At 44.0% G+C, this 72089-nt stretch overlaps 1 protein-coding gene across 1 annotated transcript; it reads left to right on the forward strand.

The window, feature by feature from the left end:
• Positions 1-21162: 21162 nt before the first annotated feature.
• GALR1 (galanin receptor 1) lies at positions 21163-39100 on the forward strand. Its single transcript, XM_056854537.1, has 3 exons — positions 21163-21834; positions 36279-36344; positions 38611-39100. Exons 1-3 carry the CDS (start codon positions 21163-21165, stop codon positions 38926-38928), a joined length of 1056 nt encoding a protein of 351 aa, XP_056710515.1. The 3' UTR covers positions 38929-39100.
• The last annotated feature ends 32989 nt before the right edge of the window (positions 39101-72089 follow it).

The following is a 72089-nucleotide window of genomic DNA, read 5'->3' on the forward strand; positions in this document are numbered from 1 at the left end:
CCTAAAGTGAAAAATATGATAAAACCTGGCAGCCTATCAGCCAGTGGGAAAGAGGGAACAGGCCTAGGGCCTTCAAATTACTACTGCGATAAGCATTGACAGGCATAATCCTGATGGACAGTACATTCAGTAGGTAGGGTTTTTTTTGTTTTTTTTTTTAAATGTGGAGAATCTGGGAAAACATATTCTCTAAGGCAGAGGTTCCCAAACTTTTTGAGTCATGGAGCACTTTTCAGCTAGTACCTGGAGGTTGGCAACCCTAATGCTGTGATAACTTATCTGAACATAATACATCATTGTCCACTTACTGTATCTGTAGGGTTGCCACTCTCCAGGTGGTGGCTGGAGATCTCCCACTATTACAACTGATCTCCAGGCAACTGAGATCAGTTCACCTGGAGAAAATGGCCACTTTAGACAATGGACTCTATGGCATCAAACCTAATGTTGCCAGGTCCCTCGTTGCCACCAGTGGGAGGTTTTTGGGGTAGACCCTAAGGAAGGTGGGGTTTGGGGAGGGGAGGGACGTCAATGCCATAGAGTCCAATGGCCAAAGAGGCCATTTTCTCCAGGGGAACTGATCTCTATCGGCTGGAGATCAATTATAATAGCAGGAGACCTCCAGCTAGTACCTGGAGGTTGGAATTCAAAGGAAAAGCACAAGAACAAACAAGCCTACAATAAGGCTAATAAAAATGAATGCTAGATGGTGCTGATAGAAAAATATATTAAGAGGAAAAACCTCACAAGGACAACCACAGTTGAAAGAGAAATCAGACCAACAGGTCCGGTGTAAGCAAGGTACAAAAAAAATGCACAACGCGTTACAACAATGAAGAGCAAGGCGCAAAGCGCTCAAAAACATAAGAGTCCATACATAGAAATTATTACAATAAAGCAACGGAGAATAGACAATGTGCAATGGGCTTCCGGTAAATTCCCATTTCATGAAGAATTTTTTCAAGCTTCTAGTCCTTCTGTATGCCTGAAGATTCAGAGAGGGATCCGGAGAACCCCCGGGAGGGAAACCCTGGCTGCGGCTTTAATTGAAAGCCGGCTGGCTTTCGGTCTTCCTCCCTGGCAGCTCCAGCAGACCAGCAGATGACCACTTGGCAGGATCTGGAGCGAAATCCTGTGTCCTTGTAAACCATTTGATCCAGCCTGGAGCTTGGCAACCCTAATCCTACCCCATTGAAGTCCCTCCCTTCCCCAAACCCCACCCTCCTCAGGCTCCACCCCCAAAATCCCCAGGTATTCCCAACCTGGAGCCGGCAACCCTCTGTAGCTGTGGCCTTTAGGAGAGATGGTGATGATGGGAACGGAAGTGAATTGTACCAAAGGGAATTTTTGCTCCCTCGCTTGTTTGTTCTTGCAAGTTTGGGTTCTGGCAACAGTGTTTCTAGGGTTGCCAAGCCTCCTTCTATGGTGTGAGGTGTTCTACCACAGGATCCCTTGTTGTTTGTCACAGCTCTGAGTGGTGGTGGGAGAAAAAAAATGTATGCAGCATGATGTCACTTCCCGGAAAACCTGAAAGTGACATGACATGTAGCTCAAGGAATCTACCTACATATTCCTAGAGCAATATTTAACTTTCAGGTTTTCCTGGAAGGGATGTCATAGCATGTGCAACACTGCACCCCATGTCCTCCCCCTCAAGTTCCCACAGGAATGGCCTGGGAATGCTAATGTTGCCTTGGTTGTTATATTTGAAAGTGTACTTTTGTGTGACCTTTCCTCTTCCTTCCACCAGTTTTGAAAGAGGACTCAGTTGAAAGTATGAGGCCTGCTATAGCTATCATAAGTAAGAATGACAATGGAGTAACACTGCACATGGTCATCCACAGACAAAACAACTTACCCCCTCCCCATTGAAATGGGTTGACTTTTTGTGCATACATCACTGCAAAGGCAAAATCGCATCTGGTGTGCTCATCAGCAAAAAGTAAATTCATAAAATATGTTTCTCGTTGAGAAAAAACGAAGACTTGCAAATGAAATAGTACATTATGTTGAAAACATAGTTAATCTTAGCACGGCTGTCTAACTAGATGGTTCTATCGTGAAATTTATTTGATTTCTTCAGCCATTTCTCTTGGTTATGCCTGTCAGTTGACACAGCATTATTGGTCTATTTCTACTTCTGGCTGCATTTTGAAAATGTAGCACTTCATTAAGAATAAGAACTGGAAAAGAGAAATCGACACAAAGAGAAAAAAGGCTGGTAACACTTTCAGAGAGAGTAAATTAACGCTGAAACAGGATTAAAGTAAACAATATTGCTGATAGTGAAATACTACTTGTGCTTGTGATTATGAAAGATCCATGTACTTCTTATGCCTTTCATAATTTCTAACACCAAGATTTATTTATTTTATTTTATTTTGATCTACATTCCTCACTGAGAGGTGAGATAGATTACCGCTAGAAAAAATGAGGTTAAGAACAGTATAATACATAGGACCAACAAAATTAGAAAGCCGCATTAAATAAGCAGTATAATACATATAATAAAGAAGCATTATACGACTGAACAATGTGAAGCACACATTCTATTATATACAAACGGAGTAATAAAGCTGGATTAGAAAATTAAAACAGACTGTAAAAAAAGAAAAGCAGCATAATTTGTATAGTGAAGATTATGTTAAATACCACAAGCATTAACTAAATTAACTACAAGGAGATTAACTACAAGCCCCGGCACTAGGTTTGCCAACCTCCAGGTACTGCAACTCAAAGCAAAAGCACCAGTAAATATTGTTCAAGCAAAATAGTAACAACAAAGTATTGCTCTTAGAAAATATATATTCAAAATGGTTCTAATAAGCACAACCCAAATTGAGCAAAACACCACAATAATATACAAGATGGTCTTAAAAAGACCCAATGTGAAAGCGCAAAGCGTTACAGATGAATAAATATCAGGCACAGTTGCTCAGTTCTTATGAGTCCATAAAGTGCAAATGCAATAATTTAGGCAATAATTTAGGCAGCAAAGACCGGACATAATGCGATGGAAATCCGGTATAATTCCATTTCATGCGATATTTTCTCAAGCTTCATAAGTCCTTCATTGCATCATTTCATGAAGGGATATACCTTCCTTATACGCATGGACGGCAAAGTAAGACCTCCAGGTACTAGCTGGAGATCTTTTGCTATTACAACTGATCTCCAGCTGATAGAGATCAGTTCACCGGGAGAAAATGGCCGCTTTGGCCAATGGATTCTATGGCATTGAAGTCCCTCCCCTCCCCAAACTCCACCCTCCTCAGGCTCTGCCCCACAAACCTTCTGCAGGTGGCGAAGAGGAACCTGGCAATCCTACCTGGTGCTAATCTTCTATACAGGCATTTGGATGACTAAACTGGTCCAACCACAAAGACTTATGGATCCTACCAGATTCTGGAATGCTCTGGGGGCCTTTAATTTCCTTAAGTACAGCTCTGGGGGCCTTTGATATCCTTAAGTACAGACCTGTTAAGGCTGAGATGGGAGCCTGGAGTATAAAGCTCCTAGAAGTCATTGACAGGCTTGTTGACAGTATTCCTGACTTCTAGGTGCTAGAAAGGTTTCTCTCTCTCCTCTTCCCTTGGCAGATTCTCCTCCCAGCTGCAATGCAAAATTCCTGGGCCCCCAGGATATGAGGCACAAGGCAAGAGACCTCTGGCTCTTGCTCATCAGCTCATGTCTCTGGGACAAGCTTCTTTAAAAGCATCCAAGGAAAGGCAAAGAGTGAAGGCATGTCCTCATAACATAAGCAGCCAGCTCCTAGCCTGAATCAGGGTTAGCAGGCATGGCCTGGCAACCAGCAGGAAACCAGGGGGGTAGGGACATGGAAAGGTGCCATCGGTGATGGCATAATGTCACTTCTGGGGAAAAAAACTAGAACTAATGTCACACCTCTCTAGGAATCACTGGAAACTGTATGGTCAAACCATAGAGCAACACCATAGAGTTTCCAGTGATTCCGAGAGAGGACTGACATAACTTCCAGATTTTCCCCCCAAAGTGACCTCACGCCATTGCTGATGCCAATTTTTAAAATGTTTATTTCCTCCTGCGGGCAGCAGCAGGGTCAGTGGGCAAGGGGAGCCAGGGGGTGAGGAATTCCCTGCTCCCGGTTAGAGGCTAGCAACCCTAGCCTGAATCCACACTCGAGATCCAGCCAGTTTCAACCTACACAATCCACCCATTGTCACCCTCTGCTTTGGAGGGGATAATGATTAACAGAAGGCATAATCGTTTATGTTCTATGGAGGGATATATTTATGCACATAGATGCCCGCAGGAAGCCCAGTGCATGGCTATATAAATGTATCTAACCGATACATATTTTCAATAGCTTTTTGAAATGAGCTAGATTCGAGACCGGTAGCACCTGAGAGACAAACACAATTTTCAGGATGTAAGCTTTCGAGAGTTGAAGCTTCTTTTGACAAAGGGAGACGCTCAAAAGTTTATACCTCAAAAATCTCGTCAGCCTCTAAGGTGCTCCTAGACTAGAATTTAGCTCTTCTACTGCATACTAACACAGCTACTCTCTGAAACTATTCTTTTTGAAATCACTTATCCAAAGTTTCAAGGAATTGTTTCTGGTGAGCAAAGATAACCTAGAAAGTGAGATGAAGCATACACCATCCTAATTTCAGATTCCAAAGGTTGCGTGGAGGTTTTGAACGTATATGACTTATAAATAGGGTTGCCAACCTCCAGGTACTAGCTGGAGATCTCCTGCTATTACAACTGATCCCCAAGTGACAGAGATCAGTTCACCAATAGCCGCTTTGGCCATTGGACTCTATGGCATTGAAGTCCCTCCCCTCCCCAACCCCGCCCTCCTCAGACTCTGCCCCAAAAACCTCCTGCCGGTTGTGATGAGGGACCTGGCAGCGCTACTTATAAATGAGTACATGAAGAGGAAAAACAAATAAACATTTGAAAGGGGAGAGACAGATAATGGATTTCAGAGTACATCATATTTCATTTTTTCCCCTACTGAAAATACTCAATTTAAGCTATTTTGCGATCAACATTATTTCCCCCCGATAGTTTTCATTCTGAATTGGTGCCAGTTCTGTTTGCAAATAACTGTACCAAGCCCCTGAGGAAGAATCAGATAAATAAAGGCGAGATAAATGTCAAGTATGACAAATGGAAAACGCTAACATGCTTAAGGTTGTCTCTGAAAACTGACAATTAGAGGGATTCATTTGCAAGTACTTTAGTCTATCTCTAATGCAACAGGAAGTCACAATTTCATCTAGTTGTCTAGGTAATGCAGTTTTATAATGTTTGCTTGCTCTTATAGCTTTTCCTCCTACATTTTCTGAACCTTGGCTCCTAGGTGTCAGACACAAAATATGTGAGGTGGTATTTTTAGGAACCACATCTGCTAGTGTGGGAGGGCATACAAGCCTGAATGACAAAAACATATTCTATTAAGTATAACTGGCAGTAATGACTCAGGTATAGATCGACAGAGGTTGTAAGCAGGCTGAACATTCAGTACATACAAACAAACAAATAAAAAAAAAGAGTTGACCCATAAACAGGAGACAATACCTCATATACAAAAGGCTCCAATCCCCCTTTGCTGGTTGGTGTCATACGTGGGTTGGAAGTCTGAACACCATAGGGTGAAAATGCATTTAATGCTTTAGCCTCCTTTATTCCCTGTTTCAGCCAGGATTCAGCATGCGTTCGATCCTGGCTGAATCCTGGCTAAAACAGGGAACAAAGGAGGCTAAAGCGGCCATGCGTTTTCGCCCCATGAATAACATTTAATCCCACTGATTTCAGTAGACTTCAGTATACTTAACTCTGTGATGGACTGGAAAATTTGGCTAAGTGACATCATGTCACTTCTGACTGATGGGTACCCTATGAATTAATGACCTCCAAAATGTACTATGATTAACAGCATTGCCCAGGTATTGGAAACTGAGGGTCGTGGCTTCCTTGAATGAGTCAATTCATTCAGATCAGTTCACCTGGAGAAAACGGCCACTTTGGTAATTGGACTCTATGGCATTGAAGTCCCTCCCCTCACCAAACCACGTCCTCCTCAGGCTCCACCCCCAAAATCTCCAGGTATTTCCCAACCCGGAGCTGGCAAACCTAGTAGTGAACCCTGAGGAGGGCATGGTCTGGGGAGAGGCAGGTCCTCAGTGGGGTAAAATGCCATAGAGTCTACCCTCCAAAGCAGCCATTTTCTTCAGTTTAACTGATCTCTATCACCTGTAGATCAGCTCTCATTCCAGGAGATCTCCAAGCGCCACCTGGAGGTTGCCAACTCTAGGCCACGCCCTGCTGGCATCTCTTCTGGAGCAGGTGAGTGTGGGGCTTTGGCTCTCACTCTCAGGCATCCTAGTTAAAGACTTCCCACACCTTCTCAACGGAAGCTTCCTTACTTACTTTACCTTGTTAAAATTATTGCTGCTGTTAACTTTGCGTCACTACAGTTGCTGGAACCCACTAGAGTGGATAATAGAAGTGTCAGCCCTAAAGTGCCTTCCTAGGGTTGCCAGATCCCTCTTTGCCACCAGCGGGAGATTTTTAAGGTGGATCCTGAGGGGGACAGGGTTTGGGGAAGGGAGGGACTTCAATGCCATAGAGTCCAATTGCCAAAGCGGCCATTTTCTCCAGGGGATCTGAACTGTGTTGCCTGGAGATCAGTTGTAATAGCAGGAGATCTCCAGCAACTGCCTGGAGATTGGCAACCCTATGCCTTCCGCATGTGCCTTAAAACATATTTGTATTGAAATTACCTTAAACACTGCCTTTTAGGATGGAGTCTGGCTTAGGGGAGCGGCAGAGGCGCTGTAATTAGTAACAAAGCACAGGCCCCACCTCTTGCTCTCTCCTCTAATAAATTGATGGATTGGGGATGGGGAGCCATTTGCTCCCAGAAAGAAAAGTAAATGAACCCATTGCTCATTTGGACGCTGGCCCGACATGAAATTAAAGTTTCCAAGGCAGGTCATTTTTTATTGAAATGATGGAAATGTTAGAATATAAGAAATTGATCTCCCGACAGTGGCTTCATTTTTGATCAGCCTCACTGCAAGGCTTAATTTCTAAACAGAGAACTGCCAGAGATCACCTGTGCGTGAAAGTCAAACCACATACCATGATGTGTATAGGATAGTTCAGGTTGATTACGCTTGAGGGGGAGGTATTCTGCATATGCTCGGAGCCTCACTCTTTACTACAACTTTGTTACTACTTCATGTATTCCAGGGCTGAAATAATGTTCATGGGCTGTATCACCTAAGGTTGCCTGTTCTGGGTTGGGAAATACCTGGAGATTTTGGGAGTGGAGCCTGAGAAGGGCAGGATTTGGGGAGGGGAAGAACTTCAATGGGGTATAATGCCATAGGCTTCACCTTCCAAAACGGCCATTTTCTCCAGGTGAATTGATTTCTGTCACCTGGAGATCAGTTGCTACTGCGGAAGATCTCCAGCTACCATCTGGAGGTTGGCAACCCTATCACTCAATCTTGGTGATCGTTGCTGCACACTTCTTTTCCGAACTTAAACTGGAGGCCAAGTTCAGACTTACACCCAAAAGGTTTGCTTTTAGAGTGTGTAAGAGTAAGAACTATCCATCCTCAAAGGAGACCATCTCTGGTGGTCACTGATTCCCTAACTCATTTGCTAGTCTGAAATGGATGGTAACTAATATATTTTTTTTAATGATCTAATAAACTTTTTTTTAAAACGACCATTTTCCATTGTCTTTCCTAGGAAATCAAACCCTTTACATTCTTACCTACCCTCTACATAATGGTTATTGATACTCCACAATATATTAAGTCTAGATGTTATGGTACTTGCATACACTTTCAGGCTGTTGATTATCCGCTGTCACCAATACACATAAATGGGGGGAAAAGCTATGAAACTGTATAAGGCTGTCTATATACTTTGTCTCATCATCATTAGAGCAGGAAATTGTAATTTTCAGCAGTTCATATGAGTACTCTTACTCTTACTCTTGGTAACTAATCAAAATTTGATCTGAATAAATGAGGGAAGCAGGAACAAGAGAAGTAAGACAGAGAATTAGTCAGTAATGTAAGTATGGTTGCCAGGTCCCTCTTGGCAACCAGCAGGAGGTTTTTGGGGCGGAGCCTGAGGGGGCGGATTTTGAGAAGAGGAGGGACTTCAATGCCATAGAGTCCAATTGCCAAAGCGGCCATTTTCTCCAGGTGAACTGATCTCTATCAGCTGGAGATCAGCTGTAATAGCAGGTTGGCAACCCTAAATGTAAGTGACAGACATGCATTTTGACCAACCGGAATGGTGCATATCAACTTTTCCACCAAAAAGAATTGCACTAATAGATTTCTGAGCACTGAGTTGTCACCAGTCATTGCACTGGGGGATCCTATACAAGCGCTGAACAGTGCTGCTATTTTCCTGTCCATGTAGAAGTTTTGTGGGTTGCCTCTAAATCTCCAGCTCTCTTGGTTTGCAAATGCAAGCCTCTGGGCTCGTTCTGCCAGCCTCCCCTCAAGTGGCTTATTCGGGTTGTCTAGTCCCTGTGCTTCTCTGCCCTTCTGCCTGCCTTTCAGGGATACCCCATCGCATGTGTGCCCACTGTGCAAGTGAGAATTGTATTTCCTGTTCCATCAGGGTGCTTTCTCCTGTCTTTCTGAAATTCGCAGGCACAGTATGGTACAGTCCTCAAGAATTTCATCCCAATGGGATGGAAAACAAAAGCATTACAGCTGGAAATGTGTTTTTTGTTTTCCATCCAATGGAATGGAAAACAAAAGCATTACAGCTGGAAATGTGTTTTCAGTTGGAACCAACGGAAATGAATGAAGAACAGAATGACCATTAGGAACAGATGTGTTAATTGCAATAAAGAAAAAACAATTAAAGCCAATATGAACCCAGTATGAATATGAATAAAAGTTTGGTGTGAAACCTTGCGATTCATGTAGAGACACAACACAGAGCCTCCACTGAGGGTAAACAATTCTGCCATGGAAATAATTGTTATCTAATCTTGCTCTATGCAGAGATGCAACAGATTGCCTTTTGCCAGCAGAATTGAAAAGAGATGCCTGGAGCAGTAAATCATGCAGAAATACAATGGTCAATGACACGTGTTGTGTGGGTCAGTACTTTCAGAAACCTTTTGTGGAAATCTTGCATCGTTTCCCATGGAATCCATGTTCTCCCACGGCAAGGTGGAAGTTATTGTTCCAGAGCTAAACGCTGAGAAGAAGAATTGGTTTTTAAGCCCGATTTTCTCTCTTTAAGGAGTCTGAAACCATCTTGCAATCTACTTCCCTTCCTCTCCCCACAACAGATGAGGCAGGTGAGGCTGAGAGAGTTTAGAGAGAACTGTGACTAGCCCAAGGCTTCATGTGTAGGAGTGGGGAATTAAACCCAGGCCACTATATTAGTCTGCCTCTCATGTGGAGGAATGGGGAATCAAACCCGGTTTTCCAGATTAGAGTCCACAACCACCCCACCAAGCTTAATTCAGCTTAAGTGATGCTGGTTTTCCCTGTTCATCTGCACCATCTTCACTTATTACCAGCATGGTGTAGTGGTTAAGAACGGTGGTTTGGAGCGGTGGAGTCTGATCTGGAGAACTGGGTTTGATTCCCCATTCCTCCACATGAGTGGCGGAGGCTAATCTGGTGAACTGGGCTTGTTTCCCCACTCCTACACACGAAGCCAGCTGGGTGACCTTGGGCAAGTCAGCCTCACCTATCTCACGGGGTGTCTGTTGTGGGGAGGGGAAGGGAAGGTGATTGTAAGCTGGTTTGATTCTCCCTTAAGTGGCAGAGAAAATCGGCATATAAAAACCAACTCTTCTTCTTATTATTATTCATCAATAAAAACGGTAAGCAATTTAAAAGAACAGGAAATTAAAAAAAACTTTAAAAGAAGCTCTTGGCACAACTGTCAGGCCAGCAATTCTCCACATTCGCTCATCAATGAGCAGGTTTATGACAAATCTCCACATGTGCAGTTGATAAGAACATAAGAAAAACCATGCTGGATCAGACCAAGGCCCATCAAGTCCAGCAGTCTGTTCACACAGTGGCCAACCAGGTGCCTCTAGAAGCTCACAACCAAGATGACTGCAAAAGCATTATCCTACCAGTGTCCCACAGCACCTAATATAAAAGGCATGCTCTTTTGATCCTGGAGAGAATAGGTATGCATCATTACTAGTATCCATTTTGATTAGTAGCCATAGATAGCCCTATCCTCCATGAACATGTCCACTCCCCTCTTAAAGCCTTCCAAGTTGGCAGCCATCACCACATCCTGGGGCAGGGAGTGCCACAATTTAACTATGTGTTGCCTCAACAGAAAACTATCACTTTAGAAGTTACTGAACAGATTCTTAATTTTCATCTGTTTATTTATACTGGAATTCATTTCATTTCATTTTTCCCCTTCATGGGATACATAGAATGGACACGGACAGGTAGGTTCTGGCTTCAGTTTTAATTTTTTTGATCCACAAATTCTTGTTAGTATAGAGGAAGCTGTGCACTAGATACTGGGAAGATCTAAATCTGAAATCCGAAGGGCACAAAAGAATAAAATATGATAGCATGAAGGCAACTTTCAAGGCCCTGTGTTTCTTATATTGTGATAGTGTGGGGGAAGCGGTGTGGAGAGAAATATCTGTTCCATGACTCACTGGCAATCATTCTCTTTAATTAGTTTAACTATGAATTATGCACTTCCCAGATCCATACTGAATATTAAATTGTTACAATTACAAGCATGGATAGAATTAGTAAAACCAAGGGTAAGACACACCTGCCCTGATTTGGATGGCCGAGGCTAGCCTGATCTCATCAGATCGCAGCTGCTAAGTAAAGTCAGCCTTGGTTAGTACTTTTGATGGGAGACCATGTTTGGATATTAACCTAAAGAGTATTAGTGTTGCCAACATTCAGGTGGCGGCTGGAGATCTCCTGCTATTACAACTGATCTCCAGGCGACAGAGATCAGTTCCCCTGGAGAAAGTGGCTGCTTTGGCAATTGGACTCTATGGCACTGAAATCCCTCCCCTCCCCAAGCCCTGCCCTTCTCAGGCTCCACCTCCAAAATTTCCAAGTATTTCCCAACCTGGAGCTGGCAACCCTAAAGATTATACAATTGAAAATAATAATGCATGATCATTAAACACATTACAGCATGTTAATTGTTGTGAAAGTTATTTATACTTGTACAACATTTTCAGGAATTTTTGTTTTTGTTTATGTATACAGCACAAGAGGCCTTTTCCCAATGCTTTCCAATTTCCATTTTTTTCCATTGGAAAAACTAAAAATGTCCTCAGACGTTTTCATGCTATATATTTTGGGTGTGTAAAACTTTGCCTTCAATAGCATTTTACTCATTCAAAAGAGAAATATTTCACAAGATTTTGTTCAGTGTCCCCTGGGGGAAAAAGGCCTTGGAAAAAACAATTACAAAAATGTTTTTGCCAAACTCCAGGCTTTCACATCTGTACTCGCCTTCTGTTGCTATCATCTGCCTGTGGGTAAAGACTTTTCATTTTGTTTGGCATTCCCTCAGTGATCCCTCCTTCCTGCCCAATGTTTTAATTGTTGTTTGTATGTTTTTGTATGTGTAGCTTGGGAGGGAAGGCAGCATGGTGAAGAAGAAGAAGATGAAGATGAAGAAGAGTTGGTTTTTATGCGCTGATATTTCTCTACCACTTAAGGGAGAATCAAACTGGCTTACAATCACCTTCCCCTCCCCACAACAGACACCCTGCGAGGTAGGTGGGGCTGAGAGAGTGTGACTAGCCCAAGGTCACCCAGCTGGCTTCGTGTGTAGGGGTGGGGAAACAAATCCAGTTCACCAGATCAAACTCCACCACTCCAAACCACCACTCTTAACCACTACACTATGCTGGTTCTCGTCATGGTACAGCCCAGATCTTGGAAGCTAAGTGGGGTCTGTACTTGGAAGTGAGACCACCAAGGAAGACTCTGCAGAGGCAGGCAATGGCAAACCACTTGCCTTGAAAGCCCCTTGCTAGGGTCACCATAAGTGGGCGGCAATTTTATGGCACTTCATACACACATGTGTTTTAGCTCTGGTTTTAATCGTTTTAGTGCTGTATTTTTGATGGTTTAAAGGGTTTTTTTTAACATGTGGTTTTATTATGTATGTTTTAAAATTTGTGAGCCACCTCGGTGGCCCATATGAGGACAAGACTTTTCACCAAGGCTAGATTAAATGTCCTACCGTTGGGGGAGTGAGCAGGCAGGTTTTCAAGGATCTCTTTTTCTGAATGATTTTGCTATTGAAAATCAGGTAATTTGGATACTGTTTGGCATTTTTTAATCAATTGTAAAAAGTATGATCTCACCAGAGATAAATGGATTACAGTATCCATGCAAAAGTGGGAACCTGTTCTAAAGCAAGATATAGTAGCAAAGTTATTGGTGGATGCTGATCCAAATGTAACCCTCGCAGTGGCAAAAATTTGATCTGCGGCTTTTAAGGATATATTCTGGATTTTGTATTTCTCTGTGTTTGATTATCTCTGTATTGCTGAGTGTATTGAATTTGTTTTACTCATGACTTGTTGGTTCATGAGCATAAAGGACAGAAATAAAGGAATAAATAGGAGGACAAGAAGATGGGGTATAAATTTTGTAAAACAATTAAAATAAATAAAAATACTCAGGAGTGGCCAGTTACTGACCAAGCAATTCCAAATAGCTCTTTACCCTCCCTCCAGTGCTGCTGTAACCACTTTCTTATTTTTCCCTTTAAAGCTACTACTGCAGTTTCTCTGGATGGAAAACAGCAGCATCCACACCTTGCCTAGGGTTGCCAACCTCCAGGTACTAGCTGGAGATCTCCTGCTATTACAACTGATCTCCAGCCGATAGAGATCAGTTCCTCTGGAGAAAATGGCTGCTTTGGCAATTGGACTCTATGGCATTGAAGTCCCTCCCCTCCCCAAACCCCACCCTCCTCAGGCTTCGCCCCAGAAACCTCCCACCAGTGGCGAAGAGGGACTTGGCAACCCTAACCTTGCTCCATCTTCCTCTCCTTGGGCAAAAACGCATGGTCGCTTTATCATCCTTTATTCCCTGTTTGAGCCAAGATTAGCCAGGATCGAACTCATGTTCGGCGAAACGCATGCGTTCGATCCTGGCTGAATCCTGGCTGAAACAGGGAATAAAGGTGGATAAAGTGACCATGCGTTTTCGCCCGTTCTCCTCCTGCATCTGTGCACACATAAAACCTTGCTGTGAACAAGGTGATGACTCTTTCCCCTTGCAACAAAGCTGTTACTTGTTGCCTCTGCCAGGGAAAACATAGAGGCAAACTGCATGCTTTGTTCCCCGCAGGACAAGTTACAGAAGAAACGTTTCCTTACTGCAGACTTGCTCTGAAACACTGTACTGTTTTTACGAGCTGCCATTTTGTCATTGGCTGCATTCATCAAGCCACCAGTTTGTAACGAGTAGCTTCCCAGGCTCTTGCAAAAAAAATTAAGAAGCTTTCAGAAACATAAATTCTGCCCTTCTCTGGTCTAGAGCAAGGGCGAAAACTCATGGTTGCTTTAGCCTCCTTTATTCCCTGTTTCAGCCAGGATTCAGCCAGGATCGAATGCGGCGAAACGAATGCGTTCGATCCTGGCTGAATCCTGGCTGAAACAGGAAATAAAGGAGGCTAAAGCAACCATGCCTTTCCACCCCAAAGCTTCTTAAACTGTGGGTAATTGAATGTAGGGGTCACGAAAAATTTGGCAACAGTAAATGGTAAAATTATATGCATACCATAGAATTGTTTTAAAATAAATTTCTTCATGATTTATTATCAGTAAATGTTTGATTTGTATACCTATTTTATATACCTATATACAAGGGGTCACGTAAAAATTTCTCTGGTGAAAGGGGGTCACGAGTGGAAAAAGTGTAAGAAGCCCTGGTTTAGAGCACCACAGGCTTGTGAATGGTGATGAATGATAGAAATTTGAACATACACATATTTTCCTCGTTTGGTTGCTTGCTCAAGAGCTGCCTCCATTTTCATTTCCTTTTTACTGAATGGACTTCCAGAAAAAGTGAGGAAGAAGTCATCCCTCCCAGCTGTGTTTTGCTTGCAAATCTGTGTTATTTGAGAGAACATTTGGTTCGTGTTTGGATAGTGTTTGTATCTGCAAGCCAATTCTCCCCCCCCCCCCCCGGTTTATTGTTAGATGCATTGGGTTGTTTGTTTGTATTATTTGTTCTGTAAACTTGATTCGATTGTTATTGTAAGCTGTCCTGAATTATTTGAAGGGTGGAATAGAAAACTAAACATATTTGGAGTGTATGAAATTTATTACTGTTGCTTAAAAGGTTACCATCCCCCACTGTATGCTAGCAATGTCCTCCATTCTATGAACCTGTGTGTGTGTGCGCGCGCGCGCCATCAAATCACAGCTGACTTATGGCGACCCCATAGGGTTTTCAAGTCAAGAGATTTTCAGAGGTGGCTTGCCATTGCTTGCCTCCGCGTGGGTTGAGTTGTGAGAAAACCGTGACTGGCCCCAAGTCCCCCTGCAGGCTTCATGTGGAGGAGTGGGGTATCAAATCCCATTCTCCAGATTAGAGTCCACTGCTCTTATCCACTACCAACCTATAGCTTTTGCTTAATTTTGTTTAATTATTTGATTTATGCGTTCTTTTGCTTCAGTGCTGGAGTGTTCAACTAGTCTTAGTGTTGAAAGGAGACTTGTAGGTCATAATGTGCTCAGTGCAGGAAATCCATTACAGCATTCTTGATAGACGGCTGTCCATTTCAAGACTTCCAGTGAGGGACAGCCCTTCAAATCCTGAGCTACAGAACTACTCCAGTTACTACTGGAACTGCAGAGAATTAGTCTTTGACCTCTTCTCCCCTGTCTTTTGTATTTATAAACACACCCAATCCCAGTTCTTTCTGTTGTTTCTTGCAGTCCCCTGGCCATTTTTATTGCCCTCATCACAACCCCTCTGAATTTGTCTACATTGTTCTTCAAATGAGGCATCTAGAAATGGACACATTACTCCAGATGAAACCTAACTAGGGTATTAAAGAATGGAACTATTACTTCCTCTAACTTGGAAATATAACATTATGTGACTACCCTGACTTTGTTATTAAGAGTTCCAATAACCTTTTGGTGATCCTCTCCACGTCACCCGTTCATTTCGAGCATACAAGATATTGTATGATTTATCTTTGCATGAAGACTGATGGCTAAAGGCTAAAAACCTTGCTGAATTATCCATTCCTTGATCATAATGATAAGTTCAAGCAGAAACGTTCCTTGGAGGATAACTGTCACCATGAAACATTACAGATTTTAATTGTGTTCTACATTTTCAGTTTGAAACACAGCATTCTTTTCTGAAATTGCACTTGTTATTATCTAAAGCTTCATGCAGTATAAAGGGCTTGTTGTCTATCATCTTCAACATAAAACTAATTTTCTTGTAAAATGTCTTGTAAAGGCAGCTTTAATACCTAAAGCTATGTGAAATATAAGCATTAAACAAGTGATTTTTCTCTGCTTAAAAAAACAGCTAAGCACTTGTGTCAGAACAGAGTCTATAGAAAGAAAGGTGGGGAAAACTCAGTTGCACAAGAACTTTTGGTGGTAGAAAGTGCCATCAAGTTGCAGCCAATTTATGAAGACCCCTGTAGGGATTTCAAGGCAACAGATGTTCAGAGGTGGTTTACCACTGCCTGCGTCTGCATTGCAACCCTGGACTTCCATGGTAGTTTCCCATCCTAATGTTAGCCAGAGCCAACCCTGCTTAGCTCCTGAGATCCTGAGAGCGAGCTAGTCTGAGCTATCCAAATCAGATACAAGTGTATTGAGCTTTTCAGAACTGTAACTTAGGACTTTTTTGCTGGTTTGATCTGGCCAGCCACTGTATCATTCATAGCAGACCTCTCAAAAAACAATAAAATCACAAAATCACACAAGGCTGGAAGAGACCACAAGGGCCATCCAGTCCAACCCTTTGAAGATAAGTCCAACACTTTGAAGAGCTGGAACAATCCATTATAAGAACTGAAAAATAAGTCACATGGCAGCCAGCAGGGGTTGCTATTAAAGCATTTACATACATGATATCACAACTCTTGTTATTTATGGGAATATCTGATCTATGATTGGAGAATAAAGGATGGGAAATAGGAGAGGAGAAAGTGAAACTAAGGCATTTGCAATGCAAGCAAGCACTCTGGCCAAGCTGGAATTTACATTTACTTTACAAACCAGTTGAAGCAAGAGCTGCTTTAAATATGTGTGAAAATGCCTCTAGTTTGCATCCCATTTTTAGAGAAAAGACAAGGAAAGATATGCCCTTCAACCTTGACAGAACATACACAGTTTATAAAAGAAGTAAAATAACTATGTAAATAAAAAACAAACATGGCTGGACCTTTGCTGCAGAGAAAGAGGGTCATCTTGCTGGTGTTAACTTTTTTTTGTTGGCTTCTAAAGTGCTATTTGAATGCTTCTCAGTGCTATTTGAATGTGCTCAGTTGATTCAGTTAAACCTCTAAAGAATAAACACACCCACCCACCAGTATTCTGTAGGATCTATGAATATAGGAAAGACATTTCATAAAATAGATACAAGTGTCATAGTTGTATCATCAATCACAGATTTTATCGCAAAAGTAGTAAAACTAAATATCCTGTTATCCTGTGGAAGAAGACCATTCCTGACTGGGATGGGATGGCATTTTTTTAACTAGTACCTGTCTTGTTCGGCGCAGAGTGGTAAGCTGCAGTACTGCAGTCAAAAGCTCTGCTCACGACCTGAGCTCGATCCCGACGGAAGTCGGTTTCAGGTAGCCGGCTCAAGGTTGACTCAGCCTTCCATCCTTCTGAGGTCGGTAAAATGAGTACCCAGCTTGCTGGGGGTAAAGGGAAGGTGACTGGGGAAGGCACTGGCAAAGCACCCCGTCAACAAAGTCTGCCAAGTAAACATCGGGATGTGACGTCACCCCATGAGTCAGGAATGACCTGGTGCTTGCACAGGGGACTACCTTTACCTTTGCCTGACTTGTTCAAGTAACAGGAGAGTATTCCTGATATTGTCAGTTTTCGGAAATGAAGTAAATGAATCTTTCCAGACATGTAGATAACTCGATAGGAAATGAGTGCTTATCTATCCGTCTCCCCTTCTGGATGCACACCTTAACGTGGTGAGGGGGTTTGTTAGGGAAGCTGAGAGCAATACCGTAAGGGGTCTAGACTCTATCAAGAGACTAGATCCTAGCAGAGTCACTCAAGACGGAATGGTCACAGCTGAGACACCAGACGAAGATGCAACCACCCCCTTAAGGGATCAATGGCCACATCCGCAGAAGAGAACAGGCAGTTCCAATGGGGATGGGGGCAGAGGAATCCCTGAAGGTTAGCTACTGGGCAGCAGCAGTAGTGGAAGGTGACACTGGCAGAGGATCTTTCGTAGACATCAGTAGTGCTACTACGGCTAACCCTGGTTAGTATTGCGCAGAAGAAGGCACTGGTAAACCACTTCTGACCAACCTTTACCATGAAAACCCTATGATGAGACAATCCAATACATTTTGGAGGACTTTCATTCATAGGGTCGCCATGAGTCAGAAGTGACTTGACGGCACTTAACACACACACACACACATCTATCTATCTATCTATCTATCTATCTATCTATCTATCTATCTATCTATCTATCTATCTATCTATCTATCTATCTATCTATCTATCGGTCCACTACTGATGAAAATATTTCATGAATCTGGTGAAGTGGGATCTGAGTCACGGTACTTTTTTGTCACAATAAAAGCACTAGTCTGTGAGGATCCACATGACTGTTTATGGTGACGGGAAATGTTTGACTGGTTTAATTTTTGCACTCAAGGTTGTCCTGGATGGCAATCTTTTCCACAAAAGTTAACCCCCTCAAAGGTGAATGAAGGAACCCCACTTGCTATCCTATGGGTAGGATAGACAGATGCAGTCCGGGACAGAGCTCCTATTCTTTTCAGAGCTGGGCACTGCAGAAGAAGGGATTCCTTGCATCGCTTTTCCTGTTCCTGTAACACAAACTTAGCATTTTCATACGCAATGCTGAGAAACCCATCTGTGCATCTCTTAGTTCTTCCTGAAGGACAGGCATGTTAGTCTATTGCAAAAAAATAAAAATAAAACAAGGAGGCTTGCAGATCCTTGAAAACTGACAGATTTATTGTGGCATAATCATCCACACATTCAGATTTGGTGGGCTCTGGTGTGTGAAAGTTTATCCCACAACAAACCTGTTATTTGAGGTGCCACAAGAGACTGCTTTTTTTGCTTTCTCTCTTTTGTGTGTTTCTCATATATATAAACGTGGGAGAGAATTTGGAGGAAAAACAGAAGGAACTTCACAGCCAATGCACGTGCCAGGAATGAATGTCAAGAAAAAAACAACCAATCGAGCCCTTGTATTTTCTTTTATGTTTGTAAAAAGCAAAAAGTGAGCTTGGTGCATGGAAACAAATCCAAACAAGCTGCATCTGCTGAAACTACAAGTTCAGGAGCCGCATTGGAGCACGCTGCCCAGAGAACAGGGGAGGGGAAGGTATCATTACTGGTGGGGGGAGCTGCCTTATCTGCTTCCCCCTGAAATAAATCATAGAATCACAGAGTTGGAATGGACCACCAGGGTCATCTAGTCCAACCCCCTGCACAATGCAGGAATTTCACAACTACCTCCCCCACACACACCCAGTGACCCCTATCCCATGCCCAGAAGATGGCCACGATGCCCTCCCTCTCATGATCTGCCTAAAGTCATAGAATCAGCATTGCTGACAGGTGGCCATCTAGCCTCTGCTTAAAAACCTCCAAAGAAGGAGCGCTCACCACCTCCCAAGGAAGCCTGTTCCACCGAGGAACCGCTCTGTTAGAAAATTCTTCCTAATAGAAAATTCTTCCTAATGTCTAGATGGAAACTCTTTTGATTTAATTTCAACCGTTGGTCCTGGTCCAACCTTCTGGGGCAACAGAAAACAACTGGACACCCTCCTCTATATGACAGCCCTTCGAGTACTTGAAGATGGTTATCATATCCCCATATGATAACCATCTTCTGATAACCAAAAGTCACTGGAAAAGACAGTCATGCTAGGAAAAGTTGAGGGCAGCAGGAAAAGAGGAAGACCCAACAAGAGACGGATTGACTCAATAAAGGAAGCCACAGCCTTCAATTTGCAAGATCTGAGCAAGGCTGTCAAAGATAGGACGTTTTGAGAATAAAGAATTTGTGGGAGAATGGGAGGCGTGGACAATATATTGTCAAAATGAATTTAAATTGGGAAGTATTGAAGGCTATGTTTTGTTCTAATTCAATTGATTAAGGTAGAAATACTATTAAGATTAATGATTTAGATTTTAAGAATTGCAACCTGATTTATACATGAAGCATTGTATTGAATTAGAAATTAAATGCAAAGGTGACAATAAAGTTATCAAAAGACAGAGGAGGAGAGAGGGGAAGTCAACGTAAATATGAATTAATTAGTTATATAGAATAGAGAAATATTGATTACATCATATAATTAGCTTAATGAATGATGGAAACTACTGTAATATAAAAAACAATTAAAAATGTCATTAAAAAAAGATAGGACATTTTGGAGGACTTTCATTCATAGGGTTGCCATGAGTCGGAAGCGACTTGACATCACTTAACACACACGCACATCATATCCCCATAAAGAGATTTTGGTTCAAGGGGGGGTGGGGAGAGAGAGAGATCCATTCTGAGTGCAATTCACAGTTCCAAGCTGGTGTTCTTTGGCTGGGGTCAGTTTCGCCTTGGATTTGCCACTGTTTTTGTTTTAATAATTTTTATTTTTCTTCATTTAATATATCCATAAAAACAATATAATAATAATAATAATAATAGTAAAGAGAAGAACAAATAGTATTCCAATTTAACAATCAAATGACTTCCCCCTCTCCCTGTCCCGTCTAAAATTAAATTGTATAATCTTTTGCTAACGGGACTAATCCCAATATCATTTTAATTAACCTGTTCTTGTCGTATCCAACATTGTTAAATCAATACCTAATTATAAAAATTAAAACAAAATACGAGTAAGGGATTAGATCGATGAGTAACCTTTAAAAGGGTCCCGTTAAAAAAATAATTTTCACAGTACATTCTCCAAGCCTCCCCATTCCCTCCCCCCCCCCAAAAAATTGTTCATTATCATTCTGATTTATCAAAGGTTTATCAAAGAACTCGGTCAGTTCCAGCATCTGGATTTGCCACTGTGTAGATGCACATTCCCCCTCCCCCCATCCCAATTCTCACAACTCGGCCACAAGACCCCCGTGCAGATGGGGGGAAAGCGCGCATCCCGGGAGCGGCGAGTCCAGGGCGGCACCTCCCGCCCACAAACGGCCCGGGCTGGGTGGCGGAAGGCGACCACGCCCCCTGTGGAGCGCAGGGCAGAGAAGCGGCGGGTCTTGACCGTTGGGCGACCTCAGCGCCGCCGCCGCCTCGCTGGGATCCCTCCGAGCCAGCGCTTCGGCTCGCCCAGCCCGGACTGGGCGGGCGGGCGAGCTCGAAGGCGAGGCGAGCGCGGCGTCGAGCCGGCCGGGGGTGGAGCTTGAGGGCGGGAGGGGGGCGGGGGGATGGGGCTCGAAAAGAGCCGGCGCGCGCGCGCGGCCGGGCAGTGGCGGCTGTGGCGACGGCTGCCTCGCCTCGCGCTGCTTGGCGCCGCTCGCTCGCCCGGCGGGAGAAAGGCGGGAAAGGCGAGCCGAACTCCTCCGCCAGCGTCTCCCTCCGCTTCTCCCGCGCCCACTGGAAGGAAAAGGAGTCCCCGCGTGGACTCTTTCTCCCTCCGCGCAGGGCGGTGGGGAAGTTTCCCTCTGGACTTCGAGGGGACTCCCCGTAGGGGCTGGGTGGCTCCAGCTGAGGGGAAGGGTCTGCTTGCCTTCTTCAGGGGGGAGGAGGAGGAGGCGTGGGGCTTGGCAGGCAGGCCCCCTCCAAGGAGTAGGGGGCAGGGTGGGTGGGCTGGGCCTGGCTCGGGTGGCCTGGGGTCCTCCCCACCTCCCCGCCAGGTTGGCCTGGGGGAGCCGCCCAGAGGATGGACCCAGAAGCATCCCTGGCCTCCCTCCCCATGAACCAGACCGGAGGCGTGGGCTCCAATGCCTCCTGGCCCTCCGGGGAGCACCCCCTGAAGGAGGAGGGTGCCGACTTCCTCTCGGATATCGGCGTGGAGAACTTTGTCACTTTGGTCGTCTTTGGCCTCATCTTTGCCTTGGGCGTGCTGGGCAACTCCTTGGTCATCACCGTGCTGGCCAGGAGCAAGCCGGGCAAGCCCCGCAGCACCACCAACATCTTCATCCTCAACCTGAGCATCGCCGACTTGGCCTACTTGCTCTTCTGCATCCCTTTCCAGGCCACCGTGTACATGCTGCCCAGCTGGGTGCTGGGCACCTTCATCTGCAAGTTCATCCATTACTTCTTCACGGTCTCCATGCTGGTCAGCATCTTCACCCTTTCGGCCATGTCCGTGGACCGCTACGTGGCCATCGTGCACTCCCGCCGCTCGTCGTCGCTGCGGGTGTCCCGTAACGCGCTTCTCGGCGTAGGGGTGATCTGGTTGCTGTCGATTGCCATGGCCTCCCCTGTGGCTCACTACCAGCGCATCTTGCATCAGGAGACCATGAACCAGACTTTCTGCTGGGAAATGTGGCCCAGTCAAGAGCACAAGAAAGTTTATGTGGTCTGCACCTTTGTCTTTGGATACCTGCTGCCTCTGCTGCTGATCTCATTCTGTTATGCTAAGGTGGGTGCAGGATTAACAAGCTACATAGAAAGTACCTCTGTCTAAGAGTCACACAATCTTCTGTGGGGGATGGGGTATGGCTCCAATAAAATGTAGACTGTGTGTGTTAAGTGCCTTCAAGTTCGACTCATGTCGACCCTATGAATCAGTGTCCTCCAAAACTTCCTATCTTTAACAGCCTTGCTCAGGTCTTGCAAATGTAGAGTAGTGCGGGGGGCATGTGTGTGTTATATCTTGCCTGTGGACACAGCTTTCAGGGTATGTGCAAGTGTGCATGGTGTAGACCGCGTACGAAGTATGGGAATAAGCTTGTGCAGTGACAGATGAGCAGTTAATGTTAAATGTAAAAGATTCCAGTACGTAAAGGCATAATGTTCACTTCGAATGTCCCGTTGGGTGCAAAACAAAATGTGTCATATGGAAAAATAGAAACCAGGCTCGGAGGAGCTGTTCCTTAAATGTACAGTATGCGCAAAGGAAATGAGTGTGTGAGTGCATACACACATGAAGAAATAGAGGAGGTGTATAGGGCAGACCTTCACAGACAAAAGTACAGTAAAAAATTGTATAAGCAGAGGAATAGCATGACTGATAGAGCAGTGGGAAAGTCACCAGGATCTACAGGTTTTGTGTGTGTGTGTGTGTGTGTGTGTGTGTGTGTATGCACATGTTCACACAGCAGGAGTTTGGTGAAAGACATAAAGAAAAGTTATGGCAGAAAACTAAAAATGACAGGGTTTTAACTCTGCCGTACAAGTAAAATGGTAAAGTTACACTTCCAAGGGATTTTATTGAGTATGCAACAGACTTACATATTGTTATATACCGGCTAGTTCATGCAAAGCTTTAACAGAAAACTGCATAAGTACCGCAAAATCTGAAATAGAAATATGTTTATTTGTGAGGGGAGAGGCTCAAGGACTTCAAGAAAGATCCAAGTAAGTATAGTAATGGCAAGTCTGGAAGTATAATTTAGCACATTACAATTGAGATACCTTCCCAGTCCAGTAGTAAGACACATTTTTGATAACTTGTTCAAAATGCAGTCTTATGTGTACTGAAAAATTCAGTTTCAGCTGTCTCACTGCATTATGGAGGGTAGCATGTTCTACTTCTTATCCTATTCTGGTCCAAAAACCTGGTGTACGCTGCTTCATGTTAAGATCTCTCACCAATGTGTGACAGTGTGAATCATCTGTCGGGAGACACGCAGTTGAACACTCCTGAAATCTGTCCCTCATCCCTTCAGTTACCAGTTGTACTGACCGTATCAAAAGAAAAGGTTTGTGACCGGAAGCCTGACATCTTTTGATAGGTGGGGAACATGGAATGCAACCCAAGACTATTAAAATCAGTGGGAGTTTGGGGGCTATGGATTGTTCTCTGGGAAAGCAACAAAGGATCTCAGCCGGGCAGTTCCTAACACTGCTTCCCAGATATCAGTGAAGCTCTACTATTGACTTCAGTAGTTCAGGAGAACGTCTCTAACAACTACTAGGCAATCTGTCTGACTGTCTGATTGAAATAGCAAGGATCAATAGGAACTATAGGAGCTGAAGGGACAGAGCCATTGCAGAGCCAAAATTCGTCACCCCAGTTCATTTCTGATCAAAGGACCACTCTATTTATTGCACTAGTTTGTATCCTTGAATGAACAGTAATGTAGGTGTCTTGTCAACTAGTAAATTGGCTTTATACATACTGGACAGTCACTTTAATCCATCAGTAGCCAAAGCATCATTGAAGTATGTATGTCTATATTATAAAAACATAATGACGGTTGGAACTGGTTCTTTAAACTAACTAACATGTAAAAACACACATTTTGCTATTAGCCCAAATTTCTGGATTAACTCACTGTGAAGCAGAAAACCTTGATGACAAGGCATGTCATCTTATGTTTTTCAAAATGCTTGTCAGTCATTTATGACTCCTTATACAAGTTTACGTTGATATCATTTATCATCTTGAGCCTACGTTTGCAATATCAAAATAATTCAAACTTGTTATTAGTTCCTGTGGGTAGCATGGCTCAAGATGATAAAGCATGCAAGATATAACACAATCCTATGCACATATGGTGTGAGGGGAGTGTCATCAAGTTGCAGCCAATTCATAGCAGTCCGGTAGGGTTTCCAAGGCAAGAGGTGAACAGAGGTAGTTTGCCATTGTCTGCCTCTGCGTAGCAACCCTGGACTTCTTTGGCAGTCTCCCATCCAAGTACTAATCAGGGCTGACCCTACTTAGCTTCTGAGATCGGATGAGATCGGGCTAGTCTGGGCCATCCAGGTCAGGGCAAACACATATACTGGGAACAAATAATTACTGTATATGGGAGGGGGAGAGTTAAGTGTAGGATTGCAGAATAATGGTAGAGGAGACATAGAGAAGTTGCTTTATTGCTTTTAGATAATTTTGGAACTGAACGTATAACATTATTATATCACTGCTATGCACTGAAGTGCTCTAGTGTAATAGCCGGTATTCCTATCCTAAAATCTAACTGCTGGAACAAGAATTAAGCTATAAGTACAGTTCCCTGTCCAATAGCCTTCAAGCCAGTCTAGAAAGTTTTTTTGGGGGGGTGGGGTTGGTCCACAAAAATGTTGCTAGCTGTTAAAACAATCCACTGTGTGAGAGCCACTGTGGTGTAGTGGTTAAGAGGGGTTGACTAGTATCTGGGAGACATGGGTTCGAATCCCCACTCGCACCATGGAAGTTCACTGTGTTACCTTGGGCCAGTTACACACTCTCAGGCTGACTTCTCACAGGGTTGTTGTGAGGATAAAAATGGAGGAGAGGAGAATGATGTAAGTCGCTTTGAGTCCCCACTGGGGAGAATGGCAGGATACAAATAAATTAAATTTATAAATATGTGGAGCTTTGACTGTGCTGCTAGATCAAATGAAACGACCTTGACAGTATTGTTCCTTTCAGGACTGGTAAGCAGGGATTTATTTTTTGTTGGCTTTGGCTCATGGTAAATCCGTATGAAAAAAAAATCTCCCTATCTTTATCTCACCTCCTTACAGGCAGACCAGCTCAATAAGTAACAGGGAATATCTTCTGCTATATCCTCATCGCAGTAACAGTTCTTTTGGTTAATTGAATTTTTTTTCTAAACTGCTCATCTAAGATAACTGATTGCATTTTCTGAAACCACAGGATCTTCAAAACTCTCCTAATGGGAAATTCAGAAAGATGCATTAAATAGCATTTAATAATTGTTCAATTTAAGCATGTAATACCAGGGGGACAATTTTATATGTTTGAGCATGGCTAATTTCAATTGAGACAGAATATCTTTTATTCCGTTTTTAAATATCACTTTGGCTGCTTCCTATTTCATACCAGTGAAATAAGTCTGGGGAAAATACTGTGGGATTGCACTAATCTTTCCATATTCTGGGTTCAAGTAATAGCCTTTCAAGTGGCTATGAAAGGTTTGCTCCTGGAGGCTAAGTTTAGACCAGGAATCCTTTACGTGACACCTGCAGGCAGCTGACAGTGTGCTTCTTGGTGCCCACTTGCTGCCAGGGCCGTAGCTGGAGGGGTGGGGTAGCCACCTACCCTGTGGCATGCAGAGAGGGTGGCAGAACTGCCTCTTCTACAGGAGGAGTGGGCCATGTAGGAAGGGCAGTTCTGCTGCCCCTCTCTGTGTGCCACAGGGGCAGCGACTGCTGCCCTAGTTCATATCCCTTTCCACACTACTTTTTATTACTTTTTAAGTTCCTTTCTTTTTAGCCCTGCTCACATCTGCAGGGCTAAACACACCTGCATCCTGCCTGTATGTTCATCCATCTGTATGAAAGAGTCAATAAACACTGAATGAGAGTCAATGAAACTGGGGACCAGTACATGTTCAGCTGTGTATGTGTTTGCTGTAGCATGAGAATGACTCAACATCATACAAAGAACAATCAAGTGTACACTGTACAGGGAATTATACTTGCATTCAGTGTAAGCTGTGATCAGGGCTTTTTTTGTCCTTTGCCCCATTCCATTCACACTCATCTTGGCAACTTTTTACATTTCCCTTTCTCCATCTTTCTGCTCTTCAGCCCGTACAGTTTCCCCATTTAAACTGAGGTATGCTCAAAGTAATGGGAGGATTGAAGGGTTTTGGTGGTGGTGATGGGATTGGTGTGGAGTGGAGCCTAGCTCTAGGTGCTTACTTCAAAGTCTAGAGAGCATCCAAAGGATATTGGGTGCCTGAGTTCCCAGCTTGGCTTCTTTTATCTTCATTAGTGTCTTCATTATTTGCTTGAAACTAGTTTACAACAGCAACAGCTGTATCACCAGCAGAAAGGAAAGGTTGGAGAGGGACTGTCATTATGAGAAGTGAAAGTAAATATGAAAAGAGATAGAAGAGACAAGAAGGGAGGGGAACGTGGCTCAGTGGTAGAGCATTTGCTTGGCATGCAGAAGGTCCCAGGTTCAATCCCCAGCATCTCCAGTTAAAGGGACCAGGTAAGTAGGCAATGTGAAAGACCCCTGCCTGAGACCCTGGAGAGCCGCTGCCAGTCTGAGTAGACAATACTGACTCTGATGGACCAAGCATCTGATTCAGTATAAGGCAGCTTCATGTGTTCAAAGGAAGAAAAGTAGGAAAATGGAGGATTTACACTCCTTCATTGTCAACCAGGCAAAATCAGCCCACAGTCTTACACCTGTCACATCCAGAATCTCTTCAGGTGCACAACAAATAAAATTCAATGCACACAGGCTTGTGGATTATTTCAACCGGATTCCCTAATCAAACTCCCCTTCGGAGAGTGAATAAGGCCACTCACGATAATTTATTTTAGTTCGACAAATGCTGGTAAACTTGGACACTGCATTGTTATATTTTAAATCATTTTATTTTTATCCGCAGCGGCTAGAAAGCCTCTGTAAAGGCGCCGCAGCTACATCGCTCCCAGCCGCCGCGCATCCACTCCCCCCTTCAGGAATGGGCTGCCCATATATATGAGGACTGGGCAAAATCCAATACACAACTTCCCTCAAATGTAAATTCCAATGCAACCATTCTGTGGAGGGACACGCTCCCCTTTCTCAAAATTCAAAAAGTCCTCACAGAGTCAATGTATGTCTTCTCTGGTTTAGGCAATCTCTCCATTCCTACAAAGAACAATATCATAGGATAACTGAAAATAGGGGCATACACTCCTGTCATCATAGGCAACATCTATGTTTCCAAATGAAGAGTCACTGTAATCATGAACTTAGCAGCAGCTAAGAGAATAATTTGAGCCTCAATTACTTTATGGATAGTGAATATATATTTTTTACCCATGTTGTGCTTGCAGAGGTTGAGACATACAGCCTTCAGTCAAATATACTGGATTGACAGAATCAAAAGTATATTCCAGTGACTGGATTCCAAAAGGTGAATCTGCACATAATGGAACTTAGGTCTTTTACCCAAAAAAAGTGTCTTCTTCTTTTATACCTAGTGTGTCCTTGTGATAATAATTTCCCAGGACTACAAAAAAAGACATCTCAAGCACCGTACCTGCCAAAAAGGCATCTCTTCAGTCCACTCTACCTTCTTCAGTCAACTCTACCTCAGGAGAAAAGCAGATATATAAATATTCTAAATAAATCAATACTTGTGCAAAAAAAGAAAAAGCATAGGAGTAGGTAATCTTCACAAAGCAGGAAAGTCTATTTGGCTTGATATGGATTGTAAACATTGAATTCTACTATAATATAATTGAGTGATCTAGTGTAGCACCTTATTTAATTTTTCTGATTGTAATAATATTGTTATTAGTTACATAGGCACAGTATCAATAGTGCACAGTGTGTCCAAGTTGACAGTGTGCACCAGAAGTTATGGCCAGCCCTACCCACCATATTGGGCCACTTGATTGATTGATTGCTGGGAGCATGGCCAGCTCTACCCAGCAGGCAGATTGTGTAGAATTCAATGGATTTCCCAAATCAAACTGGAAACGTGTATTATTATAGAATTTCTGTCTCTTTGCTTAACCCACACTCTATAATCCTTCCCTGAGCCTCAAAGCCATATTTCATTGGTAGCAGCCAAGTGAATAGGTGTGGACACTGATATCTCCTAAGGAGGTTTTGTTTTTGAGCCCCTCCCTCTCCCTCAAGAGCCAAGAGCTACTTTCTGTTCCACGCATGCAACCTATAATGGTCCTTTCCCGGGCCGAAAGGGCTTAGGAGGCTGCCTAAAGGTGGCTCCTCCCCTGGCTGTGCATGGGAACGCCCTGGGAACACCCCGGGGAGGATGGTGCACGGAAGTGCCGGCGAGGCTGTGCAGGTGTCCTTGGGTGGTGCTGCCATGACAGTACCTAGAGGATGGCGTCCGCCCCTCCCCCAGCATCCATGCCACCCTGGGCGGCCTAAGTGGTACAGGCCCAAATGCCAGTGCAGCCCCTTCCTGGCCTCCTGAGGACTATTGTCCTTTAGGGTCAGGAATGGACTGTTAATCTTAAGGTGCTGCAACACTTCCATTTTATTTATTTGCTTTGCCTATAGTTCACTTTTCTCTCTGAAACTCAAAGTGAATTACAGGATATAAAGCAGTGCACTGCAGAAAGACAGCACATAACAACAATTGAATAATGCTATAGAACCAAGATGAATTGAAGGACAATGAAAATAAGCTATCCGAGGCAAGGTATACAATAAACAATGCAGAAGGTGAATTACATGGTATAGGTCAATGCAGAAAAAAGCAGGTGATACCTGCAGTAATCATTGCTGCAGTAGACTAAACCCTCTGGAAACATAATGTTTAGCCATTGTATCAGTTAAATATATGGGATAACTATTTCTATATCAATGGTGTTATAGTACATGCAAATAGGAATGATAATGCTAATGTTCTATCATAGTAGAATCCTACCCATAATTTTACTGGAAAAAATTGTCTTCTGCAGGTACCTACTATTCAGAGTTGTTTTAAAGTTAGGGGTGCAGTCAGTTAGCATTCTAGACCTTTTCGATAATGGATGCCGGTGTGTTTTCAAGCTAACTATAATAACCCAAATAGATTTTTCCTTTCCAAGAAGGCCTTTTGAATCATATAAGTCCAGTGAATATCTCTGGCATCATAGATCAATACATGTTAAAAAATTTCCTGCACTTTTAGTGCACCTCAGACAGCACCCTGCCTGTGAGATTTTATTGAAGCACCATTCTCTTTCAGCTTTTATAGCAAGTGGTTGATGTTGAAAAAAATCTGCCCTCCACAATCACAAGCAGTATAAGGAAAGTAAAACTGGAGTCCTTATGCAGCAGGTTTTTCAGAGATTTGCTTTTCTGAACAAGTATTAATGTAATTATTCTGTTTTACATATACCAATAAAACACCTCTTCCTCAGTCTGTGCATACATTAATTACTTTAATATCATTTTGAATGTGTGAGAATCCAGTCCTGAATGCTCTTTTGTAAACAAATGAATCTGCCTAACATGAGTGCCATCTTCTCATAAGCTAAATAATTCTGCTGAAAAGTATGGCCTTTTTCGTATCTTGTTTCTGATCTTCCTTTAATATGTAGATGCTGTTTTAAGCACTGTGCAGCACCGTGGATGCTAAATGGTAACTGAGTGAAGATATTTGCAGCATAATAATGGGCAATACCATACAAAAATATTTCTTTAAAAGAAATTAATAAGTAGCCAAGGATTGCAGAACTCCCACTAGCAGCTAGTGGTGATTTCACGCTGGGAACTCTGGTTTCTACAATCGTCGAGATTAGAATGAGGAAGCGTTACTTGGTCACCCTCACTCTTCTGCAACAGACCAACCACCAAATGCCCAGCCCCCTTTTCAATTATTGTCTTCATGATATCCGTTTGTTGAATGTAATTGTGTAAGGTCTGCATACTGAAACATCAATCAAGTCCAACTGAACTGAATTGCGCTATTCCCATTGAAGTCAAATAAGTCTTATTTTAGTCCCATTGGTTAATTTGTCCCATTGGTTTCAAATGGATTTAAGAATGACCAAGGCTACAATACTGAGGGGGATGGGCTGAAACTCCACAGGAGCTGGCATGACCCTGTGGCGGCATAAGTGCCCCTTTAACCAGGGATAAGGGGCACTTACGCCATCACAGGTGGCATCCATGCCGCGCCAGAAAACCATGGAGCTGCGCCGGCTTCTGCCACCAGTGCAGCTATGCCAGCAGGGAAATCCCAGAAGTGGGAGCCTTCATCGGCATGGGGGGGCATTCCTGGGGGCAGAGCTGCCTTTAGGCAGCTTCCAATTCCCTTTTGCCCCGGGAATGCCCCCTTGCGCTGTGGTGTTGCTACGCCACCTTTTTTGGTGGCTCAGTCTCGCTTTAGTCTATGGGGGCATTTTCCTATTCTTTATTTTTTAAATGGCTTTAATTTTCATTTTGGCGTCTGTGGTGGTGGTACGGCTCCACTGCTCCTGGCCCCCATCTCTCTACCCCCTCCCCTTTGGATTGCACTGCCTGTTTGGTTGGAATTGGGATATTGTTAAACAATTATGATAGATTTACTGTGACAAATACTCAAATATTTATGTCTGTTGCAGTTCAGACCATTGGCTTTGTTTTCAACTATGACAAATTAATAAAAACATTAGGAATTAATTTGTCCTTACTTTTATCTCTAAAAATAGCACAACAGGATTGCCTGTAATGTACAAAGAGCCTGAGCATTGTGAACTCCGCAAATGCTGATTTATATCCTTGGTATATCTCAAAGCATCTAGAAAAGATAAATTTCAATTGTTGTTGCTAGGCTAAGCTTTGTTCTTGTGGGGTAGGAATTCATCACAGTAGAATAACCTCATATTTATGAGAAAAATAATTATAGGGTTGTATCCAAAGATTACCATCCATGAGTTGAAGGCACTTTTCATATATAGGTACCAATTTTCCTTAAGCTGCAGCCCCTTCCCCACATCTCAGTACTGTTCTGCAAACCACTTTGAAGGGTCTGCTAACTTCTGAAGCTGCTTTTGTGGGGTGGGCAGCCCTGGAAAGGCAATTGATAACCCCCCGTGCACAAGAAGAAGACACTTTGTTTATAATAGCATAACTATAATAAAACTAATGGCACAGTATGAAGTCAAATGAAATGAAAAATTATGTTGCAGTTAATGCATACCCTGATATTACTATTAGTGTAATGTGAAACTCATAAATAAGACTGATGCCACAGATTATGCTTTGTAGGGTAATAGTTTCATATGCTTTCCTTTAAGTATTTTGTAACAGACTTCGATTAGATTTAATGATGCATAAGTTTAAACTGACATTTCCCATAACTTGTTCTTAGTAAAGGTGTAGCCAATGAAATGAGTGAAAGAACCGATAAGCAAAATATTGTTTTAAGTCAGACAGAATAATCACATAATCAGCATAATGTCTACGATTCATTCCAAAAATCCAAAGGGCTGCCAAAAGAAGCTGGTAGGAAGAAACAAATATGGCTCATCATTTCTGCAATTTCTCTCTATTGTCTAAAATTTAAAGCATAATTACTGTAATCTTAGTAAAACAGTGGCACCCCGACTTGTACTCCAACGACTTTTCGATCTCTAAGAGTTTTAAAAGTTTTTGCTCTCAAAACAGGAGAAGACAGTAGTATCTATAAAGGCATACATCTGTGATTCTTTGATGCAAGACTTTATTTTTTTCGCAACTGAATGCTTTAAAATATGAAAATCCTGCTTGAGAACAAAAAGTAAGTGGATAGCAAGTTGAGATGAGTAGAAAATTAACTTGAGCAATGATACTAAATCTCCAGGAGTGGCTTTAGTAGAAAATTAACTTGAGCAATGATACTAAATCTCCAGGAGTGGCTTTAAAGTTGTTTCTTAATTTTCTCTGCCATTCAATGCATCATTATTTCAGTATTAATAAGATAGTTTGATAGATTTATGCCTCTTGCCTTTTAAGATAATTCAGTTTCTTTACTCATCTTGAGCTGCTGAAAATACTGATGTGTTTTATACAAAGGGTGAGCATACCTAGTAGTCATGTTTTTCCACGATGAAGTGATAAGGTCTCATAACATTTAAAATTTGGCTCGACTCCAAAAATCTGTTTTTAATGCCGAGATTCAGTTGTTGGGTCTGAAGTAGTACTATTAAAAACAGAGTGTCAGCACATGTGAATCACTTCAGCCTCTGGCTACCAACCTCCAGTTGGGCCTGGAGATCTTCCAGAATTGTAACTGATGTCCAGACTACAGAGATCAGTTCCCCTGGAGAAAATGACTGCTTTGGAGGGTAGACTGTATGGCTTTATACCCTGCTGAGGTCCCCCAAATCGCTCCCTGCCCAGGCTCAACCCCATATCTCTATGAATTACCCAATCTGGAGCTGGCAGCTCTACTTCACCCCCTCCCTAAGTAATTAGAGCTAGCTGGGGAGCAAGGCAAGTGGGTATACATCCTTGGTGAAGGATAGGGCCCTGCCTTCAGTGACCACAAACCTTTGCTCTTTCTCCTTCCTTCCTTCCTTCCTTCCTAACCGCCAGTCTGAGGGGGGTTTGGCTGACACCTTCAGAGCAGTCTGAATGAGGTGAGGGTTTAGCTGGAATTTTCCTGTTGACATCTGACCATCATGACAACCTGATTTTCAAATAAAAGGCAGGGTTTGTGAACCCCCCCAAGCTCAGTCTCACTCAGTGCCCTCATATATGTATTAAAGAGCATGGGTGAGAGACTAGAACTTTGTGGCAACCCACAAGACACCCCACAGTGACGTCGCTTTGGCAACGACAACACTGAGATGCTGGTGTAGGCCTTCCCCATTGCTGGTAAGTTCCCCTTCTAGCCAGCTGATTGTCAGTGGGGTAGCGGGGCCTTGGAGCAGGGCGATGGCAAACCTATCGCTAATTGGTCCAACAGTATCAACAGCATCCCCATTCAACTTTAGACAAAGGTTATCCACCAGTGCAATTAAAGCCATCCCAGGCCTCAAGCCAGAATGAAATGGGTCAAGGGCAGATGTGTCAGTCGGGAAACCCTGGAGCTGCTCTGCCGCCACAAGATCTATCTAGAAAAAGTAAATTGGAGACTGGTCTGTAATTGGCCACTTCATCCCTAGCCAATTAAGGTTTTTTGAGCAGAGGTCTAATAACTACCTTCTTTGCACTCTGTGGAGGATACTCCTTGATGGTGAACTACCGTAAACATTTGGGAAGGGGTAGGCTAAACAAACAAATAAACAAAGCTACATTCTTTGTTGTATAATTGAATTATCAAAAAACTGCATTAATATACGTCATATATCTATGTCGTGGGTCTGCCTGCTAACACTTCCTTAGATAAAGAGTAGATGGAGAAAGCCAGACCCCGCCCTTGGATGCTGCAGGAAAACCCAGTGGACAAGGAGGAGATTTAGGTATTTTATGCATGGTCGCTTTAACCTCCTTTGTTCCAATCACGAAGCAGTGTGTAAAGAGGCAGGGATTCAAGTGCTTCCTGCTACCTCGGAGCTCTTTCTGAGCAAAAGAAAGGCTTTTTTAAAATGAGGCTTGGATTCTCTCCCCTGCCTTTCTTTCAGATTGCTCCATTTTTTGTTTTTTGTTCTTAAAATTCTTTTTTTATGTGGCAGTTGGGTCTGGGGGGGAAGGAAGTCTTCTCTCAGGGTGAGTTGGGAAGTCAGCCAATTACAGGGCAGCATTTAAAGGGATGAGACTTGATTTGAACTTGGGAGACTGCTTTTCTGTATACATGCCTCCATTAGCACACAGTTTCATCCCTGATCATTCCAGCCAATGCATACAGTTTCCCCCAACCCAGGTTACTTTGATCCTGGTTGAAATGGGGAATAAAAGAGGTTAAAGCGAGCATGCATAAATGACCCTTATCTTGCAAGGGAATTGTAAGGGGCACTGATATGCAACTCTTGCAAAATTAATATTGTTGATGTGAATTCCTCTCCCCCCAATTGCTTCTGAAACCTTGTGATAAGAACACTTTATATCATTATAGATGAAATGGGCAAGAACTTAAACAGTCTACAGGGCATGAGATAGATGCAAAAAAAATATGGGTGTTGACAAGTTACGAATTGCATTTCTGGCTGTGAAGATCAAATCCAAACCCAAACTAAAATTCTTATTGAAATATCTCACCTCACACAGTCAAAAGGATTTTGTAATCACCAGTCTGATGTGGAACTAACAAGTAAAACAAGCGACGCCACAAAGGGTGACAGGGGAACTCAGATGCGCCAGAGACTTCCATGGAAGAGACTTAGAATCTGTTGAAACAAATGTCCACAGCATATCATGCACAGTTCTTTAGACCTGCTAAAATTGGTGTATCAACAGTTTTCAGTGTCTTTGGGTTTTTAAAAAATGAAGTGCAAGGGAAGTATATGCTATGTTGTCTTTTAAGTTTTTACATGTATTTTACATGTAACAATACGTACAGATTTGAGTTTGTTTGTATATAACACTTAAGCCTCACATAAGCATAGTCAAATATTTAAGGATTTGTCGCTATTGGGCCATAAACTTAACATGAGGGACTTTAAAGATATTTTACCTACAAATAGTTGATACAAATTAATATGTGAAAACAATGAAGAAAATGATGCCCAATCAAATCAACATGGTGAGTGAAAGATATGTATCACTGAAGTGACCAAAAGTTTGAAACACCACTCAAAGAATCCAGATAGAGGGTTAGATCGTTTTCTTGTTGACTACACTGTTAATTTAAGAGATCTATATCTAAGGAAGGGTTGTGAGCGCTCACTTACATCTTTAAAAAAAAAACCAACAACTTAAAAGTTATGATTTAAAGGTATCCATTGTTGCAGATGCCTTGATTTTATTCTTCTGACTATTTAGCTATGTATTTATTTCTTTATGTTTAGTATCTCAACCTAATAAATATGCTTAAGAATCTATGTTATCAGGTAACCATTGAAGATAAGAATCTTTATGTTCTGACTTCAAGACTCATGAAATAGAATTTATTAAAAAAAAATTGCAAGTCGTACTCAAACTATAGACAGTTGTTAACTTGATATGTACCTAAAATGTAAACATAAATAATAATAAGAATCACCATTATCAACTTGCTGAAATATCAGTCTGTACTTTTATGTATGTTCAACTTTATTTATAGCAAACACAGGAAATGCTCACAATCTGATGTTTTCACATGAGTCCCAGATAGGGTTGCAACTCTAGGTTGGGAAATTCCTGGAGATTTGGGGGTGAAGACTGGGGATTTGGGGGTGGAGAAAGAAGGGGAGGGACCTCAGCAGAATAGAATGCCATGGAGTCCACCCTCCAAAGCAGCCATTTTCTCTGGGGGAACTGATCTCTGTAGTCTGGAGATCAGTTGTAATTCCAGGCCCCACCTGGAGGTTGGCAACCACAGTCCCAGAAGCTGGTATGTAAACTGTGATTCAGACAATCTGCTTGGTAAGCAACTCTCATAGTGGAGCCATTGCTGTGAGGTAATGTTTCTACAAGCTTCCAAGTGACAAATTGGCCTAAAGCATATAATGCTTCTTCTTTTATTACAATTAAGTGTGTAATCCTAAATGGGGGGGGGGGAATGGAAAATGAAGAAGAAGAGTTGGTTTTTATACGCCGACTCTCTCTACCACTGAAGGAAGAATCAAACCGGCTTACAATCACCTCCCCCTCCCCACCTACCTGACAGAGCTCTAAGAGAGCTGTGACTAGCCCAAGCTGGCTTCATGTGTAGGAGTGGGGAAACCAACCCGGTTCACCAGATTAGAGTCCGCCACTCACGTGGAGGAGTAGGGTCCACCGCTCCAAACCACTGCTCTTTAATCACTACACTACGTTGGAGCAGCACAGAAGCCGGCATGACCCCCTATGCCAGCGTGTCACTCTGGTCCATCCAGAGTGGCATGGACGCTGGCACAGGGTGACTTACTCTGGCCCCCGGGAATGGTACAGGCCTTGGGCGCCAGTGCTACCACCCCATCTTCTGGGGAGCATTCCCGGGGCAGCTTCCTAAGCTGAAAACACATCATTTTACAGGCATCGAGATGCACTTGCAAAATTGTGGCACAGCCCCGTGGAACTCTATGGGGAGTTCCACGGGGTTCCCCCCCCTCAAACGTCCTTTTAAATCCTTTTTTTGGCTTGCTGTGCTGGCAGTAAGCTGCTGTGGAGGCACCACAGCGGCACTGCCTCTGGCCACCACCAACACATATACCTTTAGGAATGGGTTGTAACTTTACAAATTTGTAATACATTTATTTGGATGAAAATCCTATTGATTTCTTCCAAGAAAATATATTTAGGATGACAATGTATTTGCTTCATAACTCTCCCCCCCACCCCCACCCCACACACATGTAAGGAAAAGTGGAGCGCAGTCTGTACTAACTAAATGTGTAAAATATACATTCTTCAAGCAAATCAACCAACTGTGAGAATATTTTTTAACAAGATTTAAAATGAAAACTGTAAATTAATCTTTTTAGGTCCTCAATCATCTGCATAAAAAGCTGAGAAACATGTCAAAGAAGTCAGAAGCATCCAAGAAAAAGGTAAATATTTTGTGCTTCCTGCTTCTTGTGTTGCTTGTACATTAGTTATCCAGAATAATGAATTATCTCTTAATTATTTCTTGTGCCTGTATGCTGTAAATGTGCAATAAGCAGTACAAAAACAGAGATAGATGAATGAGGGACAATTAGAATTTGTTCACAGTTCTCAGTATTTGCAAATCTATCCTGAAAAATACCGAATGAGAGAACAGCTGGGTTAAGAAAAGTGGTCCATTTAATCTGGGTTAAGAAAAGTGGTCCTGTTTCACACTGTGGCCAACCAGTTGGCCTGGCTTGTTCATTGAAAATCTTTGGAATTACAGTTCTCAACATTTGTCAATCTATCCTGAAAAATATTTCTTGAGAGAACAAATAAGAGAACAGCTGGGTTAAGAACAGTGATCCAGAAGGGCCGTTCTTATGTTCTGACGATCTTTCCAATTAATGGGGCAGCTGATATTTGGAAAAACGTTAAAATGCAAGTTTTTTTTAAAGGTAAGTGATAGGCTCCACTTCAGAAAAGGCATATCTCTTCTCTCATACACAGAGAGAATGGAATGCCTGTTTTAATTTTAGATCATGATGGATAGCCTTGTTAGTGTGTCTGTAGCAGTAGAAAAGATTCCAGTAGCACCTTAAAGACTAACAAAATTTCTGGCAGGGTATGAGCTTTTGTTGAGTCACAGCTCATTTCTTCAGATACAGCTAGAATGTTTTAATCTTAGTAGAGGTATCCCTCCCCGCTTTCACACTTCCCTTTCAAGAACACAGTGTCAAAGACTCGGGTGTGCGTGACTTCACAGAATCATAAGAGTTGGAAGGGACCACCAGGGTCATCTAGTCCAACCCCCAGCACAATGTAGGAAATTCACAACCACCTCCCCCCCACATTCCCCAGTGACCCCTGCTCCATGCCCAGAAGATGGCCAAGATGCCCTCCATTCATGATTTGCCTAAGGTTATAGAATCAGCATTGCTGACAGATGGCCATCTAGCCTCTGCTTAAAAACCTCCAGGGAAGGAGTTTCCCACCTCCCGAGGAAGCCTGTTTCACTGAGGAACTGCTCTAACTGTTAGAAAATTCTTCCTAATGTCTAGATGGAAACTCTTTTGATTTAATTTCAACCCGTTGGTTCTGATTTGCCTACCAAGTAAAGATACTTCTCTCTCCAGGGCCCCATTTGGAGAGAAAGGCAGGGCGTAAATGAAGTAAATAAATCAAGTGTTATTTTATATGCAAATGAATGCAGAGTTTGTCAACTAAAATGCTTACGAGTGATCACCGTAGCAACTAACATTTCCACACATTCTTCCTTTGCCTCCAGTGCAGTGGGAATGTAAACAGGTTTATGCCTCCCCCTCTCTACAATATCGTGTGTGTGGGGGGGATGGAGCATACAAATGATGTTCCTTTTTCTCCTATATGGCTGAGTGCCAGCATAAGAAGTCCCTATACCCAGGACCCAGGAAACAAGAGAACTGCCATTTCCCTTTCCCCTTTGCTTACTTGGGAGCATCAACGTTTACATACCATGGCTGCCACTTGGTTCCTTCCCTTGGCCCACAGCTGTCGTTTGATGGCGAGGAGGCCCAGCCCCTCCAACAGCATCCCGGTGCTTCCCCCAGCCCAGCTGTCTTCTCTTCTGGCCAGGCTGCTAGGAGAGCCCCGTTGCCACTTGGAGTGGGGAAACAATTCCAGTTCACCAGGTTTGTGTCCGCCACTCATGTGTAGGAGTTGGGAATCAAACCTGGTTCTCCAGATCAGAATCCGCTGCTCCAAACCACTGCTCTCAACCACTACACCATCCTGGCTCTCTAGTCCAGCATCGTGTTTCACATAGCAGCCACCAATTGCCCTGGAGGACAAACAGGGCATAGAGGCTGAGGGAGGATTTTTTGAAGATAATTTTATGATTATCACAGACTTTCAAGTTTAGATTAATTGTATTTTTTATCAGTTTGATATTATATTAATACAGGTGGGTAACTCACATGAAATTATGGGGGAGCTAAACTAACCCTTTTCTGTATTTCCCCCTTGATTCCTCTGGCTTCTAAGCAGTTTACCGTTAACTTCTCCTTGTGGCTTGCCTTATGTGGGGGGACAAGCAGAGAGAGGAGACAGGTGAATGAATGTGCACTACTTCAGTGTACTTCAATAATATATATGATAACTGACTTCCATTCTGTTCTTCCTCATGGATATTGGTAATGAATTCTAAGCCTATATTGTATGACATCTTGTTTCTTTACCTTTTTGTCCTAGACAGCACAGACAGTCCTGGTAGTGGTGGTGGTTTTTGGAATCTCCTGGCTACCGCATCACATCATACACCTCTGGGTTGAATTTGGAATTTTCCCACTGACTCAAGCATCATTTATCTTCAGAGTGATAGCTCATTGCCTGGCTTATAGTAATTCTTCTGTGAATCCTATTATATATGCATTTCTCTCTGAGAATTTTCGGAAGGCTTATAAGCAAGTGTTTAAATGCCATATAGGTAACAAAGTACCTCTGAATGAAGTTAAAGAGAGTAAGAGTAATATTGACACACCGCCATCTACCAATTGTACACATGTTTGAGCAGCAAAAATAAATGCCTTTATCTCTAATTGTGGTTTTTCATCTGAGTGGACTTGTAAAAAAGCACAAGAGCTCCCACAAATGAGTAAGTATTTTAAGGTTCATGTTGATAAATTATATTCAGTTTATTGAACTTCTGTTTGCAATAACAGCTGGTGAAGAGGCAAAGGTTTAATATGAAAAAAAAAACTTGGTTCCTAATATCCTTTTTCCTGGCATTATTTTAAAGACCACAGTCTTTTAAAAATATTATGCCAGAGAACTAAGTAAGACTTCTTTGCAACTGAATATACAAAATGAAATCTTTACACCATTATTTGTGAAAATGTCGTTTTTATAATTTTGCAAAGACGGGATTTAAAAAAACCATTGACACACCAGTGGTAATTTAAACACGTCTTGCAATGCTATAATCATTATCAAGCAATTGTCCTGCTTCAGATACCCTCTAAAGTAAGGATATTGTGCTATGCCTGTGGAATATCTTAAGGTATCCTGCCGTACATTCTATCTAAGACCAGATTAACTGTTCCACTTTATGTGCATGGAATGTGGCATGGGAAGCTGCTGTGCGTGGACAGCATGAAAGAGTTCGATTCTAATGGTCTGTGGAGGTGTGTTTGCAAATGTGCAAGGTGCTGAGCATGGAAATAGGCAGACTATTGTATGAAGCTAGGCTGGATGTACCCATTGTAGCTGCCTTAAGTATCTTGTTTGGAAACAGAGAGAAGCGGTAAAAGTTGTACAAATAAATTGTAAGGCAGGAGCAAATGTGCTTTTACATTTTGATGCCAGCATATCTGCATCAAATCTCAATGCACAGTATTAGTCTCATGCAACACCAGCTTGAGTACAGTACTGATCTGAAAAATATTTAAATTTTAAAGAACGAAATTTGAAATGGAATGTATATTCTAATTATTTTTTCTGCTGTGTAGCAAATGTGGACTTTATGAGTTAGTTACTCATTTACTACATTTATACCCTTCCTTTCAATCAGGACCTAAGTTTTGTATCAGGTTTATGAACAGAATTTCTGTCAGGGTTTTTCCCCTTCTTTGTCTGCTTCCACTTGGTGAAGAGTGTCAGTTTCCTCATTGCTGTGAATGCAGAAACATGAGCACTGGTAATGGCGCTTACACACATGGGAGTTTTTTGCATGTTTCCCTTGGTCTTCAGCTTTCCCCTTTCTCATGTGCCAGCGTGGTGTGATGGTTAAGAGCGGCGGACTATAATCTGGTGAACCGGTTTGGTTTCCTCACCCCTACACATGAAGCCTGCTGGGCTAGTCACAGTTCTCTTAGAGCTCTCTCAGCCCCACCTACCTCACAATGTGTCTGTTGTGAGGAGAGGAGGGAAAGGCAGTTGTAAGCCGGGGTGAGATTCCTTAAAGGTAGAGAAAATAAGGGTATAAAAACCAACTACTACTACTATCCTCCTCCTTCTCCTCCTCTTCCTCCTCTGCAGCAGCAGCTCTGCATTGGCTTTTGGGAACATGGTGATCACAACTACTGTAGCAATGTGCCAGTCCTTTTGTTGTTGTTCTTTTCTTCATGTGTGTGTGCTATAACATTTGAAATAGATGTGGCAATAGATTGTTACAGTGCTATAACACAATATTGACATACAAATAGTATTCCTGTAGACATCCTGCAGCATCCCCTCACTTGTCTTTTTGAGGCAATCAGGATAAAATGGTTTCTATCTTTTCTCTTATATCTATAATAAAAAGTTCTGGTGACTTTATTTCTTTTTAAATGAAAACTGGGAATTCAGATAAACTGATTTTTCAAATGGCAATAAGTAAGTTGTGATAGATTGTTATAGCACAATAACTATTTAAACAACAACAGAAAGAATGCTGAGGAAAGAGAATATACAAGGGGCCAACAGTGGGAAAATGTTGCAGGTATGGGTGACACTTTGCAGCAGGAAAATGCAAACCATTCCTTCCAAAAAAAGTGCTAATATGCTTCAACTGCATTCTCTCCATAAAGATCGGAGCAAAGTAGGTTTGGGAAAATGCATATTGAGGACTGGAAAAGCCTGGAAAAAGGATGATTAGAACATGATGTGGTGTGGAAATTCTAAAAAAAAAAACAAAAAAAAAACATTCCAGTTTGGAATCCAAGGTGGATAAAAATCTTTGTATGAGAGCAGCCTTTGTGTGCTTTCATGTTTGCAGAAAACAATTAACTTCAGAGACACAGAACTCAAGATTTTTACACCAATTAGGCAAGCCTTTCCCTGTCGCTCCAAATAATGGATTTAGGTGACAAGTTGAGGTTGTGTTTAAGGTAGTAAAATGAGTATAGGCAGATTCCCCCCCCCCCTCGTAGCAGTTGGTTTTTAACACAAAAATTAAGTACAAAAGTACAAGAATCTATACCAAATACGGGTGTATTATAAACTACAGGTACACCACCTAAGTGCAATATTTATTTATTTATTTATATACTTCATTTGTACCCTGCCTTTCTCCCCAGTGGGGACTTCTTTCCTCCATTTTATCCTCACAACAACCCTGTGAGGTAGGTTAGGCTGAGAGAGTATGATTGGGCCAAGGTCACCGAGCATGAGTGGGGGTTTCAACCTAAATCTCCAGATACTAGTCCGATACTCTTACTCACTACACCATGCTGGCTTTGAGAAAAACAAGCATACAATTGTAAATATTTTTCAACCTACCAGTCATGATTGTATATATGCAAACTGAATAAACTAGAAAACGATTGGCAGTATAAATGTACAATGCATTAAAATGTGCAAAAGGAGTTAAAATACATGACAAACAGCCAGATTGCATCTTACATAGTATGGGCAAGGATGCTTTTTTTGGCTCCTTGTTTTGAATTGGTGGCTTTCTTATTACAAGTGGCCGGGATTAACAGGACAATACAGAAACATTCTGATAAAGTTTCACACAAAACAGAGTTTGGCTGGCATGCTCAAAATACTCCAGTTAATCTACGGATCCTATGTATTTTTACTTAGTAACGCTGCCGAGCCTGCACTCACCAAGCACCATTTTGCTAACTATCAAAATTATTTTGCTCCAAATTTGTAGTCCAAATCTTTCTCCGGGTAGAATGTGACGGAAACCCTAATCATAAGCTTGCTGAGTCTCACTTTGTCAGGAAATATATGGTGGTACCTGGGTGGGATTGACATCTTGCTCTTTGGAAAAAATGGCAATGGGTTGGGGTCCACCAGCTTTTCTCTTGGTACTAAAGGAAGGAGAGGTTCCCTTTGACAACCATAAAAGGCTGTGCTGGGGACCAGCACGGACAAAAGGCATGTGTGATGGGGGATATAGTAAGGATCAGAAGTGAGTGAAGATGGGTAAAAAATGGCCCAGTCCAACCTGTGAGTCTCTGTTGGCTGCAATAGTTGACTGCCTTTTTCTATCTTAAGATTCCTATTATCCTTTTTTTACAGCAAACTTTTTCACCTTTCACCTGTGACACATTTCACCAATAGCCCAGATGTATGACATTGTTCCCCTAATATATTCAGCATTGGTTGGAAAACGTATGAATCGTGAAGAGATGATCAGGCTTATGCAAAGAGCAGGTACTAGCTTCGTGGAATTTTTCTTTTTATTTTTCTTTGGACAGCTGAATTTCCTTTCTGCTGACACCTTATCACCAATTCCTTTAAAAACAGTGCCACAGCATGGGGGAATCTTTCTACTCAAGAAAAAAAAAAGAAAAATGGGAATCACTTTAAAGACAAATGTGTTTTTTTCTAGCATAAGTTCATGAACTAGAGCTCAGCATCTGATAAATGAGGTGGCCGTCACTAGGCACACACAAAAACTCTTCTGAAAAATAATGTGAACAGCAGGATCCAAGAGCTACAAAATGTAGGAAGTACAGGGTGAGATATAATGATGTAAAATTCAAATTTAATCATGAAAAGTGGAGACTTCACAATAGCAGTAATTGGTGATAACACCACCTCTCTAGTTTAACTGTGGTCCTTTTAAGCTCATGAAAATTATTTCAAGCCCTTCTTGCAAATCAGTGTAAGCAACTACGAAAGCATTCCATGATTTTGGATCATGCCCTTATGTAGAAAGGGACAGAAAAGAAATTAAAATATTGGGCAAATTGTACCACTTTGGAATCAGAACACTCAAACAGGAGGAGCAAACCCCCTGGTAATGCGAGTGCTGAGTGGGCTCAAGAGTTATCGATCTAACAAAATAGATGATTACATTTTGCATCTACCCGGCAGTTGCAAATGTATTCGAATAATTCAAAAGACAAACTCATCCCTAAATTACTCCATGTTGTGCTGGGCCACAGCCAGCAATTTTTGGTATATTAAAGCTTGTGAGGAACCTGTCGTGGCTCAAATACAGATATATAAAGGAATGATTCTGTTTGCTTGGGCTGATTGTGAAGATTGGCTTAGTTTGGAGTTGAAAAGACGATTAAGGGCTTGCTGCCTATTCATTACTACTTGCTATCTGCCTGCTCCCGTCCATTACAACACCATTTTGAATGTAGAACTATACATACAAAATGGGTGGAGGCTATGGTAATCAAATGGCAGTTTCTGAAGTGGAAAGTACTGTACAAGAGGGACAGGGAGTGTTGCGTAGGAAAAAAAACTATGTACCCCAATGTTTGCACATCAATTCCATGCACTTTACTTATTCACGGCACAAAGAATGTCAGGTTCTTGGGCTACATATATTTTCTTTTCTTTTTTGTATATAAAAAGCTTTGTTGTTATTTGATATATGCAGCTGAAATGGCCTAGTGTTGTGATTGTGTGTAGAAAATGAAACAAGTTTAAATAAAAATGGTTATGGGTTACCAAGTTTTACAGTGTGAACAGTAAAGGACCCAGCTGGAATGCCATGCTCTGTGATTTTCACACTCTTACAAATCAATCACAGCACAATGACAAAACGAAAAGAAATGATGCACAAACGACGGAAGGTTTTGGTTGAACCCAACAATTAAGAATATGGAAGGAATGGAGGTATAAACAGAACTGGGTGGAATTTGTGGATTTTCTATTGATCTGTTCCTCAGACATATACACACAAAAAGTTCCACTGTCAGATTTTCTTCATTAGCCTATAAACACAACAATGCAGCCACCCATTAATGTTACTTACTGACAGATGCAGCAGTCTTGAGAAGCGACTTCTAGGCTGTTCTCAGTAAGATACTGTGGACCAGTTTGGATGCTCTCCCAGAATGTGTCTGTGCTGAAGCACTGGGTAGGTACAGCCTACTGCAACATACTCAATGGTCATTTTAGCATGGGTACTTTCACTCAGGTTCGCCCTCGGTCTGAATCAGTTGTTCCTTGGAGTTATGCATGAGTTTTCCGTCTAGTAGATATGACCTTGTGTCCAGCCCTCACAATGTCCGGGTCTTCCCGTTCCTATGTTAACCCAACTCTTCCATCTTCCCTGAGCAAAGCTCGGGTGAAATCCCCGTGCATAAGGCAAAGTGCGGGGGAGGCAAGCTTGGTTTCACTCATAGCCAAATACAAAGCAGCATGTCCAGAGGCGGGGATTCAAATACTGCTTTCTCAGTGCTCTTTCTGAGCAAAAGAAAAGCTTTTTAAAACCAAGGCTTGGATTCCCCCCCCCCTTTCAGAATGCTCCGCTGTTTTTTCCTCTTAAAATGCTTTCTTATGTAGCAATTGGGTTTTTGGGGGGGGGGGATTTTCTCTCACAGTAAGCAGTACAAATAAGCCAATTACAAAGCAGCATTTAAAGGGCGGGACTTGATTTGAGCTTGGAGACTGCTAGTGCATAGATTCCAACAGGAAGGTGTGGGTCCAGCTAGCAACGAACCTCAGGAAAAACTCCCATGCATAAATGACCAATGATTTAGTGGGAGGGATCCTGTGGTTTGAGTTTCTCTGCACACAAGCAGCTGTCTGGAGAAGGAACATGTCACATTATGAGTGTGGTAGACTCGAGTATCATCACTATTACACAGGCACAGGTCTGATTAAGCTTGTGAACTCGCATGGGCTGCCAGGGATAGGTTTAAATGGGGAGAGCTCGTCAAAATTGTGTGATTTTATGACATCATTATCAAGTTCCAGAGACTGATTTTTTACATGTTACTGAAAAGTGAACATACATTTTAAATAAGAGAATCTAAAGAACTTTAAAAGGATTTTAAGGTCACAAAATACTTTTAGCTTCTTGTACTGAAAATGGGTGTACTGTATGACTGACATCACTTAAGCTTCTCCAGTAACAGTATGAATAGAAGTAAAACACGTAGCTGCCTTGACTAAATTAAAGTCACCCTGAGATTTGTCATCATATTTGTGTTTCAGATTTTTAAAATTTGTATTGTCAGGTACTTCCTAACAATACAACAAGCCAGTGTGGTGTAATGGTTAAGAGTGGTGGTTTGGAGTGGTGGACTCTGATCTGGAGAACTGGGTTTGACTCCCTGCTCCTCCACATGAGTGACAGAGCCTAATCTGGTGAACTGGATTGGTTTCCCCACTCCTACACTCGAAGCCAGCTGGGTGACCTTGAGCTAGTCACTCTTTCTCAGCCCCACCTCACCTCACAGGGTGTCTGTTGCAGGGAGGGGAAGGGAAGGTGATTGTAAGCCGGTTTGAGTCTTCCTTAAGTGGTAGAGAAAGTTGGCATATAAAAACCAACTCTTCTCCTCCTCCTGCTCCTCTTCCTCCAAGGGAGGAGACATTACCAAGGCATCGCTACCTCCTTTGGTTCTTCTTGGAGGACAGAACATGGAAGACATATGGCATTGCTCTAATGCTTGCATTGTTTAGAAATAGAGCACAGTTTAGGCTGAGCCCATTCCCAGAGGACAGACTTTATATTCAAAGTAGTTTGCAATATTTACATAATCCATTTCTGTACACATATTTGAAAACTATGCTTGAGTGGAAAAGCCTTTTATACCATGCTTATATCATCACATTATCTTCAGAATGCTAACAAACAACGTTGTGAGTTTTCAGTTTACCTTGTACTAATGAGGTGCCGTCCACCAAGCTCTGCTGCTAAGCAACAGTCCATTGACTTTAGTGTGGTTTTTGTTGGATACCAATGCCCCCTGAGTGAAATGGAACTTTTATTGTGCCCTTTCTAGTGTTTTAAAACATCTTTATATGTACTTGCCCGCACAAAAACAGATGCACAATGATTTTATTTAATGAATTGAAGTTAATGGGCCTGTATCAATGATAAACTGCTATAAATGAAAATAGATGTTAGCCATTATTCAGAGTTTCACTTGGGCACCACTATTCACAAACTGGCAGGTAAACATTAATTACACACCTGCATGTAAGTACTGAAAACACTAAGCAAGACATTAGCTCAATGTATCAGAATATCAGCTAGGCTGGTATCATGCAATTTGCTGGGTGTCATTTCCTTTCCTTGATCAAGGAAGCAGAAACCCCAAGATATGAAACAGAAGCAAGATTAATCATCATTGTTATTGTACTTAACAGAAAGTCACTCACAAAAGCTTCCACCACATTGTGCATGTAGAACTGTTGCCACCACTGATACGAAAGAGGGTATGTGGGTCCAGCTATTATCATCAGTTCATTCATAGGACTCTGGGCATTCAGTTCACTCATAGGACTCTGTGTGTGCGCACTGGTAAACATATTGAGCTCACATGCACAGAAGCCAGCCTTTTTGAAAATGCAGAAATAGCAGCCTGTCTATCACGGTATTCATTATATGTCAAGTGGTCATCACTCGCTTACCTTTGAATCAGGATATGCAGAACTGTCTTGAGATGCTCACGCACTCTCCAGTTTAGCTCAGATCCTGCTCGCCAGTTTCCAGGGGGGGAACTGATTGTTCAGTGAATTGTTTGGATGTGTCTGAAGAAATTTGGATGTATCTGTTTCATCCAATCACAATGCTTTCTCTCGTATTCTGGAAAGCACAGTGCTGGTTGACAAAACCCATAAACAGCTTGCAACAGTCACCATTTTTGTGTGTGTGGCAAAAATGGAAATTTCTGCAATTAAAAACAATGTATTAAACCAAACCAAACAAAAACAAGGGGCTAAAACACAAATTACTGAATACTTCGACATCCAAATATACAAGCTCATGCTGAATTGCTCATTCTGGACAGGGAAACATCCAATTTTTCAAACTTTTCAGACTTTTGGGCGTGTAACCAACATGTTAGTTTACAGAGAATTTCTGCGTTTATACATTATTTAATCATTATATAATACATTAACATTTGACTATGCGCTATTTTTCACCGTTAGGCAATATGCCTGGTGTCATGATGTAATAGTGCCAATCTGATCAAAGTGGAAAAAGAATTAAGTAGGAAAACTTCTGCTGACATCAGTGAACAGAGAAAGAAGCGTTGTCACCAATTCCAGTACTTTCTTGCAGCAGCAACTTCTCCCCTGTTATTGTCTCCAATTTTAAATGGCACATACTTAAAAGGATAACATACTGTCAGAATTGGGAAGTGGCTCTGCATGCTTCTAGTGTCTGATCTTGAATCTGCTTTCCCCTTTGTTTACTGAGACTGGCAGAAGTATGTATATATATGTGTGTATATATGTATATATATATGTGTGTGTATATATATATATATTAATGACAACTCACTAGAAATGCAAGAACCAAAGAAGCGACAACTCAGCCCTATAGACTAAGCAGCTACTGTGCAAGCGCAAAGCTGCTTGTCACAAATGTCAATATTGATCATCAAGGCAATCCAGTCAGAAGCCTGCCTTGCATCTGTTTGAGGGAGACAAGCTAGGTGAGGGCCTAACTACATACTATATTTTACACGTCCATAGAATCCGGGTTGGGGAATTCCTAGAGCTTGGGGAGTGGGTGGAGCCTGGGGAGGGATGAGTTTGAAGAGGAGAGGGAATTCAGCATGTATCTGATGACAAAGTCCACACTCCAAAGCTGCCATTTCCTCCAGGGGGGCTCTGTGGTCTGGAGCGCAGTGGTAATCTTGGGAGAATTTCAGCCACCACCTTGAGGTTGACAACCCTACTTGTCCTCCATGTGGACTTTTTGTGAGACTTCATCTGCACATTCACATGTAGCTCATCTGAACGCGTGCAGCCTCCTGGGGCAAAAAGTATCCCCTGGGGCCATTTTGTGTAAGGAAAAGGATGCAGGGGAAAGGAAGAATCTCCTTCTCTGTGTGCATCTCAGTAATCCCAATCCGAATCAGGGCCCTGAGCATTGAGTTCCCAGCAGGAAACTCTCAAGTGACACCTGACTAAAGTCCCTGTGTAAAACATAACATGTAGGGTTGTCAACCCCCAGGTACTAGCTGGAGATCTCCTTTTATTACAAGTGATCTCCAGCCGACAGAAATCCGTTCACCTGAAGAAAATGGCCGCATTGGCAATTGGACTCTAGGCATTGAAGTCCCTCCCCAAACCCTTCCCTCCTTAGGCTCCACCCCAAAAACCTCCTACTGGTGGCCAAGAGGGACCTGGCAACCCTAATATCATGTAATCAGACCAAGTTTATGGGCCGACAATGTTGAAGTTTGCGGCATCTCCATTTGCAAAGGCTAGGATGCACTTTCAACCGATCACCTGAGTATTCCCATGAGAATTTTGAGATGGACTAGGGAGAAAAGTCTTTGACCTCTGCCACTGCTTGCAGACTAATTTAAGTTTCACTCCAATTTTGGCAGCACAGATTTCTCACACGGCAATTCTAAGCATACTCTGAATAAGAACCAAGAAACTGTTTTTTTAATCAGATAACAGAAATGAAGTATGCTTTTAAAAATATGAATTTAAGTGGCATTTATTTAGAGCAAGCATTCATATAGTCTGAGTGGCTCCACTAAACTGTTTAAGTATGCTGTTTTTTGGCCTTACTTCTAGATGAAGTTTAAAATATCTCAGACACCATGGGCGAAAACGCACGGTCGCTTTAGCCTCCTTTATTCCGTTTCAGCCAGGATCGAACACACGTTCGGTGAAACACATGTGTTCGATCCTGGCTGAATCCTGGCTGAAACTGGGAATAAAGGAGGCTAAAGCAACCATGTGTTTTCGCCCCATGATACTTTTCTGTCACCATTGTTTATCATGGTCCTTATCTAAAAGAGTTGTGTGCAATAAGGTAATCCATGGAACTAGTAAAATTTCAAGGAGGAAAGAGATAAGCAGTTGGGGGGGGACTGCTTTATGAGGATAAGCATTATCTTCACCATGAAATGGATAAAACAGTAAAACTTCCTTATCACTAAATTCAGTATTGTTTGATTTTATTGCCCTAGCCAAACTCAGCTCAGGTTGCAAACACACAAACGTGCGCACACACACACACACACACACACACACACACACACATAAAATTATGGGAGAGGCACAGATGGTTTGGCTGAAAGATCTTTGGATTATCACAGTTAGGGGGAGGGATTTTGTCAACAAACCAAAATAGCTCACTTACTTACTAAACTTGTTGCTTGGTTAAATGGATTTCATCCCGAGTTTTTATGCTTTGTGGTAAGAAACGTATTGGATCCTAACTCTTCTTTTCCATTTACATGGTAGGATGGGGATTTCAAATTCTGCCTCCCGCTTCTGACCCCCATATTATGGGGAACATGACTACTGCACTGGGGCAGGGGCAGAGTTCCACCTTGTGAAAGTTTTCTTCATGCATTCTAATGAAACTCCTTCTGCCAAAATGAGAACATTGCAATGAATACATAAAGTCCTTTGTAGGAAATGGACCAAATCTTTTTGCCCATATACTAATTTTGCTTATTTTGAGGTATGGCTTTTAATAGTCAGGGCAGCAGCCTAAAGACACATATGTGAAAAAAAGCCACATCTTATATGCATTAATTTAGCCAGTCTCACCTGTCAAAGAGCTCCCCAACCTGTCTCCACCAGTTGGAGGCTGCTTTGGTTTGGTCAAAGGTTTTTCAAAAGACAAAACCTTGAACTCCAGGCTTTCGCCCCAAGCCCAAGGAGTAGCTGCCACCAGCCCTTTCAAAAGATTGAGCTCCAGGGGGAAGATAAGGGCAATCCTCTCCCAACTCACTCCAAAATTGAGTGCAACGCTTACTGTGAGAGATCCCCTCTCTCTGAGTTTGCTTCTCCAAATCAAATGTTCAGACGGTGGTAAAGAAACAAAGGATTTATTGAAGACATCAGGAGATGAGACAGGCACAGGTAGAAAGTTGCAAGTGAGGGGCTATTCGGGATTACAGAATATATTGACTCCAGGGCACTGGGGCACTGGGGTTCACACTTATTGTTATGGGAAGTTACAAGCTTGGCATAATACAAAACATCAGACGAGTCCCAGGAAGTCTGGTGAAGCTATCACACTTCCAAGGCCGCATCGGCCTGAGGGAGTACTGACAGGAAGAACAGCGGGGGGGAAGATACTTGGGGCAATCAGGCCTGGCGCCTGAGACCAGAAGGTGTGAACTGCTTTTACGAGTTCACTGATAACAAAGCAGGTGATGGGAAACAGAGACACATAGACAGAGACCCTCACATTCTGCCCCCCTTAAGGCCCCCCTCCAGGGTCCTCGAGAGGGCGAGGCTTATCGGGATAAGCGAGGTGGAATTCTCGGATCAAGCGAGGGGCCGCCATGTGGGGTGCGGCCACCCACTCGTCGTGAGCGGACCCAAGGTTTTTCCAACGAACAAAGTAAAACAGTTTCCCTTTCTTCCATTTGGAATCTAAAACCTTGGATATTTCCAAATGGGTATCCCCCCCTACCACGGTAGGAATCTCGTGTGCGGGAGGGGGGTGGAACTGGGGAGCTGGCACATAAGGTTTGAGGAGGCTTATATGAAAGACTGGATGGACCCCCTTGAGGGTTTTTGGGAGTTCCAGTTCCACGGTAACCTCGTTGATTACTCTGGTAATGGGGAATGGTCCCACATAACGGTCGCTCAGTTTTTTGCAGGGACGAAGAGAGCGGAGGTTTTTTGTGGACAGATAGACTTGCTCCCCCACCTTAAGTTCCCATCCCGGAGACCGGTGTTTGTCTGCCTGTTCCTTGTACTTGCTTTTTGCCCTCTCAAGATTCTTGAGCAGCCATGGCCAGGTAGATTTGACTACCTGAATCCACTCCTGAAGATCAGGGGTGGACTGGAGATCTGGCGTGACGGGAGCGGAACCGAAAGGACCGAATTCCGTCCCGTATATTACTTGGAAGGGACTAAAGCCGGTAGAGGAATGAGGCGCATTGTTGTACGCATATTCGGCAAATGGCAGCAGGTCGACCCAGTCGTCCTGGTGGAAATTTACATAGCAACGCAAATAACATTCTACCACCGCGTTTACTCGTTCAGTTTGACCATCCGTTTGGGGGTGATAGGCGGAAGAAAGGCCCTGTTCCTCCACCCCCATTAGCTTTAGGAAGGCTCGCCAAAATTTGGCAACAAACTGGACCCCCCGGTCGGAGAGGACCTTCCTCGGGATCGAGTGTAGCCTGAGGACGTGTGTGACGAACAGTTTAGCCAAGCCCTGGGCTGAAGGAAGACCTGCACATGGAACGAAATGGACCTGTTTGGAAAAGAGGTCCGTGATTACCCAGAGAACCGTCTTTCCCCGACTTGGAGGTAGGTCGGTGATAAAATCCATGGCGATGACTTCCCAGGGACGGGAGGGGTTCTCAAGCGGTTTGAGAAGCCCTGGGGGTTTTCCCATCCGTCTTTTAGCTGTGGCGCAAGTGGGGCAGCTGCGCACATACAGCTCTACATCGGATCTCATACCGGGCCACCAGAACTGCCTCCGTACCAGGTGAAGAGTTTTTATGAAACCAAAATGACCCGCCAACCTGGCACCATGTACAAGTCCCAATACCTCTTTACGAAGGGAGGATGGGACATATAGTTTTCCCCCTTGCACCCACCAGGTGTTGGTTCGTTCCAAGCCAGTGGGGAGGAGATGGTGCTCCTCCTCCTGTAAGGAGGCGTCCCGGAGCCGCTGTTGGAAGGCTTCCGGGATACCTTTGAGCGTAGGGGGGGTCTCTGGTTGTTGGGCTTGGGACCGGGTAGTGACGGCTAAGCTAGGAACCTCCCCTCGCTGCTCGGGAGTGAACAGGGAGTCGACTGGGCGATCGAAATCGTTGCGATACTGGGGAAGTCGTGACAAAGCGTCGGCTAGGGCATTTTCTTTGCCAGGGACATGCTTGAGGGTGAACCGGAATTTTGCGAAGAATTGGGCCCACCGAATTTGTTTGGCGTTGAGCTTTCTAGCTCCCTTGAGAGCCTCGAGATTCTTGTGAGCGGTACACACTTCGAACGGCAGTTCGGCACCTTCTAAAAAGTGCCTCCATATGGTGAGGGCATGTTTGACCGCCGCCGCCTCCTTCTCCCAAATAGCCCAGTTGATTTCGGACTGGGAAAACTTCTTGGAGAAGTAGGCGCATGGCCTCAACCGCCCCCCTTCATCCCTCTGCAATAGGGCCCCGCCCATGGCCACATCCGAGGCATCCACTTGCACCACAAAAGGCTTGGTGCAATCCGGGTGAGCCAAAACGGGTTCGGATGAAAAAAGCAGCTTTAAACGTTCAAAAGCTTGCTGGCACTGGGGGGACCATTGCAAACGGGCTGAGGGAAGCGCGGCGCTAGCCCCCTTGTCCTTGGTACGCAACAGGGCAGTGAGAGGAAGCGCAACTTGGGCAAAGTTGGGAATGAAGTTTCGGTAAAAGTTAGCGAATCCCAAAAACTGCTGAAGCTGGCGGCGGGTAGTGGGGGGTTCCCAATCTCGCACCGCCTGGACCTTTGCGGGGTCCATTTCTAACCCTTGGTGGGAAATCACGTACCCAAGAAATGTAATGGAAGGTTGGTGGAACTCACATTTGGATACCTTAGCATACAGTTTGTGCTCCCGCAGCCGCTGGAGCACTTCTCGCACTAGGTGCACATGTTCTTCCATGGTTTCAGAGTAAATAAGGATGTCATCGAGAAATACCACCACCCCCCGAAACAGCAAATCATGTAAAACCTCATTAATCAATTGCATAAACACACTGGGAGCCCCCGAAAGTCCGAAAGGCATGACTAGGTACTCAAACATTCCAAAACAGCTGGAAAAGGCTGTTTTGGATTCGTCTCCTTCTTTAATGCGAATGCGGTGGTATGCTTCCACTAAGTCCAGTTTGGTGAAGATTCGGCCCTCCTTTAATTGTGCTAGAAGGTCGGGAATAAGAGGGAGAGGGTAAGCGTTAGACTGGGTGACGGCGTTTAGCCTACGAAAGTCAATGCACAGTCTTAAATCTCCCGTCTTTTTCTTCACAAAGAAGGCTGGGGCCGAATAAGGAGCCTTGGAAGGGCGTATGAAACCCCTCGCCAAGTTGGCATCCAGATAGTCCCGTAACACCGCCTTTTCACTAGGGCTCATGGGGTAGATCTTCCCTTTAGACAGTTTGCCTTCCCCCACAATTTCGATGGCGCAGTCCGTCTCTCTGTGGGGGGGTAGTTCGTCACATTCCCTAACATCAAAGACGTCCGCAAACTGCGAGTATTCAGTGGGCAGTTGAGGAGGAACGGTGGCTGGGGGGGGGAACCCTACCACAGCGGCGGCCGGAGACCGGACAACCCGTTCCCTGTCATGTAACCTACAGGGGTTTTCGGGAAACGAGAGCACCCGTTCAACCCAGTCGATGGACGGGTTGTGTCCCCGTAGCCAGTTCATCCCTAACACCACAGGGGTTACTATAGGGGCGATGGTAAAATACAAGCGTTCCCAATGCTCCCCCACGGACATAATCACGGCTGCAGTTCTGTGGGTCACCGGGCCCCGTTTAAAATCACTCCCGTCCATTTGGGAAAAGCGGAGGGGTCCCGGAAGCCGCTTGCGCCGGACTCCCAGTTTCTTGGCAGTGTCCTCACTAATCATGGTGCGGGCACACCCCGAGTCAACCAAAGCGGGGAATTCTAAACTGGGACCCCCTTTAGGTAGGGAAAGGTGAACACGCACATATACATTGTCCTCTTGGGCGCTTACCATCGGTGGAGCTCCTTGCACAACAACAGGGGCGGTCTGCTGCGGAGCCCCCTCTACAGCAGACCGACGGCGTTTTTTGCCGGCTGTTCCCACTCCTCCTCCTCGCTGGAAGAGGGGGAAGGAGTGGTGGCGGTCGGGGACCCGTCCGAATCAAAAGTAGCACTTGTAATCCGGGACCCCGCTGGGCCAGTAGAAGTGGAGACCCCGTCCTGGGGGCGCGCACGGAGAGCGGAGGGTGCGCCGGAACGCCGGCCCGGTGGTCCGCTCCTGCGGCGGGGCTGGTCCTCGGCAGCCGCCTTCTGGGGTTCGGTCGGGGCTTGGCGTGGGGGGTTGGGACGGCCCGAACGAGAGGGGCATTGCGACGCAAAGTGTCCCTTACCTCCGCAGGTCAGGCAGACACCGGTCTCAAAACGCTTGCGGCGTTCAGCGGCCGAGGGACCCCGCTGCCCCCCAGTCGGAAGTCTCGGCCCCGGTCGCTCCGGGGTCTCGGGTCTCGTCCAATGCGTTGTTTGGACAAGGTCAGAAGTTGTTTGCGATTCTCGATGTCGGCAGCGTGGCGAACCCAACCTTCCACATCCGGGGGGTTCCCTTGCATAAAGGCCCAATGTTGGAGGTCCGGGTTGAGGCCCTCCCTGAAACACTGTACCAAAGTGGCCTCACTCCAGTCCAGGATTCGGCTGGCCAGTGACTGGAACTCACTTGCATACTGCGCCACCGACTTGGTCCCTTGGCGCAGTTGCATCAGGGAGGCTTTAGCCCGCTCACCCAGAGTCGGGTCCTCAAAGCGGTTTCGGAGTGCTACCATAAACTCGTCCAGGGTTCGCAGCACCGGCGAGCGGAGTTCATACTGCAACACCATCCAGGCGGCCGCCTCCCCTTGCAGTAAGGAAGCCACGTACTGCACCCGGGACTCCTCAGAAGTGAAGGTTCGGCCTTGTTCTCGCATAAAAATGTCCACTTGGACCATGAAAAAGGTCAACTGGTCCCCTGAACCGTCATACGTGACTTTCAGGTCCCGACGGGACGGGAGGCTAGGAGGTGCGGGAGGGGCTGCCGGTGCCCCGTCCGGGAGATTGCCGGCGGGCGGTTGCACTTTCAGTGCGTCAAGGGCCGCTGCCATCTCACCCATCACACGCTGCATGGTCTCCATCTGCTCCTGCATAGCTTGGCGATCCTCCTGCCACTGCTTGCGTTCTTCCTCCATCAGGACCTCCTTGCGTGCCGGGTCCCCTTCGAGTCCCGTGCTGGGGAAGGCTAATCGGCGATCCTTCGCCGCGGTTCGGGAGAGAGACCAACCCTTGGGGGAGTCCAGCCAATTGTTGAAAAGTCCTCGGGGACGTCCGTCCCGGCCTTGGTCGGGGATGGGATCCCTAGGTTTCTTTGGCTTGGCACCCTCCTCCTTGGGGTCCGGTTTCTCCGGCACCACTGGTTCCTTCGGTGCCACAGGGGAAGTAGGGGTGTTTTCCTCGTCGCCTTGCATTCTGTCCCAAAAGGTACAGCAGCAGTCCGAGAGGCAAGGACTTGCAACTTAATGTGAGAGATCCCCTCTCTCTGAGTTTGCTTCTCCAAATCAAATGTTCAGACGGTGGTAAAGAAACAAAGGATTTATTGAAGACATCAGGAGATGAGACAGGCACAGGTAGAAAGTTGCAAGTGAGGGGCTATTCGGGATTACAGAATATATTGACTCCAGGGCACTGGGGCACTGGGGTTCACACTTATTGTTATGGGAAGTTACAAGCTTGGCATAATACAAAACATCAGACGAGTCCCAGGAAGTCTGGTGAAGCTATCACACTTCCAAGGCCGCATCGGCCTGAGGGAGTACTGACAGGAAGAACAGCGGGGGGGAAGATACTTGGGGCAATCAGGCCTGGCGCCTGAGACCAGAAGGTGTGAACTGCTTTTACGAGTTCACTGATAACAAAGCAGGTGATGGGAAACAGAGACACATAGACAGAGACCCTCACACTTACCCTGCAAGGTAGAGGCCTGCCAGGGAAAGATTACACTCCTAAAAATGTCTTAGGTTTTTGGTAGGTGGTTTTTACACTCACACAAAGGCACTTAGAATTTAGGCTTGGAATCCCAAAATCACAGACACAAGCCATTTAAAGGCTAACAATTTATTTATAAGAGTCAAGCTGGTTTACAGGAAAGAAAAAGTCATGAAGTGTTAAGCAAGAAAATAATAAACTATTTAGCATAACTAACTAATACATTCAAAAGCCTTTTTGGTTCAAAAGGATTGGCAAAGGTTTCTTGCATCAGGTTTATAGTTACCAACTTCCAAAGATGCTTCCAGCATTCAAGAGTTTCAAAAGGTTTCTCCAAGCAGGTCAGCTTGACCAGAGTTTCCCCGTAGGGCCAAAATCAAATGGGTTGTGATGCAGCCAGCACAGCTCTCCTGCTGTACCCCAAAGTATGCATAGTTTTCTCAAGGGTTGGTTGGTCCTTATATTCGTTTTCTCAGTGGCATGAGCTCATAGAGGCCAATTGAGAAAACGCAAGCACTTAGCTGTTAATTAATCGCTTGGTCAGAATTGCTGACTCACTCAGAGATGTGTTCAGGTGAGGAAGCCTGCAGAACTACCTGCACCTGGACATTGTCATGATGGCTGACCATTTAATTACCATGGCAATGCATGGCCTTGCATTCCAAAAAGGGGAGAGGTTAACTAGCACCAGCTGGGGCTTACTCCCTCCACAGAAGCAGTTTTCAAAAGGAAACTTATTTTTCTGGTCTAAAATCCCAATAACACAGAATTCATAGGCCTCCCAGGCCTGAACCAAAAGAAATAATACAATCCAAGAAATTGAGAGTCTCAACTTCTTGACATCACCCTCTCAGCCTAACCTACCTTATAGGGTTGTTGTGGGGATAAAATGAAAGGAGAATGACGTAAGCTATCTGGGGTCCCCATTGGGAAGAAAGGTAAGGTATAAAATGAATTAACTAAATAACATTCTCATTGCTGAAGAGACAAGTCTACTCTCCAGCAGGCGGGCTGGGAGTAGGAGGTCAATAATCAGTTGGCAGGTGGGTCGGTTGATGTCCTGGATCCAGCCCCTATGCTACGCCAATGCCCTGTCAGCTGTAACCAATAAAGTTGTGTCCATTTACATCCTAGCAGTGTTTCTTGGTCCTTTTGCGTGCTGGGAGTGGGCTTTCCCTCTGGCCCACCCACTCCCCATTTGGTGTTGGGTCAGCAAGATTTCTTTATCATGCTGGAGACCTGAGGTTTAGTTCCGTAGGCTGCTGGGCCCATAGATTTCTACATCCATCAGGCTTACTGGAATTAGGTTTGCCAGGTCCCTCTTCGCCACCGGTGGGAGATTTGGGGGGCAGAGCCTGAGGAGGGCAGGGTTTGGTGAGGGGAGGGACTTCAATGCCATAGAGTTCAATTGCCAAAGCGGCCATTTTTCTCCAGGTGATCTGATCTCTATCAGCTGGAGATCAGTTGAAATAGCAGGAGATCTCCTGCTACTACCTGGCAGTTGGCAACCCTAACTGGAATCCATAGGTTTAACAAAACCAGCAGTTTGTCTCTCATTCTGCTGATATTTTTGACACTTCAAAACAGAAGGAGATAATAGTGATCTGAACTAAACAAACCACCTGGATCAGCCACAGGTATTACATTAACAGGCCAACAGATCTACTCACTGAGATGGTTGAACTAGGAAGTTATGCATGATGTTGTGGTCAGAGCAAGAATGAATTTTGGGATGCAATCCAGTGCCTGAAAAAAGAGCAAACGAGCTTTCTGTGATGAACTAAATTAACCTATCACACACTCTTATTCATATTTTAATGACTTGGCTTTATCTCCTTACAAGTCTCGTTAAGTGTGCCTTGCACAAAAAAGGGAGAATCGTATGCAATCTGCCTATTCCTGTTCTTGGACTGCTACATTTTGCTTCATGATTGAAACTCGCCTGAAGAGTTATTTACAGAACCGTAGATGTACAGAAAACCTAGGAGCACATCATTATTTTTAAGCATTACTTTGCTTTACAAAAATAGAAATGCTTGAGAGTTCATGGGAGCCACAACAACGTGAACGAGCCAGTTCCTATACCAGATATATTGTATAAAAATAGAAATATTAATAAAAACATTCTGTAACAGTGCAGTGAGTGACTATGATTACCTTCTGTATTCTACATTAAGATCTTTTTTTACAAAGCCCATACCAATTTGTGCTATTAGCATGCCCAACGTTTTATGTTTTCCCCTCATTTATCATACTTGGTCACACCATAAAATGAGTAATATGTCTCTGATAACTCACAGCACTGAAATGTTTATTTTAAAACAGTTTTCTAGACTTTCCGCTATTGGTTTCCCATGTTCACCAACCAGAAAAAAGGCAATTGGTGTAGTTCTGCTTGGGGCGACCCTTGAAGAGTGTCTGGAAACGTCAATTGGTACAGAGTGATGCAGCAAGAGCATTAACTGGAGTAGGTTACAGAGGCCATATCACTTCAATATTGTTCCAGTAGGATGATTTACAGGGGAGTTACTTTGGGTGCCCTGTAATCTGAGACAACACAGGTGCCCACCTGAGAAAGGGCCTTCTCAGTTGTGGCACCAACAGCTCATTCCTGAGATCTCAGTGCCGGAGAACAGCTGGGAGGAGATGCCGCTGCGGCAAGGAGAAGCCTTTTCGCAGCTTTTTAAATTTTAAATGGGGCTTTTCGCCCCATAGAGAAAAGCCTTGCTCTTCTCGCTACTTGTGTACCCGGGGCAAACGGGGACAGGAGGCTGCCTAACAGCAGCTCCTCCTCCCCAAAACACCATGGGAATGCCTTCCGGGACGCCGGGACACCCCCCAGAATGCCGGCATGGGCCTTTATGCTGGCGGGATGCCCAGCACCCGGCACCCGGTGACCAGGCATCCACAGCGGCACCCAGTGGCTAGGCCTCCACGCCGGCGCTGGGGCCACTAACACCAGCATAAGTAGCCCGTGTGCCAGCGTGGGAAGCCTGAACTGCAGCGCAGCTCCTTCCTGGCGTCCTAAGGGCTTTCGCCCTCGAGGCAAAGCTATTGAACTCCCTTCATAGGGAGAGTTATCAGTCTTTTGCTATCATCGTCTTCCACTAGTAAGAGCTTTTTGTTTTGTTTGGTGTTCCCTTATTGACCTTCTTTCCTGTTTATGGTTTAAATAGTTGTTTTATGTAGCCATATATTAATTTATAAGTTGGGTTTTAATGTTTTTTTAACTGTTTGCTGCCTGAGGGGTCCAAATTTGGTAGACAGGTTGCATAAAAATAATTCTCTATAGGATTTTGAGGGAATGTGGGAATAAGTGACCCTACTTTGCAAGACTGTACACTAAATCTAGGGTTGCCAGGTCCCTCTTTGCCACCGGCGAGAGATTTTGGGGGCAGAGCCTGAGAAGGGCGGGGTTTGGAGAAGGACTTCAATGCTATAGAGTCCAATTGCCAAAGCAGCCATTTTCTACAGCCAATCTGATCTCTATTGGCTGGAGATCAGTTGTCATAGCAGGAGATCTTTTGCTATTACCTGGAGGTTGGCAACCCTAGCTAAATCATAGTTTCTAATATTTGGGGTTTCTACATGCTCATGTCTTACCTTGGAGTACCTTTTGTAGGGGTCATGTCTTTGATCCCATAGGCCTTGGTCAGAGAGATATTGCCTACAGGGCTTTGGATTTTCTGTCTCTGGCAGCTGTTATTTCAATCATTCAAATTCACCCAAAATTTGTAGCAAAAATACATGTGAAAAATATGAAAAATTATCAAAAATTGGCCTTAAGCTTTTATGTAGGTCCAGTTCATATCTACTAAAAATAAAATAAAAAATCATGCACAGCAACTCAGTGGCCGTAACTTCATGGAGAAAGCAACATATGAGCCAATAGGATCATGCTGTTTCTCAAACAGCAATTTGTCCAAGCCAGAGATGCTAAAAATGTAAATTCAGGATCACGCCAAATGTTACTGGGAAACAAGGGAGGCTAATTAGCCCATATGTTACTTCCATGTGGCTACAGCCATGACAACGCTCTACACAGAGGATTTAGTGCATATTTGGAGAGCCCCAGGTTATGCACAAGGCACAGCCATTTGAGATGGATCTGCCAAGGCACGTCGTGTGCTTTGACCATTCAGCATATAACCAACCTCCGAGGTTCTCGCCCACAATCTGCAGTGTTAGAATAAGCAACTGTAAATGCAGATTGTATTGTCCGCATAGTGGGAAACAAGCCATGAGCAACAATATATGAAACTGTTTTTTACAAGGAGTCTGTTTTTGTTGTTTTTTCTCATCCTCCCCTTTTTCATCCTCCTTCAATGCATAGGGCCAAACCAAGAGTCAAACAAGTTATTGGCTTCAATCCAATCACACTTTCCACAGACAGAAGAAATTTTCACCCACAGAGCATTACTTCCTCCCCATGCCCCCAGCACACTGCAGTTTAAACACCCCCCTCAAATGCTGCTACTGTGGGACAGAGGACCCTCCCAAATAGCATAAAGGGAGTTAGAGGTCTCCAGAGGGAGAAAGTAATTGGTGAAAATTGCCTCTCCTCCCATCCATGGAAATCCTCCAGTGGATCTAAGTCTCTATCTGCGAGTATTAGAGAGGTTCTTTAAGGTCAGTGATTTTAACGGAGGCAGTAAAAACACTGTGATATATTATGGAACGAGATGGTAAATGTTGCCTCTTATTAAATGCCAAGGGCACTGAATGGTCTGTGTTTTTTGCCAGTATAGCAGATGAGATAACTGTTACCCATTAGATCAGCCTGCAGGCATGTTACTAAGGAAAATATCTGCCTAATTGAGCTGCAAATGACTTTTTGTTTTCTGCTCCTAACAGGGACATAGGAAATAACAAAAGTGAATTAGAGGCTCTAACATGAGTGGAAAATTTAGGAGAGACTTTTTATAAGTGTGGGTGAGAAAACAGTACAATGTTAAGAAGATTTAAATGATGTGCCTGTGGTTTATGCTGCAATGATGAAACTGCCGATCATGTAATGCCAAATATTAGCATTTTAATGGAACTTGAGGATTGTGCTACCTGATGCCTGGGAAAGGGCCGTAGTCCTTCAGCAGATTCCACAAAACACTACATAGCCAACCTCCAGACACTAGCTGGAGATCTCCTGTTATTACAACTGATTTCCAGCCAATAGGGATCAGTTCACATGGAGAAGAAGAAGAAGAGTTGGTTTTTATATGCCAACTTTCTCTACCATTTAAGAAAGAATCAAACCGGCTTACAATCAGCTTCCCTTTCCCTCCCCATAACAGACACCCTGTGAGATAGGTGGGGCTGAGAGTGTGTGACTAGCCAAAGGTCCCCCCGCTGGCTTCATGTGTAGGAGTGGGGAAACAAATCCAGTTCACCAGATACAGGAAGCCTCCACCACCCATGTGGAGGGGTGGGGAGTCAAACCGGATCAGAGTCCGCCGCTCCAAACCACCGCTCTTAACCACTATACCACGCTGGCTCTACTATACCACTATAGCAAAGTGGCCGCATTGGCAACTGGACTCTATGGGATTGAAGTCCCTCACTGCCCCTAACCCCACCCTCCTCACGCTTTGCCCCAAAAAATCTTCAGGTATTTCCAAACCTGGAGCTGACAACCGTAGAGGCAGGAGATCTCACTGATGTTGCATGGGATTGCAGCAATAGCAGGTGACATCTCACTAGACAGTCTCATAAGCTTTTGCAGCCATTTTCAGTAGCCTAAGAAACACAGAATGTCAACCAAGATGAGGTTACTTTGTGAGAACCAGATCAGATGAGGTTACTTTGTGAGAACCTGGTTGGCCACTGTGTGAACAGACTGCTGGACTTGATGGGCCTTGGTCTGATCCAGCAGGGCCTTTCTTATGTTCTTATCAGCATTCTGGGTTTCTAGCAGTGCAATGCTAAGCAGAGGTACACCACCGAAATGGAGGGAGGCAGACAGAACAGGAACGGAAAGGGAAGAAGTGGGAGCAGCGTCATGGCTTCTCCCTTTGGCTTTATGTAAATCTCATGTTCATCGTCACATGGACTTTGTTTATAAAACAACAGCAAAAACAAGATGAAGTAAATTTAGATCTTGTCAGAAGACACAAAATAAGACCAAGGCTTTTCTTTGCTCTACTTGCTGAAGGTAAATGTAGAGAACATGACCATTTAAGTAAACCCACTTCTTTTTATAGGAATGTAGTGAAATCTTTTCTGACCACATTTAGGCTGGTGTACCATTCTAATGGGACAGGTCTCTTGTTAAGCAGAAGAAGAAGAGTTGGTGTTCATACTCTGCTTTTCTCTACCTTTAAGGAGCCTCAAAGCGGCTTACAATCACCTTCCCTTCCCCTCCCCTCAACAGACGCCTTGTGAGGTAGGTGGGATTGAGAGAGTTCGGAGAGAATTGTGACTAGTCCAAGTCACTCAGCAGGCTTCATGTATAGGCGTGGGGAAACAAACCTGGTTCACCAGGTTAGAGTCCGCTGCTCATGTGGAGGAGTGGGGAATCAAACTTGGTTCTCCAGATTAGAGTCCACTGCTCTTAACCACTACATCATGCTGGCTCTCATTAGAGGGATGGAGTCAGCGGGGCAACTCCAATATATTTTATGGTTTCTGTAGCGTCTTCCTCAGCGAGTCCATGATTAAACCCTGTTTAGGGCTGTTGAAAAAAAATTCGGTAAAATTCGGATTCGGCAAAATTTGGCCCGTTTTTATTCGGGAAATACCGAAGTCTGAACTCCCCCACTTCGGGTCCGTGCAATTCAGCATGAGATCCGGAGTTCGGGGAAAAAACCGGCCGAATAAAGCCATTAAAAACACAATCGCGCCTTTCCGTGGCTCCGGGGGGGCATTTTTGGGGGTAGAGGTCCGAAACTTTCAGCATAGCTTGAGGGGACCCTTCTTGCAAGAACCCCCATGTTTTGTAAAGATTGGGTCAGGGGGGGCTGAGATATGGGCCCCGAAAGGGGTCCCCCTCCTTAATGTGCATCTCTGACAATGGGGGTTTGCAATTAGCAGAGCTTGCCGCCCATGCCCAAAGCTCCCAGCCCCGACAATCAGCTGAGCTGCGGGGAGCAAGGGCAGGGCAGGTGCGAAGAAGTTTGCAAACCATGCAAAGCAACACATTTGCAACCATACAAACCATGCAAAGCAACATGTTTGCAACCATGCAAAGCAACACCTCACACCTGGGAGTTTGCAAACCATGGAAAGGGACAGAGGCAGCTAGCTATGCATAAGGAGCAGGAGGGGGGAATTTCCCCTTTTGCATTGGACTCAGGACTAGGCAAATGCATTCTTTAAGTCACAACTTGAAAACCAGTTTTGAGCAAGCATCAAAATAGACCTAACCGATCTTATGAATGAGGGAAAACCTGAGGACCCACAACTGAAGCCCCCCCCCTCAAACCAGGGAGAGAGAGACTCAGGGGGCATCCACCCCCCGCAGAACAGGCGAAAGCCCCCTTTGGCTTCCCCCCACCCACAGAAACTGCTCCCTCCCCACACACACACAGACTCTGCTTCCCCCCCCCACACACACACAGCAGAAAAATTATAGAGAAAATCCCCAAAATGGGTCTTACTGTGGATGTCTTCTGTTCCATCTTCTTCGCACCTGCCCCGCCCTTGCTCCCCGCAGCTCAGCTGTTTGTCGGGGCTGGGAGCTTTGGGTGTGGGCGGCAAGCTCTGCTAATTGCAAACCCCCATTGTCAGAGATGCACATTAAGGGTGGGGAAGAAGACCCAGCTTGGCAACCGATTGGCCGCAGGAGAATGCTGCTTACTAACTGACAGTTATGCTGCTGTGCCAAACCCTGAATTTGCCAAATTTATTCGCCGAACACCCCAAACTCGCTGAATTCGGCTCCCTGTTTTCCCAGGACGAACCGAATCGACAGCCCTAACCCTGTTTGCATGATCTCCCCCACCCTCAGGATTGTTTATGATACACTGTCAAATGACAGAACTATCTCCTTGACTATAAGCTTATTATAAATAAAACCTGAGAACTTATATACAATAAATGACTCATACGGTTATTCATAACTGTAAAAAAAATAAAAGAGTAAAAAATTATGGTTCTGACATCAACATTTGGATTGGTAGTGGTAGCAGGAATTGCTCATGTGATGAGGGAGTCCCAGACAAATCTGTGAGGGGAGCATTATGAACCCTCAAGTTGAGACTGACAGTGGAAACGGATAGGAGTCTTTGTGTGTCAGTGAAGGTGGAACTCAAGAACGCAGTTTGGAAAGGAACCAGAAATAAGTCAGTGACATAGATGGAGGGAACAACAAAGAGAAAGTGACCTTATTTATGTATTTTAATTCATTTATACCTGACCTTTCTCCCCCATGGGGACCCAAAGCAGCCTATATAATTTCCCTCTCTTCCATTTTATCCTCACAACAATGCTGTAAAATAGGTGAGAGAGAGAGAGAGAGAGAGAGAGAGAGAGAGAGAGAGAGAGAGAGAGAGAGAGAGACATGCTGAGAGGCAGAGGAAAAGGACAAATCAAGAAGTTAACCCTTAAGGAGGAAGACTTTCAGTAATCTAACACAGACCTTTGCTTCCTGGATCCCACTGGAGAGACAGCGCCAGCATTGTGGCCTGCCTGCCACACTCGGTAGCCCATGCGTTCATGCTTGTGTTAGGAGGTTCTATTCACATCTACTGAGGACAGGACATTCAAGAACTTCACATTTTTAATAATCCTCTCCTGTTTCCAAACAGAGTCCTTCCTTGATCTGTGAAACTTTTCTGCATGATTCCTGACTGTCAGTTGACTGTTGTTATCAGCATTTTTAGTGCACAATCACTTCTTCTGAATATTGGGTGCTGGAGGACAAAAAAAAGAGAAGAGAAATTGCCTTCAAACCTTGTTCGTGGGCTTCTCAGAATAATCTAGAAACTAGACTAGATGGACCATGGTCTAATGCAGAAAGGCTGTTCTTGGGCCTCTTTTTATTTCATCCCATCTGAGAGGGAAGCTGACAATATAATAGACAAGATTTATGATTCCATATCAAAATAAAGAATTTTGATTCCATATCAAAATTCCATATTCAAATAATGCTTTGAGAACAAAAGGCTTTGCCCTAAATGCCAGCAAAGACACTCAGCACATAGTCCATTGATTGTGACATTTGTAAATTAAGCTTTTTTCAAAAAAACATTTTCAATGTCCACTTAGAATGGCTCCCGTGTTAGGCTTCAAGATGTGCATTCTCTGCACAAAGGACACCCCAAAGAAGTTCATGGAAATGTTGTCTAGGTCATGTACTGGAGACCGATTTGCAGGTAGGTGAGTTTGAGATAGAAGAAGAAGAGTTGGTTTTTATATCCTGACTTTATCACTTAAGAAAGAATCAAACCAGCTTAAAATCACCTTCCCTTCCCCTCCCCACAACAGACACCCAGTGAGGTAGGTGGGGCTGAGAGAGTGTGACTAGCCCAAGGTCACCCAGCTGGCTGCATGTGCGTAGGAATGGGGAAACAAACCCAGTTCACCAGACTAGCCTCCGCCGCTCATGTGGAGGAGTGGGGAATCCAACCCGGTTCTCCAGTTCAGAATCCACCACTCCAAACCACTGCTCTTAAACACTACACCATGCTGGGTTGCCAGTTCCAGGTCGGGAAATATCTGGATATTTGGGAGGTGGAGCCTGAGGAGGGTGGGGTTTGGAGAGGGGAGGGACTTCAATGCCATAGAGCCCAATTGCCAAAGCGGCCATTTTCTCCAGGGGAACTGATCTTTGTCACCGGGAGATCAGTTATAATAGCTGGAGATCTCCAGCCACCACCTGGAGGTTGGCAACCCTAGCTTGAGATGAGGTGGTGAGCGTAGCAAAGACCTGAGGATGCCAAGTACAATTACCAATTCACAGTCCTGTTTTCTTCAGAGGTGGTTGGAATAAACCAAATTACACTGAAGAGCTAGTTAAAATTGAGGACCATACTTGTGAGGATTTCTCAGGATCCTGAAGTGCAAAAGTAATTAAATGGAATAGATGAAGCCAAGTTCCTAGGGTAGCTATTGAGCACTCCAAGCTTGTGTCTCGTTTTAACTGAGTTTTGTCTTCCCAGCGCTTCCAGCGGTATTAATGGAACTAAATTACACAGTTTTATTCATCAGCACACATCACTCATAAGAAGTATTTAAGCAGTAAAAAGCAATAACTCCAGAATGACCGGCCAGTGCAAAACCGCATGAGCTTCAGTCTTGAGCAAAAAGACACAACATAAAATTCCAGCTATTTTCTGAGCTTAGTTTTTTGAGGGAGAAGAAAACAACAACCAAACATTTCTTGGAAAAAAATTAATCTTGGAGTCTGAAATACGGCACACAAACTGTTTTGAGATCCTGACCAACATACAGGATGACCCTGTCATTAGTTCCTGGACGCTGGCTGCAAAAAATACAGATGTGCCGTTTTCTCACTTGGGCAAAATATCAATACTGTTAAATTAGTTGCCAGGCAACTGGACTCCTTATCAGTAAGCACAGAAGGAAACATAAGCATGTCTAATAAAAATAATCTTTATTATATGTGAAAGCGTATTGACGTTTGACCTGATTCAGATAATGGATAATAGTAGAATCCAGGTCCAGAAAAAGACACTTAGCGTTAAGTCCCACATCACAAATTAGTAAACATATCTTAACTTTTAACACATGACAGGATAAGATTTATTAAACACGAAAAATACCGTATGTTTGAGCCATGAGGGTATAAGATTACTGAGCAGGGTTAAATTATCTGCATCCCTAAACCCATAGACTAAAAATCTTTCTTCTAGTATTAACTAGGTTTCTTCTAGTATTAACTAGGTTATACAGAGATAATGATAACCAGGTTTCAGACATCATGCTTCTTATTCTGTTCCTTTACTGATCTTCTTGCCTTCCTTCCTTACCCATCTGCTATCCTCTATTAGTTGGTGACCCACCATTTCTCTTGTATTCCTCTCCCATTTCTCTTGTAGTTCTAATTAAAAAGAAGGCCTCTGAGAAATGGGACTGAGGGTTTCATCTATCCCCTTCTCAGTGTGCAAAATACAATGTGCATTGGCTCTAAGCAAATTGGTACTGCTTTGTCTTTCATTTCACAACTTAAAAGGGCTCAAAAGGGCTCAGGTCCCTCTTCACCACCAGTGGGAGGTTTTTTGGGGGGAGCCTGAGGAGGGCGGGATTTGGGGAGGAGAGGGACTTCAATGCCATAGAGCCCAATTGCCAAAGCGGCCATTTACTCCAGGGGAACTAATTTCTATCGGCTGGAGATCAGTTGTAGTAGCAGGAGATCTCCAGCTACTACTTGGAGGTTGGCAACCCTAGGTGCCACAGCCCTGGACTCCATCCCAGGGCTGATAGAACGTGTCATAGGCTTTTTGCACTTGCCAGTTAAGCTGCAGGAATGCCCTCACAGGGCTCAGTCATTATAACAAGGCTCTACCTGGAGCTTTCGTGGGACTGCAGCAGTCCAAATCTCTGCTTCAGTTTCCACAAGCCCCACCGGTGTCCTTTCTCACGGGCCTGCCTGTCTTGCCGTTTCCCCCTCAGACCTTCCCTCTCTCCCTTCCTACCCTGGAGGTTAGCAACCCTAAGCCGATGTGATGGTACCGCTTAAGAGAAGCTGCTGGGAGGCGTGCAGTTGTTGAACATGTTGAGATAGAAAGAAAGAGCCCTTCAAGGATGTGGATGCTAGCCCACAAACAAACATACAAACATACATACATACGAACAAACAAAAAGCCAACAAAGGTCTTACAGAATAGGCGTTACAATTGAAGGACCTGCAAGGACTTGAGGGGGAAGGAATCTCATTTCCCACTCCCCCGCTATTTCTTCTTCCCCTTCCCTGAAAGCCTACACATCCTCTCTCCTTGTTCTGCCACCTTCTCTCCTTTCTAACCACCAGTCAATTACCTTTATCCCTGCCCCCCCGCCCTGCTTCAGTTTTCCCTGCTTCCCTACCTTGGCCTCCTTCCCCTGGGAAAAATCTGGCAGGTGTTGCTCAGTGCTGGCTGCCAAGATGGGCCCAGTTATGTGGTGGGGAACTTGTTGGGACAGCTCATTGCCCCCTGTATCCTAGGGTTGCCAACCTCCAGGTGGGGACTGGAGATTTCCTGGAATTACAATTGATCTCCAGACTATTTGGATCAGTTCCTCTGGAGAAAATGGCTGCTTTGGAGGGTGAAGGCTAGGGCATTATACCCTGCTGAGTTGCCTGCCCTCACCAAACCCTGCTCTTTCCTGGATCCCCCCGCCCCCCAGGTCTCCAGGAATTTCCCAACTTGGAGTTGGCAACCCTACTGTATTTCCTTCCCCACACTATTTCCTCTTTCCCTTCTCCACGCAGCCCTCATATCCTCACCTTTCCTGTTCCCATTCACCATCCGATCTATTTTTTATCTGTCCTCTATCTTCAGCTATGTACAGGTGCTGCTTCAATTATTTTGGAGATTTCTAATTCCCCAGTGGGCCTTTTCTCAGGTTTGTGGAAAGAGATGTCTTATCTGCTCATCTTTTTATCTCTGGATTTAAGTGTCTACAGACCTGGCCATTTCAACAATTAGATATATTGATATGTCCAAATTGGCTAGCTCCAGTCAAAGTCAAGTTGCTGCATTTCGCACCAATTGCACTTCCTAGATTGTTTTCAATAATGACTTCATGGCATTAACCTCAAAGCCATAGTACCATGGATTAATAGGGTTGAAACGATGGTTTGGGAAATTCGGAAATTTGGGGGTGGCTGGAATTTGGGGAGGGAGGGAGCTCAGTAGAGACAAGTCTTCCCTCCAAAGCTGCCATTTCCTCTGAGAGAACTGATCTCTGTAGTCTGGCTATCAGTTGTAGTTCTGAGAGAAGATCAGGCCCCACCTTGAGGTTGGGAACCCTAACCAAGTCTGGGCAGTTTCTGTCTCTGATGCAGCTGGCGGGGGGAGCCCGCTCCACCAACCGGCTCCTCTAGCGAGCATGTTGGATCAGAAAGCTCTCAAACTCTTAATTCAGCCACCAAGAGAAAAAAAGTCACTCCATCCAAAGTAGGCAGCAAAGTCGCCTTCAGAATATCGGCCTTCCCAACCAGTGCCATCTACATCTTATCTAGATTCTCTTTTAGCTTGTTCTCCCTCAGCCACTTTCCATATGGCATCCAAGCACCAGCCCATGACAGAAGCAGCCATTTCGAGAGGCATTTCAAAAAGAAATGCTGACGATACACAGCTACGAAGTTTCAAATGGTCTAATTTAACAGATGGGCACAGACATTAAAAAAGCATTGGGGATAACGCTGAGCCTTAATTTTTAAATTTCTTTTATTTCCTATATTGACCACTTTTCCGCTATACATGGCCCAAAGAAGAAGAAGAAGAAGAAGAGTTGGTTTTTATATGCCGACTTTCTCTGCCACTTAAGGAAGAATCAAACCGGCTTACAATCACTTTCCCTTCCCCTCCCCACAACAGACACCCTGTGAGGTAGGTGGGGCTGAAAGAGAATGACTTGCCCAAGGTCACCCAGCTGGCTTCGTGTGTAGGAGTGGGGAAACCAATCCAGTTCACCAGATTAGCCTCAGCCGCTCATGTGGAGGAGTGGGGAATCAAAGCCGGTTCTCCAGATCAGACTCCACCGCTCCAAACCACCATTCTTAACCACTACGCCACGCTGACTCTCTATGTATTTCAAAGTCCCCGCTCAACTTCACCATGCCCAGCCTGAAGCCAGACGCATAAGGGAAGTTGTGTCATCCAGAAATCCCTGCAGTTGTTCAGCCAGCTCGGTGTAGTGGTTAAGAGCGGTGGACTCTAATCTGAAGAACCGGGTTTGATTCCCCACTCCTCCACATGAGTGGCAGACTCTAATCTAGTGAACAGGGTTGGTTTTCCCACTCCTCCACATGAGGCCTGCTGGGTGGCCTTCGGCCAGTCACAGTTCTCTCTGAACTCTCTCAGCCCCACCTATCTCACAAGGTGCCTGTTGTGGGGTCGGGGGAGAGAAAGTGATTGTAAGCCGTTCTGATACTACTTAAAGGTAGAGAAAAGCGGGGTATATAAACCAATTCTTCTTCTCCTCCTCCTCTTCCTCCTGTTCCCACCTGTTCAGTTATCTTGTCAGGAAGGATAGATGTGGTCTCCATCACTGGTCAAAACCTCTTCATCTGAATAAGTTTTTTTCCCCCCAGCAGTGGCTTAATGGGAGCCTCCTTAAGGGATTTTGCAAAAATTCCCTCAAACAGGGATACATTTCTTTCAAAAAAAGTGTCACTGCCTTCTTTACATACTTTAAACAGTAAGCTAGGACAAATATCTAATTTACAGGACTAGAGCAAGAATCTAGTGAGCAGGAGGCAAGGATGTCAATCCCATAGCATTCGCACAGATTTGAACAGATGGTGCTTCTGAAGTCTCTGGTAACCCAACTGTATTCAAATTACTGTCTAAATCAGATTGGATCAGAGCGATTTTATGAGCAAAGAAGCAGGCAAAATCATCACTGCTAATTGCCAATTCACTATCAGCTTTGGACTCTGGCCTAGGAGTCATCAAATTCCTAACCACGTTAATCAATTGAGCTGCCCATGATTGAGATGAAACGATGGTGGTAGAGAGAAAAGCTTTTTAATTATTTTTGCTGCTGCTAACTCCAGCTGTAGGCTTTTCCATGTGCTCTGTTTGAACTGGCACTTGTTTTCTACCACTGTTTAATTCACCTCCTCAGTCTGCACAATATTCCCAACTCTCTGGAAAACCAAGGAGCCTGAACCTTCGGAGAGGCGGGATGAAGGAAACAGGGAGCAAATCTGTCTCAAGGCTTAGATAGTCCATTGTTCCAAGCCCCAAACAAGTCACTGATGGAGCTGCCAGTATGGCCCTTAAATCCCCTCACTGCATTATAAAAAAATACCTTACAAAAACAACAGCAAGGGCATAAAAAAAAACCTTACCAAAACAGCAAGGGCATAAAAAGAGCTCAAAACAGAATTCAGCGGAATGAGGAGCCTTGTTCAGCCATGTAAATTTCTGGCTACATTGCACAATCCAGCAACAGGAACAATAGTAATGATTGTTCTGCTATGGAAGTCCAAAAATATGTTGAGTGAAATATTAAATAAACGAGTTCAAGGAGGTTAATTTTGAAGAGTTTTTCCACAGTTGAAATTGTTCATCCGATTCGATGGGGGGAAATTCCTTATGTATGAAATTCTTTCTTAAGACAAGATAAGGGTGAGGTTAGCAAAGTATATAATTCTATAGTTCTGTTATCTGCCAGAAAGCCAGACTCCTAAGAACACATTAATAATGTCTCTTCCATTTCTGAAACAATATCTATTTGCAGTTCTACACTCCACCACATCTCAGCTTGGAAATGTGTGTGTGTGTGTGTGTGTGTGTGTATGCCATCTTTCTACTTAAAAAGTACACTAGCAGTGAACAACCCTTCAGAATACACAATTACAAAACAAAATTATGTAAAAGACAAAGACGTCTGAGCACAATATGCTTCATACTTTGAAGAAAAGAGTGGTAGAAGGCTTTTTGGTTTGCTGCCCAAACTTAAGTAAAGGAAGCTATTCTAGACCTGTGGTTGTACAACTAACCGTTCTTCACATTTGTGACCTTGCTTGGCATGGAACAGAAAATCATTCACTGACCACAATATTTAGGCCAGCTAATATGGCAGAAAGCATCCCCTTAGGAAATCTAGGACTCCTGCTGATCAACTATTTGGCAGGGTGAGGAAACCAACAGACAGAGCAGCTTTACAAAAAAAGTATTCTACATTTATTTATTTATTATTTCAAATCCTACCCTGCTCTCCTCAGCCAAAGCCAGGCTCAGAGCGGCTTATAGGGGTAATCATATACCAAACAGAAATATCTTATCTGGTGCCTCTGAGATGTAACATACAGCTACATCCAGGTGAGCAGATGGATAAGATCCCAAGTTGGAATGTAGGGGGGAAATATAATAGCAGTAGAAGTTAGGGGAGACCAACGTTTATTTATAAGGAAACCGTAGCTGGCTTCAACCATAGGCCTGGAGGAATAGCTCTGTTTTGCAGGCCCTGAGGAACTCTCCAAGGTCCTGCAGGGCTCTGGTCTCACTAGAGAGGATATTCCACCAGGCAAGGGCCAGGGCAGAGAAAGCTCTGGCTCTGGTCAAGGCCAGCCGGACACT

This window comes from Euleptes europaea, chromosome 8 (genome assembly GCF_029931775.1).
Source record: "Euleptes europaea isolate rEulEur1 chromosome 8, rEulEur1.hap1, whole genome shotgun sequence".
Taxonomy (NCBI): Eukaryota; Metazoa; Chordata; class Lepidosauria; order Squamata; family Sphaerodactylidae; genus Euleptes; species Euleptes europaea.

Coding starts and splice junctions, on each gene's coding strand:
- GALR1 (XM_056854537.1), top strand. CDS start 21,163: ATGAACCAGACCGGAGGCGTGGGCTCCAATGCCTCCTGGCCCTCCGGG. Junction 21,835..36,278: donor TCTCATTCTGTTATGCTAAG/GTGGGTGCAGGA, acceptor TAATCTTTTTAG/GTCCTCAATCATCTGCATAA. Junction 36,345..38,610: donor CAGAAGCATCCAAGAAAAAG/GTAAATATTTTG, acceptor TTTTTGTCCTAG/ACAGCACAGACAGTCCTGGT.